The sequence below is a fragment of the Oncorhynchus gorbuscha genome, linkage group LG14 (genome assembly GCF_021184085.1).
Source record: "Oncorhynchus gorbuscha isolate QuinsamMale2020 ecotype Even-year linkage group LG14, OgorEven_v1.0, whole genome shotgun sequence".
NCBI lineage: Eukaryota > Metazoa > Chordata > Actinopteri > Salmoniformes > Salmonidae > Oncorhynchus > Oncorhynchus gorbuscha.
Genome location: NC_060186.1, coordinates 41,171,614 through 41,243,702, shown reverse-complemented (window position 1 = coordinate 41,243,702; position 72,089 = coordinate 41,171,614).

Below are 72,089 nucleotides of genomic sequence, written 5' to 3'. Positions count from 1 at the left end.
GGACCAATTGTGCGCCACCCTATGGGACTCCCAATCACGGCCGGTTGTGATACAGCCCGGAATTGAACCAGGTTGTCTGTAGTGACGCCTCTAGCACTGAGACGCAGTGCCTTTAGACTGCTGCGTCATTCGGGAGCCCCCCCATTTCTCCTGCAGAGTAGGTTATTTATTCAGTATTTAATTCAAATGAAATGATTATGCCTGATTGAAATGAGATTCAACACCAACACATCATCATTATCATCCATTCAGAATTAGACTGCCCTACATCATCAGCCACAGTAAGATTTCCATATATAGTACATCTTGATTTTGAATAACTAAAAAGTGTAATTCCTGGAGTTATAAATATTAAATCAAGTGCTATTTGCATGTGAAATGTTCTAGGATCAGAAGCATGCATGCATGGGATGTCATGTCATTTTCTCATTCCTCCATTTCTGTTGACGGCCCCCTTTTGATGTATATCTTTAGTGACATCGTGTGGATGAAAGGATAAACTGCATGTTTTGTCCCTTTTCGATTCTGTGACAATTCACAGCAGGCAAGGTCAGCCCGAAGGTCAGCTTCCAACATGGCTGTCCACACAGGAATGTATGCATAGATGGCTTGAACTTCTGTTGCATACATATCCAGAGAATGCTGCTTACTATTTTGCGCAATGACACTGTCGGTGTGATCGAAGAGTCAGCATACAGTTTGATGCATATGTTCCATAAATCCAAAAGTATGCACACAGAACACATGGCAACTGCCTCTGCAACACAATGCTGCAAGGCAAATAAAGTGTTTAATCGGAAATGAATGTGCTTTTGGTGCACCAAAATGCAATGACACAGTCGTTGTGATCTGGATCACACATCTGGAAATGTGTGCAAAAATGTGTGCAAAAATCAAATAAATGAATTGATACACATCTTTATAGGGTTAGGGTTCCCACACGGACATATTTCCATGTTACAGTCCTTGTTTACAGAAAACAGCCGGAAGACAGGGTTGACTAGCTGTGCTAGTTACACTGAACAAATATATCAACTCAACATGCAACATTTCAAAGATTTTACTGAGTTACAGTTAATATAAGGAAATCAGTCAATTGAAATTAATTGATTATGTCCTAATCTATGGATTTCACATGACTGGGAATACAGATATGAATCTGTTGGTCACAGATCCCTTAAAAAAAACAATAGGCGCGTGGATCAGAAAACCAATCAGTATCTGGTGTTGCCACCATTTGCGTCTTGCAGCGACACATCTCCTTCGCATAGATTTGATCAGGCTGTTGATTGTGGCCTGTGGAATGTTGTCCCACCCTCTTCAATGGCTGTGTGAAGTTGCTGGATATTGGCGGGAACTGGAACATGCTCTCGTACACGTTGTTCCAGAGCATCCCAAACATACTCTATGTGTGGCATGTCTGGTGAGTGTGCAGGCCATGGACATTGGGACATTTTCCGCTTCTAGGAATTGTGTATATATCCTTGTGACCTGGCATGGGGCCGTGCATTATCATGCTGAAACACGAGGTGATGGTGGTGGATGAATGGCATTACAATGGTCCTCAGGATCTCAGGATCAAATTGTCATCGATAAAATGCAATTGTGTTCGTTGTCCGTAGCTTCGGTTGTGCAAACCCACTGTTTCCTCAGCTGTCTGGGTGGCTGGTCTCAGATGATTCCGCAGGTGAAGAAGGCTGATGTGGAGGTGCTGGGCTGGCATGGTTACGTGTGGTCTGCAGTTGTGAGGCCGGTTGGACATACTGCCAAATTCTATAAAACGATGTTGGAGGCGGCTTATGGTAGAGAAATTACCATTCAATTTTCTGGCAACAGCTCTGGTGGACACTTGCAGTCAGCATGCCAATTGCACGCTCCCTCAACTTGAGACATCTGTGGCATTGTGTGGTGTGACAAAACTGCACATTTTAGCAGCCTTTTACACAGCTCTGTAATGATCATGCTGTTTAATCAGCTTCTTGACATGCCACACCTGTCAGGTGGATGGATTATCTTGGCAAAGGAGAAATGCTCACTAACAGGGATGTAAACAAATGTCGGCACAATATTTGAGAGAAATTAACTTTTTTTGCATATGGAGAATTTCTGGGATCTTTTATTTCAGCTCATGAAACATGGAACCATAACTTTACATGTTGCGTTTATATTTTTGTTCAGTATATATTCTGGACATATATTTTTAAAAAGCTGGTGTACAAAAATGAAAATGAAAGACGCAAAAACTCTACTTAACAGGAAGCATAAAAATAGCACATGTAGTCTTGTTTTGAATTAGAATGACAGATCTGTAACTCACATTTTATTTGAATTTGGTTGGGTCGCCCAAAATATTATATTTTGCATTTGTGAAATTATTTAGATAAGAAAGTAGAGGAATTTGTGTTTCTGGAACCGTGCCACAATTGAGAATCGATTCACGTTTAGATGGAGCATTTGGCTGTTTTGACTTCGAGCCAATTCGCCCATTAAACAGAACATGTAAGGTCCTTGGATTAAAGAATAATGCTAGGTTCCATTATTCCAATATTGAGCTAACTAGCCACTGTTACGAAATTACATTGATGTTAGCTAGCTAGTGCTGTGCTAGTGTGAGATTGCTATTGAAATGTTCAATGTTATAAACAGACTGAGTGTTTTTGTTTCTTCTTTAGGGTTCTTGTCCACATCTACAGTGGTTTGCGAAAGTATTTACCACCCTGGCATTTTCCCTATTTTGTTGCCTTACAACCTGGAATTAAAATAGATTTTTTTGGGGGGGTTGTATCATTTGATTTACAAAGCATGCCTACCACTTTGAAGATGCAAAATATTTTTTATTGTGAAACAGACAAGAAATAATTCAAAAACAGAACTTGAGCGTGAATAACTATTCACCCCCAAAGTCAATACTTTGTAGAGGCACCTTTGCAGCAATTACAGCTGTGAATCTCTTGGGGTATGTCTTCTATAAGCTTGGCACATCTAGCCACTGGGATTTTTGCCCATTCTTCAAGACAAAACTGCTCCAGCTCCTTCAAGTTGGATGGGTTCCACTGGTGTACAAAAATCTTTAAGTCATACCACAGGTTCTCAATTGGATTGATGTCTGGGCTTTGACTAGGCCATTCCAATACATTTAAATGTTTCCCTTAAACCACTTGAGTGTTGCTTTAGCAGTATGCTTAGAGTCATTGTCCTGCTGGAAGGTGAACCTCCGTCCCAGTCTCAAATTTTCTGAAACAGGTTTCCCTCAAGAATTTCCCTGTATTTAGCACCATCCATCATTCCTTCATTTCTGACCAGTTTCCCAGTCTCTGCTGATGGAAAAACACCCCCACAGCAGATGCTGTCACCACCATGCTTCACTGTGTTCTCGGGGTGATGAAAGGTGTTGGGTTTGCACCAGACATAGCGTTTTCCTTCATGGTCCAAATGGGACACTTGGATTGCACACAGTTGGACTTTATTTAACTAATTAGGTGACTTCTGAAGGTAATTGGTTGCACCAAATCTTATTTAGAGACTTCATAGCAAAGGGCCTGAATACATATGCACACACCACTTTTCTGTTTTTTATTTTTTTGAATTTTTTGAAACAAGTATTTTTTTTCACTTCATCAATTTGGACTATTTTGTGTATGTCCATTAAATAAAAATCCATTTAAATTACAGGTTGTAATGGTACAAAATAGGACAAACTCCAAGGGGGTGAATACTTTTGCAAGGGACTGTATGTGTCACCTCATGCTGGGGTGTGAAAATGGCAAAGCCAACTAAATTCACCCCTCCACCAAAACCTGTCATCATTGACAAAACACAGTCCGAGGCTTCACTTGCAAAAGTAAGTAGTTACGGATTTTCTAGCCAACAAGCTGTGTTCATAACATTGAAACCAATGTGATGTGATGCTAGCCTGCTCCCATATATGTTTAGGCCTATCACTTTTGCCAACTTCATTGCTGTCATTGTCAAACCAAACATTGGCATGAAGGCACAAACAGGCTGGCACTGCCTCACTTATATAATGCCATTTAGCTATAGTAACACTGACTTTACTTTTGCAATTCCTCTTGTTTTTCATCAGCAAGTATGCCATTCTCAATTAGTAATGCTTGCTTCTGTTCTGATTTTGAACACAGGTTCCTGAGTCCAGAATTCATCCTTCCCGACAGAGAATAAATCCACTGAAGTTCTCCATCGAGCGCAAAGACATGATCCAGCGGAGGTTTATTTTGGTAAGAGACATTTGAGACAGATGGTTTATAAATCATATTGCAATACACACCATATTTGTTCGCCAGCCTTGTACAGAACAGAGTCTATTGAGAGCTCCAACGACCCATGCTGAGCGCTTGTGTGATGTTCTGTTGCAGTATAGCTACTTGCATGGTTGTTATTCTAAATCTGTTCTTGGATTGCTAATGTAACAGGCTTCATTGTGCTGCTAGGCAGTATAGGCCCATTTCCTGGGCCGTGTCAGTTGCGCCCGCACTTCCAAATCAGAAACCTGTTTGTTTATATAGAAGTAAATACGATCACGTTGACTTCAGACGCAGCTCATGCAAGTTGGCAAACACGCAATCAGATGGTTATCGACAACAACATTTCGGATGTCATCAGAGGATTGATTACCTAGCAAGACAGTGAGGCAAGGTAAAATATCACAAATAGAGCCAGAAGAATAATAAACAGTGCCTTCAGAAAGTATTCATACCACTTGACTTATTCCATTATTGTCGTGTTTACAGCCTGAATTCAAAATGGATATATATTTTCTACACACAATGCCCCATAATGACGAAGTGAAACATTTTTTTTACATTTCTGCAAATATATTGAAAATGAAATACAGCTGTGAGTCTTTCTGGGTAAGTTTCTAAGAGCGTTGCACACCTGGATTGTACAATATTTGCCCATTATTCTTTTCGAAATTCTTCAAGCCCTGTCAAATTGGTTATTGATCATTGCTAGACAACCATTTTAATCTCCCAGTGTCCGTTAGAAAGCAGACTGAAAGCAGTTAGAAAGCAGACTTCCTCTAGGATTTTGCCTCTGCTCCCCAGTCGTTAACGGTTACAAGCATACCCATAACATGATGCAGCCATGACTATGCTTGAAAATTTAGAGAGTGGTACTCAGTAATGGGTTGTATTGGAATTTCCTCAAATATAACACTTTGTATTCAGGACAAAAAGCTAATTGCTTTGCCACATTTTTTGCAGTATTACTTTAGCGCCTTGTTGCAAACAGGATGCCTGTTTTGGAATATTTGTATTCTGTACAGGCTTCCTTCTTTTTACTATGTCAATGACATTAGTATTGTGGATAACTAAAATGTTGTTAAACTCTGTAACTGTTTTAAAGTCACCATTGGCCTCATGGTGAAACCCCTGAGCTATTTCCTTCCTCTCTGGCAACTGAGTTAGGAAGGACGCCTGTATCTTTGTAATGACTGGGTGTGTTGATACACCATCCTGAAGTGCAATTAATAACGTTACCATGCACAAAGGGATATTGAATGGCTGCTTCTTAATTTTTTTACCCCTGCCAATAGGTGCCCTTCTTTGCGAAGCATTGGAAAACCTCCTGATCTATGTGGTTGAATCTGTGACGATTTCTTCCGAAGTCGGTTACTCTCCTTGTTCGGGCGGTGTTCGGCAGTCGAAGTCACCGGTCTTCCAGCCATCATCAATCTATTTTTCATGTTCCATTTGTTTTGTCTGGTTGTCGCACTTACCTGGCTTCAATTCCCTAATTACATGTTGTATATGTTCCCTCTGTTTCCCCCATGTCCTTGTCGGGAATTGTTTATTGTAAGTACATGTGCTGTATGTGACTGGAGCGATATGGGTTTTGTGCCCATGTGTTTTGTTATTTTTGTATGCCAGTAGTTATGTACATTAAAGGCTCCGGCTATTTACCAAGTTCTGCTCTCTTGCGTTTGACTTTCATGCCACCAGTTACGCACCCCTGACAGAATCTGTGTTTGAAATGCACTTCTCGACCGAGGGACCTTGCAGATAATTGTATGTCGGGTACAGAGATGAGGCAGTCATTAAACAAATAATGTAAAAAATGATTCATGCACACAGAGTGAGTCCATGCAACTTATTATGCACATTTCTACTCATGAATGTACATATACCCAGCAGCATACCACCCTGCATCCCACTGCTGGCTTGCTTCTGAAGCTAAGCTGAGTTGGTCGTGGTCAGTCCCTGGATGGGAGACCAGATGCTGCTGGAAGTGGTGTTGGAGGGCCAGTAGGAGGCACCCTTTCCTGTGGTCTAAAAAAATAACCCATTGCCCCAGGGCAGTGACTAGGGACATTGCCCTGTGTAGGGTGTCGTCTTTCGGATGGGATTTTAAACGGCTGTCCTGACTCTGTGGTCACTAAAGATCCCGATGCACTTATTGTAAGAGTAGGGGTGTTAACCCCGGTGTCCTGGCTAAATTCCTAATCAGGCCACCTAAATATCACATCATGGCCACTTAATCCATTTAATCCAAGATGGCGTAGCAGTCACACATCTTTGTCCTGTCGTGTCCCTTGTATATATTGTTTTACATATTTTTCGTTGCATATCCTTTAAAATATTTTGCTAAACATTCTCCTGCAACCCGCCTTTTCCCTAAAGTACTTATATTTACTTCGGATCTGGAATCCCGCAACTGAAGCTAGCCAGCTAACTACCAGATATCAGTCAGCAAACCATTGCCAGAGGTCATCAGCTAACCTTCAGCTCGGAAAGCTCTCATCAGTTCGAACAACGTGACTCTAACCAGAGCATAACGGACCTGTTCTTTTTATCCCCGGATTCCTACCGCAAACTGAACATTTTTATCTGGATCTTCACAACTAGCTAACCGCAATCCCGGATGACTACTCCTGGCTAGCGTTTCCATCCCAGAACAAGTACCAATTTAGCTTGAAGCTAGCCCGGCCAGGGCTCCTGTGCTACCACCAAAGCATACTCCTGGGCTACAATGTCGGCCTGCTAGTTTCCTAGAGCTACTTGGAACCCTACTAATTCCACGACTGGTCTATCAACGTCACCGCACGAAGAGGCAAAAACAGACTTACCACCATCACGACGCCCCCCCCCCCCCCCCCAAAGGCTAACTTTCTAGCCCCTTCTATCTGCTTGCTTGCTAACCCGGTCTGCTAACTGCTACACTGCCGGGCCCTGGTCTGCAAACTGCTAGCTTGCCTGCCCGGTCTGCTAACTGCTAGCCCTTGCTAACTGCTTGCTTGCTAACCCGGTCTTTTAACTGCTAGCTTACCTGCCCGGTCTGCTAACTACTAGACCTTGCTAACTGCTTGCTTGTTAACCCGGTCTGCTAACTGCTAGCTTGCCCTGGTCTACTAACTGCTAGCCCATGCTAACTGCTTGCTTACTAACCCGGCCTGCTAACTGCTAGCTTGCTCTGGTCTACTAGCTGCTAGCTCCGGCCTACTAACTGTTAGCTTGTTAGCCTGCTAACTGTGTGAATCGCCGTGTCCCCAGCCAGCCAAACCACTCACTGGACCCATATGTTCACTTGGCTATGCATGCCTCTCTCTAATATCAATATGCCTTGTCCATTACTGTCCTGGTTAGTGATTAATGTCTTATTTCACTGTAGAGCCTCTAGCCCTGCTCAGTATGCCTTAACCAACCATGTTGTTCCACCTCCTACATATGCGATGACATCACCTGGTTTAAACATCTCTAGAGACTATATGTCTCTCTTCATTACTCAATGCCTAGGTTTATCTGCAATGTACTCACATCCCACCTTACCTTTGTCTGTACACTATGCCTTCTGTTCTGAACGTGGTAGAGGGCCAGTTCGTATAGTCTTTAGCCGTACCCTTATCCAACTTCTCCTCTGTTCCTCTGGTGATGTAGAGGTTAATCCAGGTCCTGCAGTGCCTAGCTCCACTCCCACCCCCCAGGTGCTCTCATTTGTTGACTTCTGTAAACGTAAAAGCCTTGGTTTCATACATGTTAACATTAGAAGCCTACTCCCTAAGTTTGTTTTACTCACTGCTTTAGCACACTCTGCCAACCCAGATGTCATAGCTGTGTCCGAATCCTGGCTAAGGAAAACCACCAAAAACCCTGAAATCTCCATTGCTAACTATAACGTTTTCCACCAAGATAGAACTGCCAAAGGGGGCGGTGTTGCAATCTACTGCAAAGATAGAAAGTAATACAGAATTCTGCAGGCTAAGTCTATACCCAAACAATTTGAGCTTCTACTTCTAAAATGTACCTTTCCAGAAACAAGTCTCTCACTGTTGCCGCTTGCTATAGACCTCCCACTGCCCCCAGCTGTGCCCTCGATACTATATGTGAATTAATTGCCCCCCATCTATCTTCTGAGCTGGTGCTACTAGGTGACCTAAACTGGGACATGCTTAACACCCCGGCCATCCTACAAACTAAGCTTGATGCCCTCAATCTCACACAAATTATCAATGAACCTACCAGGTACAACCCCAAATCAGTAAACACGGGCACCCTCATAGATGTTATCTTAACTAATTTGCCCTCCAAATACACCTCTGCCGTTTTCAATCAAGATCTCAGCAAGCACTGCCTCATTGCCTGCATCCGTAATGGGTCTGCGATCAAACGACCACCCCTCATCACTGTCAAACGCTACCAGAAACACTTCTGCGAGCAGGCCTTTCCAATCGACCTGGCCAGGGTATCCTGGAATGACAGTGACCTCATCCCGTCAGTAGATGATGCCTGGCTATTCTTTAAAATTGCCCTCCTCACCATCTTAAATAAGCATGCCCCTCTCAAAAAATGTAGAACTAGGAATAGATATAGTCTTTGGTTCACTCCAGATCTGTCTGCCCTTGACCAGCACAAAAACATCCTGTGGCGTTCTGCATTAGCATCGAATAGCCCCGTGATATGCAACTTTTCAGGGAAGTTATATATATACAGGCATTTAGAAAAGCTAAGGCAAGCTTTTCAAACAGAAATTTGCATCCTGTAGTACCTCCTCCCAGCTGCCCACTGCTCTGAGGCTATGAAACACTGTCACCACCGATAAATCCAATATAATTGAGAATTTCAATAAGCATTTCTCTACGGCTGGCCATGCTCTCCACTTGGCTACCCCTACCCCGGTCAACTGCCCGGCACCCTCCATAGGAACCCGCCAAAGCCCTCACCATTTCTCCTTTACCCAAATCCAGATAGCTGATGTTCTGAAAGAGCAGCAATTCTGGACCCCTACAAATCAGCCGGGCTAGACAATCTGGACCCTCTCTTTATAAAATTATCTGCCGAAATTGTTGCAACCCCTATTAGTAGCCTGTTCAACCTCTCTTTCGTATCGTCTGAGATTCCCAAATATTGAAAAGCTGCCGCGGTCATCCCCCTCTTCAAAGGGGGTGACACTCTAGACCCAAACTGCTACAGACCTATATCTATCCTACCGTGTCTTTCTAAGGTCTTTGAAAGCCAAGTTAACAAACAGATTACTGACCATTTAGAATCCCACCGTACCTCCTCCGCTATGCAATCTGGTTTCAGAGCTGGTCATGGGTGCACCTCAGCCACGCTCAAGGTTCTAAACGACATCATAACCGCCATCGATAAGAGACATTACTGTGCAGCCATATTTATTGACCTGGCCAAGGCTTTCGACTCTGTCAATCACAACATTCTTATTGGCAGACTCGACAGCCTTGGTTTCTCAAATGATTGCCTCACCTGGTTTACCAACTACTTCTCTGATAGAGTTCAGTGTGTCAAATCGGACGGACTGTTGTCCGGACCTCTGACACTCTCTATGGGTGTGCCACAGGGTTCAATTCTCGGTCAGACTCTCTTTTCTGTATACATCAATGATGTTGCTCTTGCTGCTGGTGATTCTCTGATCCACCTCTATGCAGACGACACCATTCTGTATACTTCTGGCCCCTCCTTGGACACTGTGTTAACTAACCTCAAGACGAGCTTCGATGCCATACAACTCTACTTCCGTGGCCTCCAACTGCTCTAAAATGCAAGTAAAACTAAATGCATGCTATTCAATCGATCACTGCCCGCACCTGCTTGCCCGTCCAGCATCACTACTCTGGACGGCTCTGACTTAGAATATGTGGACAACTACAAATACCTGGATGTCTGGTTAGACTGTAAACTCTCCTTCCAGACTCACATTAAGCATCACCAATCCAAAATTAAATCTAGAATCGGCTTCCTATATCGTAACAAAGCATCCTTCACTCATGCTGCCAAACATACCCTCGTAAAACTGACCATCCTACCGATCCTCGACTTTGGTGATGTCATCTATAAAATAGCCTCCAACACTCTACTCAACAAACTGGATGTAGTCTATCACAGTGCCATCTGTGACTGGAACGAATTGCAAAAATCTCTGAAGCTGGAGACTCACATCTCCCTCACTAGCTTTAAGCACCAGCTGTCAGAGCAGCTTACAGATCACTGCACCTGTACATAGCCCATCTGTAAACAGCCCATCTATCTACCTACCTCATCCCCATACTGGTATGTATTTATTTTGCTCTTTTGCACCCCAGTATCTCTACCTGCACATTCATCTTCTGCCGATCTACCATTCCAGTGTTTAATTGCTATATTGTAATTACTTCGCCACCATGGCCTATTTATTTCTTAACTTACCTCATTTGCACTCACACACACTGTATATAGACTTTTTGTTTTATTTTGTTCAACTGTATTATTGACTGTATGTTTTGTTTATTCCATGTGTAACTCTGTGTTGTTGTATGTGTTGAATTGCTACGCTTTATCTTGGCCAGGTCGCAGTTGCAAATGAGTTAGATAAAGGTGAAAAAAAAATCATCCCCAGCTTACAATTGGCTCATTCATCCCCCCTCCTCTCCCCTGTAACTATTCCCCCGGTCGTTGCTGTAAATGAGAATGTGTTCTCAGTCAACTTACCTGTTAAAAATAATTAAATAAATAACTAAATAAGGCTTGCCATAACAAAGGGGTTGAATACTTATTGAATAAAGACATTTCAGCTTTTCATTTATAATTCCTTTGTTAAAATTTAAAAAAATCATTTTAACATTTTTCTACTTATTATGGGGTATTGTGTCTAAAAATCTAAAAGTGAAAAAAAAGTCAAGGGGTGTGAATACATTCTGAAGGCACTGTATTTGTTGAGCATAGCTATAGCGATCAGTCTTGTGTGTTTTCATGGTCTTCACTCCCTCTCTGCTAAGTTTGTCAAAGTCCCGACATCAGGATGGTGTTGAGAGATAGATGGGAGAGTTTGAATGGAGCTGAAGGGTGGGACTAATAGCAAGATAAAACATGTAAAACGGCAGGGGTCTGTAAAATGTATATAGGTTCAGAACCTTTGTGAAATAAGCACAGTTACAAATAGAAATCAAACTGGATGGACATCAGAAATAGAGGAAGGACTAAGAACAAACAAAAAATAACTATTGTAAAAATAGATTGTGTCTGTAAAATGTGTATAAGATATATAAATTGAAGGTAAAAGCCGAAGTGTTTATTAGTTTACTCCAATTGGGGGATCGGTGGTAGGGTTTGCTGGGAATAATAATAAAGGTATATTCTTTTAAAAAGTATGTATGTAAAATTCAAAATCAAATTCCAAAATGATCCTTGTTTAAACAATTCTATATAGTTTAATAGATCCCTTCCTCTGGCTTAGATTGTAATGGGTTAATAAATATCCAATAGGCCTACATAGCTAATTTAGCTAGTTGGTGATATTAATAGTTTCTGTTGATGGCAAAAGAGTGGAAGAACTGCCCATGTTCCTGGTGCGGGTTGACAGCCAGTGCTTGCCTCTTCTTTGGCAGAGAATGGGACATCCCACTTTCACACCGAAGGCCACATACAGCCATTATTTCCCTTGGTGTGTTTACGGACATATTCAATCAATCCCTATACCAGTCTGCTGTTCCCACATGCTTCAAGAGGGCCACCATTGTTCTTGTTCCCAAGAAAGCTAAGGTAACTGAGCTAAACGACTACCGCCCGTAGCACTCACTTCCGTCATCATGAAGTGCTTTGAGAGACTAGTCAAGGACCATATCACCTCCACCCTACCTGACACCCTAGACCCACTCCAATTTGCTTACCGCCCAAATAGGTCCACAGACGATGCAATCTCAACCACACTGCACACTGCCCTAACCCACCTGGACAAGAGGAATACCTATGTGAGAATGCTGTTCATCGACTACAGCTCGGCATTCAACACCATAGTACCCTCCAAGCTCGTCATCAAGCTCGAGACCCTGGGTCTCGACCCCGCCCTGTGCAACTGGGTACTGGACTTCCTGACGGGCCGCCCCCAGGTGGTGAGGGTAGGCAACAACATCTCCTCACCGCTGATCCTCAACACGGGGGCCCCACAAGGGTGCGTTCTGAGCCCTCTCCTGTACTCCCTGTTCACCCACGACTGCGTGGCCACGCACGCCTCCAACTCAATCATCAAGTTTGCGGACGACACAACAGTGGTAGGCTTGATTACCAACAACGACGAGACGGCCTACAGGGAGGAGGTGAGGGCCCTCGGAGTGTGGTGTCAGGAAAATAACCTCACACTCAACGTCAACAAAACTAAGGAGATGATTGTGGACTTCAGGAAACAGCAGAGGGAACACCCCCTATCCACATCGATGGAACAGTAGTGGAGAGGGTAGCTAGTTTTAAGTTCCTCGGCATACACATCACAGACAAACTGAATTGGTCCACTCACACTGACAGCGTCGTGAAGAAGGTGCAGCAGCGCCTATTCAACCTCAGGAGGCTGAAGAAATTCGGCTTGTCACCAAAAGCACTCACAAACTTCTACAGATGCACAATCGAGAGCATCCTGGCGGGCTGTATCACCGCCTGGTACGGCAACTGCTCCGCCCTCAACCGTAAGGCTCTCCAGAGGGTAGTGAGGACTGCACAACGCATCACCGGGGGTAAACTACCTGCCCTCCAGGACACCTACACCACCCGTTGTTACAGGAAGGCCATAAAGATCATCAAGGACATCAACCACCCGAACCACTGCCTGTTCACCCCGCTATCATCCAGAAGGCGAGGTCAGTACAGGTGCATCAAAGCTGGGACCGAGAGACTGAAAAACAGCTTCTATCTCAAGGCCATCAGACTGTTAAACAGCCACCACTAACACTGAGTGGCTGCTGCCAACACACTGTCATTGACACTGACCCAACTCCAGCCATTTTAATAATGGGAATTGATGGGAAATGATGTAAATATATCACTAGCCACTTTAAACAATGGTACCTTATATAATGTTACTTACCCTACATTATTAATCTCATATGCATATGTATATACTGTACTCTACATCATCGACTGCATCCTTATGTAACACATGTATCACTAGCCACTTTAACTATGCCACTTTGTTTACTTTGTCTACACACTCATCTCATATGTATATACTGTACTCGATACCATCTACTGTATGCTGCCCTGTACCATCACTCATTCATATATCCTTATGTACATGTTCCTTATCCCCTTACACTGTGTATAAGACAGTAGTTTTGGAATTGTTAGTTAGATTACTTGTTGGTTATCACTGCATTGTCGGAACTAGAAGCACAAGCATTTCGCTACACTCGCATTAACATCTGCTAACCATGTGTATGTGACAAATACAATTTGATTTGATTTGATTTTGATTTGATTTGCCTCCAGGCTCGCAACAGAACTTTTGCATTCTGAGGTTGCTACTCAAGCAGGCTGGTCGTCAGCTCATGTTTTGACCCAGTCGTTAATTCTAATCATTCTTTTTATTCGATGTTGCTATGCTAAATAACAGATTGGCATGTAGCTAGCTAGAATAGGTTCAATTATGAGACAAGAACTTCAAAAAATAATAATTGAATAAATATACAATAAGCCTTCATAGGCTGCGCTGGTTAATGAATTCATGTTATTTGGTTTACATGGTTAATTATTCGTTTCACTAACCTTCTGGCATGGGAGACATTGCATTTGTAAAATGGTACCTTGTTGCACAGGTCGTTGAGGCAGACAAGTACTGTAGGTTTGTACAACCCCTAGTTGAAGTCAATAAAGTTGTGTCACGTCTGCTTCTTTCTCAGAGCAAAGATGTTTAGGGACCTGGGAGAAAATAGAATAACACAACAACAAAAAGTGGAGAGATTTTATGTGCAAAATGTTCATCAGTTTGACCGGTTGTAAGCGAGCGGTCTAAATCTACACAATTGTTACCTGGATGAAAATGGTGGAGAGTCATGCTTTTTCAATTCCAGTCAGGGGGATGGTTTAGTATGTTTTTATTTAGTCCAGGGGAGGGTCATGTAATTTGTATTTGATTAAATGTCATATTGTTCAGGGTTTGAGAATAAGTTACTTATTATTGTTATGCAGGTGAATGAGGACCCAAAAGCGACTTGGCGAAAACAGAGTCTTTATTCCAGTAAAGGAAATATGCAATACTCCTAGACAAATCGGAGCGGTAAACAAAGCATAAAAAACAATTCCACTCGTAATGACGAGGACAGACTGGAGACTCGACCATAAACTGTAGGTTGCCTCGGGAAGGCACTGACCGTAGCAGACTCAGACACCTGCTCACCACGCAGCATCTGAGGGAAACACGACACGACAGGGCGAGACAAAGACACAGCACGGTGAACAATATACAAGGATCCGACAGGACAGAAACGGAAAACAAGGGGAGAAATAGGGACTCTAATCAGAGGAAAAGATAGGGAACAGGTGTGGAAAGACTAAATGATTGATTAGGGGAATAGGAACAGCTGGGAGCAGGAACGGAACGATAGAGAGAAGAGAGGAGGGAGGGAGAGAGAAAAAGGGAACGAACCTAAAAAGACCAGCAGGGGAAAACGAACAGAAGGGAAAGCAAAATGACAAGACAATATAAGACAAAACATGACAGTACCCCCCACTCACCGAGCGCCTCCTGGCGCACTCGAGGAGGAATCCTGGCGGCAACGGAGGAAATCCTCAATCAGCGAACGGTCCAGCACGTCCCGAGACGGAACCCAACTCCTCTCCTCAGGACCGTAACCCTCCCAATCCACTAAGTATTGGTGACCCCGTCCCCGAGAACGCATGTCCATGATCCTACGTACCTTGTAAATAGGTGCGCTCTCGACAAGGACGGGAGGGGGAGGGAAGACAAACGGGGTGCGAAGAAAGGGCTTGACACAGGAGACATGGAAGACAGGATGGACGCGACGAAGATGTCGCGGAAGAAGCAGTCGCACAGCGACAGGATTGACGACCTGGGAGACACGGAACGGACCAATGAACCGCGGAGTCAACTTACGAGAAGCTGTCGTAAGAGGAAGGTTGCGAGTGGAAAGCCACACTCTCTGGCCGCAACAATACCTAGGACTCTTAATCCTACGTTTATTGGCGGCTCTCACAGTCTGTGCCCTGTAACGGCAAAGTGCAGACCTCACCCTCCTCCAGGTGCGCTCACAACGTTGGACAAACGCTTGAGCGGAGGGAACGCTGGACTCGGCAAGCTGGGATGAGAACAGAGGAGGCTGGTAACCCAGACTACTCTGAAACGGAGATAACCCGGTAGCAGACGAAGGAAGCGAGTTGTGAGCGTATTCTGCCCAGGGGAGCTGTTCTGCCCAAGACGCAGGGTTTCTGAAAGAAAGGCTGCGTAGTATGCGACCAATCGTCTGATTGGCCCTCTCTGCTTGACCGTTAGACTGGGGATGAAACCCGGAAGAGAGACTGACGGACGCACCAATCAAACGACAGAACTCCCTCCAAAACTGTGACGTGAATTGCGGGCCTCTGTCTGAAACGGCGTCTAACGGGAGGCCATGAATTCTGAACACATTCTCGATGATGATTTGTGCCGTCTCCTTAGCGGAAGGAAGTTTAGCGAGGGAATGAAATGTGCCGCCTTAGAGAACCTATCAACAACCGTAAGAATCACAGTCTTCCCCGCAGACAAAGGCAGACCGGTAATGAAGTCTAGGGCGATGTGAGACCATGGTCGAGAAGGAATGGGAAGCGGTCTGAGACGACCGGCAGGAGGAGAGTTACCTGACTTAGTCTGCGCGCAGTCCGAACAAGCAGCCACGAAACGGCGTGTGTCACGCTCCTGAGTAGGCCACCAAAAGCGCTGGCGAATAGAAGCAAGAGTACCTCGAACGCCGGGATGACCAGCTAACTTGGCAGAGTGAGCCCACTGAAGAACAGCCAGACGAGTAGAAACAGGAACGAAAAGAAGGTTACTAGGACAAGCGCGCGGCGACGCAGTGTGCGTGAGTGCTTGCTTAACCTGTCTTTCAATTCCCCAGACTGTCAACCCGACAACACGCCCATAAGGAAGAATCCCCTCAGGATCAGTAGAAGCCACAGAAGAACTAAAAAGACGGGATAAGGCATCAGGCTTGGTGTTCTTACTACCCGGACGGTAAGAAATCACAAACTCGAAACGAGCGAAAAACAACGCCCAACGAGCTTGACGAGCATTAAGTCGTTTGGCAGAACGGATGTACTCAAGGTTCTTATGGTCTGTCCAAACGACAAAAGGAACGGTCGCCCCCTCCAACCACTGTCGCCATTCGCCTAGGGCTAAGCGGATGGCGAGCAGTTCGCGATTACCCACATCATAGTTGTGTTCAGATGGCGACAGACGCGATGAGAAAAATAAGCGCAAGGATGAACCTTATCGTCAGACTGGAAGCGCTGGGATAGAATGGCTCCCACGCCTACCTCTGAAGCGTCAACCTTGACAATGAATTGTCTAGTGACGTCAGGAGTAACGAGGATAGGAGCGGACGTAAAACGTTCTTTTAGAAGATCAAAAGCTCCCTGGGCGGAACCGGACCACTTAAAACACGTCTTGACAGAAGTAAGAGCTGTGAGAGGGGCAGCAACTTGACCGAAATTACGAATGAAACGCCGATAGAAATTAGCGAAACCTAGAAAGCGCTGCAACTCGACACGTGACCTTGGAACGGGCCACTCACTGACAGCTTGGACCTTAGCGGAATCCATCTGAATGCCTTCAGCGGAAATAACAGAACCGAGAAAAGTAACGGAGGAGACATGAAAAGAGCACTTCTCAGCCTTCACGTAGAGACAATTCTCTAAAAGGCGCTGGAGTACACGTCGAACGTGCTGAACATGAATCTCGATTGACGGTGAAAAAATCAGGATATCGTCAAGGTAGACAAAAACAAAGATGTTCAGCATGTCTCTCAGAACATCATTAACTAATGCCTGAAAAACAGCTGGCGCATTGGCGAGACCAAACGGCAGAACCCGGTACTCAAAATGCCCTAACGGAGTGTTAAACGCCGTTTTCCACTCGTCCCCCTCTCTGATGCGCACGAGATGGTAAGCGTTACGAAGGTCCAACTTAGTAAAGCACCTGGCTCCCTGCAGAATCTCGAAGGCTGATGACATAAGGGGAAGCGGATAACGATTCTTAACCGTTATGTCATTCAGCCCTCGATAATCCACGCAGGGGCGCAGAGTACCGTCCTTCTTCTTAACAAAAAAAACCCCGCCCCGGCCGGAGAGGAAGAAGGCACTACGGTACCGGCGTCAAGAGACACAGACAAATAATCCTCGAGAGCCTTACGTTCGGGAGCCGACAGAGAGTATAGTCTACCCCGAGGAGGAGTGGTCCCCAGAAGGAGATCAATACTACAATCATACGACCGGTGAGGAGGAAGGGAGTTGGCTCGGGACCGACTGAAGACCGTGCGCAGATCATGATATTCCTCCGGCACTCCTGTCAAATCGCCAGGTTCCTCCTGAGAAGTGGGGACAGAAGAAACGGGAGGGATAGCAGACATTAAACACTTCACATGACAAGAAACGTTCCAGGATAGGATAGAATTACTAGACCAATTAATAGAAGGATTATGACATACTAGCCAGGGATGACCCAAAACAACAGGTGTAAAAGGTGAACGAAAAATCAAAAAAGAAATAGTCTCACTGTGGTTACCAGATACTGTGAGGGTTAAAGGTAGTGTCTCATATCTGATACTGGGAAGATGACTACCATCTAAGGCGAACATGGGCGTAGGCTTGTCTAACTGTCTGAAAGGAATGTCATGTTTCCGAGCCCATGCTTCGTCCATAAAACAACCCTCAGCCCCAGAGTCTATCAAGGCACTGCATGTAGCACCCGAACCGGTCCAGCGTAGATGGACCGACATAGTAGTACAGGATCTAGATGGAGAGACCTGAGTAGTAGCGCTCACCAGTAGCCCTCCGCTTACTGATGAGCTCTGGCTTTTACTGGACATGAATTGACAAAATGTCCAGCAAGTCCGCAATAGAGGCACAGGCGGTTGGTGATCCTCCGTTCCCTCTCCTTAGTCGAGATGCGAATACCTCCCAGCTGCATGGGCTCAGTCTCTGAGCCAGAGGAGGGAGATGGTTGCGATGCGGAGCAGGAAACACCGTTAACGCGAGCTCTCTTCCACGAGCTTGGTGACGAAGATCTACCCGTCGTTCTATGCGGATGGCGAGAGCAATCAAAGAGTCCACACTGGAAGGAACCTCCCGGGAGAGAATCTCATCTTTAACCACTGCGTGGAGTCCCTCCAGAAAACGAGCGAGCAGCGCCGGCTCGTTCCAGTCACTAGAGGCAGCAAGAGTGCGAAACTCTATAGAGTAATCCGTTATGGATCGATCACCTTGGCATAGGGAAGCCAGGGCCCTAGAAGCCTCCCTACCAAAAACTGAACGGTCAAAAACCCGAATCATCTCCTCTTTAAAGTTCTGGTAATTGTTAGAACAATCAGCCCTTGCCTCCCAGATAGCTGTGCCCCACTCTCGAGCCCGGCCAGTAAGGAGTGATATGACGTAAGCAACCCGAGCTCTCTCTCTAGAGTATGTGTTGGGTTGGAGAGAGAACACAATATCATACTGGGTGAGAAAGGAGCGGCACTCCGTGGGCTGCCCGGAGTAACAAGGTGGGTTATTAACCCTAGGTTCCGGAGGCTCGGCAGACCAGGAAGTAACAGGTGGCACGAGACGAAGACTCTGGAACTGTCCAGAGAGGTCGGAAACCTGAGCGGCCAGGTTCTCCACGGCATGACGAGCAGCAGACAATTCCTGCTCGTGTCTGCCGAGCATGGCTCCTTGGATCTCGACGGCAGTGTTACGAGCGTCTGTAGTCGCTGGGTCCATTCTTTGGTCGGATCCTTCTGTTATGCAGGTGAATGAGGACCCAAAAGCGACTTGGCGAAAACAGAGTCTTTATTCCAGTAAAGGAAATATGCAATACTCCTAGACAAATCGGAGCGGTAAACAAAGCATAAAAAACAATTCCACTCGTAATGACGAGGACAGACTGGAGACTCGACCATAAACTGTAGGTTGCCTCGGGAAGGCACTGACCGTAGCAGACTCAGACACCTGCTCACCACGCAGCATCTGAGGGAAACACGACACGACAGGGCGAGACAAAGACACAGCACGGTGAACAATATACAAGGATCCGACAGGACAGAAACGGAAAACAAGGGGAGAAATAGGGACTCTAATCAGAGGAAAAGATAGGGAACAGGTGTGGAAAGACTAAATGATTGATTAGGGGAATAGGAACAGCTGGGAGCAGGAACGGAACGATAGAGAGAAGAGAGAGAGGGAGGGAGAGAGAAAAAAGGGAACGAACCTAAAAAGACCAGCAGGGGGAAAACGAACAGAAGGGAAAGCAAAATGACAAGACAATATAAGACAAAACATGACAATTATAGTATCATGTGTGCCCGATGATACCCCTAATCCCTGGGAGAGCAATTTCAAGTGTGCCTAGTGTGGTCTCAATAAAATGATCCATAGCCTATACCAACCTGGGGTACTAGGAGCACTAGGGGAACTTAGCCTATCCACAGGGGGTCAAATGCACATGAGGGGATGCTCGGAGAGCACAGGGCAAAGTTACATGTTCTTCCTTCCCAAGTTTTGCATTGCACACTGCAGTAAATAGGCATTCCCAATCATGAGCCCCGGCCCACCCTGCTCTTGCTGATGTAAACCCTTCTGTGCTGCCTTTTGGTTTAGAGGACACATTTCAGTGTCTCTTTACGGTGGCACTCCAGGAGGCGAGTTAAAGGCTTCTTCCGAAAATACTTTTTCATTTGTCCCAAAAATGTAGCATCTGTGCGTGCGGACTAGGCCTCCTAAGGCTATTAAGGCCAAGCTCAACGTTAGAAGCTTTGAAGGAGCAACTTTAAACATCCGAGCTGTTTCCCAAACCATCGTTATTAACATTGCACTTGAAAATGCTCATAATCTACCACCTGCCTCAGACCACTCCTAGAATGCGTCGTTAGATGCTATTTTTCCCTCCCGCTTCACTTTATACACAGAGGACCTCTGCTAAACATAGAATCACATGGTTTATCCATCTCTCTGTGACATCTGATAACTTCAGAATAGAGTTGACTACAAATAAAAAGTTGCCTTTGCAATCGTTCTCTCCGCATGTTGTTTTGGGCATGTTACATAATTCAGCTGTTGTAAGAAAGATGCATTGTTAAGCCCACGTTCCATCGCTATCAGGAAACTGGCCCTGTTCAGTTCGAAAGCGAGAGCACAAAGATGAGAAGGAGGACCGGAGGTAAACATGCTACTGTTATAAATGAAAACAATATGTTTCGTTGCCAATAATGAAGCTATTTATCAGAGTTATTGACCTCACAATAAGCCATATTTTAGTATTTTACATCATTTTCGTAACTATGAAGCAGCAGCCGCGACGAGGGACAGCGCATGGGTGCTGAAAGTAGGCTAATTTGAGAAGGACTTTTTTAATCCTCTTGATAGTCTACTAACAAGAGGACTTTGTGTTGGAGCCTATTTCGTCCTTTCAAGAACTAAGAGGTAGGCCTAACTGTTTGACAGATTACATTATAGTCTACTATTCATAGAGTTTGCCAGCCAATTCCTTCAGTCACCATGCACTCCTTAAATATCTGTGTCGGTGAAGAGCTCGGTGTGTTAAGTTAAAACCAGGGCTTGAATTGAGGGGGTAAGTGAAGATATTGTGGCTTTTGTTTAAAGAAAATGTCTAATAGCTTATCTATAACTGGTCTTCGGTGCACAATGCTTTATGTTAGAAACAAGCTGTAAAATGCTGGGGAAAGACATGACTCCAAAGCAGAAGAGATATCTTTGGTTTGTGTCTATGACATTCAGAGGCTGTGCCTCTGTAGCCGAGCAGACAGAAAATGTACTTTGCCTGGGAACTTTCGTGTGATTCTGCCACTATAAACTGACGTTCGACAGTTCAACAGGCTATTCAACAGCATACTAACTCTAAATCAGTCTGGAGAAAGCCCGGTAGCCTAAGAAGGAACGGAATTGAATTATTTAGGCTATATTATTATTATTATTTCATGGCTATAGCCTGCCATTTCAGAAATGTGACATGTTACAGGCTGGAGGGAGGGAGCGCTCATTACCTAAGGGAATAGAAAGCTGTTAAAACAACCCAACATGTTTCTGATAAGATTTCAGTTCAGCTTGGATGCATATTTCATGTGGTTAAAATGCTATCAGCTTTTATGATGTTGATAAAGATAAACATCTACAGACGGTATCTATCTATTCACATTCTCTCAGGATGCTGAAAGAAAGAAATCATATTTCTCCACTTCAAAAATGTAGCCTGCATTTATTTACTGTATAATTTTACTGCAATAAATGCTTAATTCTGCAAGAGTTCATATTGAGGCCATGTGAGGTTATAGACCTACAGTCAGTGTCCAGATTTCAGTTTCCATTCAACCCATCTGAACAGTGGGCTACAGTTCCCTTGACGTGCCACGAGCCTATTTGAAGTTCCCATCTTGTGTCTGCCGAATTTGTACAGCGCCTCACAATCATCACACATAACACTGCTGTCATCCTCTTTTACCGCTTCACCAAATCTTTCCCAAACATGACTTTTCTGGCCCTCCCTTCTCTCTATTCTCAGCTCTCCTTTTGCAGCTTTTCTCCTGTTCTCTTATGAAACTCAGACATTGTCTGACATAAACGTTTTCTGCCTGTTCCCAAAAGCATTTGGCGATTGCCGTGTGTACAGTTAGGCCCAAAGCTTATAAACCTGTGCGTGTTATGAGTCAACCCGTGCATCACTAGTGGACAACTAGTTGCCTTTTACTATAGTGAGTGGAAAAACCATGTGGTTTTGTTTTGAGATGACATGTTCCACGGTGTTAGTTACAGTTAGCACTGTAAACACACTTGGAGCCAGTATGTCATGTCTGTGATGTGTGTGTGTGCTGGGAATCACTCTCCCCTACACTCTCTAATTTACCCACATTACAGGAGGAGCAGTCTCTAATACAGGAGCACCAGATGTTTACTCAACTCATTATGGACCACACACGCTTATAAACACAGTCACACATATGCACGCACACACAGGGGCACACCCAGGTGGTGCCACAACACAAAATGTGAAGCTGTGACAGAATCAAATATCTATCAATCAATACTTGGATGTAATCTGTATTAGAACCTGTTAATCAAGACTTGTGAAACCACACCAGTTACCACTACTGCTAAAGTCAGCAAATCTTTTGTGCCAACATCCTCAAAAACATAAATGACACTGTCAACGATGAAGTCCTTCTCTCCAAACTCTCACAAAATACTCCTGACTGGATGGAGTCCTATCTAGCTGACCGGCTCCAGTGTGTCCCGATAAACGATGACCTTTCACCACCAATGAGGTGCACTATGGTCCATCCTTGGGCCCCTGTGTTCAGCTTATATAGCAATGATCTTCCTTCTGTATGCCAGGGGGTGGAGATCCAAATGTACATTGACAACACGGTCATCTACATCCATGGAAAGAGTGCTGAGCAAGTGGCTGCCAAGTTAGCATCAGTTATGGAGAATGTTTCACAATGGTTCAATGACTCCTGTCTCAGCCTAAATGTGGGGAAAACAGTGGCCATTTATTTCTCCCTCAATCAAAAGCAGCAGGTCTATCCCGACATCCTCATACATGCCCAAAAAATCTAAACTGTTTCAGAATTCAATACCTTGGCATAATCCTAGAGCCCTCCCTCACATTAAAAAAACACTGAAAATATTGGACAAAGAAACACGTCACTACTACCACTGCAATATAATCACCAAGTTCAACTTGTTTTGTTTTTACAACGTTCTCAGATATCAGCCTGGTTTACAATATAACTCACAATCTAATACGTCCACCCCCGAGGGGCTCTGTAAACCTAGGCTCCGATCAATATAGCAGGGTAACAATAACCTCCACCAGGGGGGACTGTAAGCCTCCCCAAACGGTCCACCACCTTTCCACAATCAACCTTCTCATTCAAAGCAGCTAAGAAATGGAATGGTCTCCCCTCTGCTTTGAAAACATTTAGCAACCAACGTCCAAGCCTTTCTCTACTGAGACAAAAACATGATCAAGTCCAATCAGTCATGCACTCATTGATTTGAACCTAAAGGGCCATACTGACTTGTAAATGCAACAGAAGACGCATACATTTTTATTTATTTAATTAGGCAAGTCAGTTAAGAACAAACTCTTATTTCCAATGACGGCCTAGGAACAGTGGGTTAACTGCCTGTTCAGGGGCAGAACAACATATTTGTACCTTGTCAGCTCAGGGGTTTGAACTTGCAACTAGTCCAACGCTCTAACCACTAGGCTACCCTGCCGCCCCACATACACATGTGTAATTGTAATACGTGCAATAGCTGGGTTATGTACAATATTAAATATGTGTATTACCATTTCTATCCAAAAGCAATGTGTTTGTTTCTATCTGCAATGTTTTGACTTCTGTGTTGAAACAAGTCTGTATGTCCTAATTCCATTTTTTATTGTATTTTTTATGTATGATATATTTCTGTTTTTCTGTTTTCCATGTAATGTTTCCATGTCTAGATGTTCACCTGTGTCTGAATGTTTTAGGGACTACGGATGACAATTAGCTATTAGCTAAATCTGACGTGACAGTGTTTCTCAGTGCTCTGAGAATCATGTTTTTGTTGTGCTTGTCCCTGACCCCAACAAATGAAAGAAAATACGTATTTAACTCCCTCTGTTTCATGTCTCTCCCAGTGTTATGTAATCCAGCCTGACAAGTCACTTTAGGCAAGTCAGAATCAATTCTATGAGCGTAAATTAGAACCAAGTCAATGAGAATGAGTCCGAGTCGAGTCCCCATGCATGGCTTCCTCTCCTCCAACCACCCAGCCTCTCTCATAATTTAAAAGTGTATTGGTGTAATCTGGTCTGGTGGTGGTGTTGCCGTCTCCAGACAAAAAAACAAATCAGGTATGTAGGACATATTTGTTCTTAAAAAAAAAGAACCTGTCATTGTAAAGATTTATCTCCTGCTGGATCTTCAAAGTTCTCCTCTTTCAGTACTAGTTTTGGGCCTAATTGATGGTCATATACTTTATGTATGTGGGCGGTTGCAACACATGTCTTGCTCTTGAAATGTAGACATACCAAGGTGACACTACTGAACCAGTGAACCAGTTGGAACTACAGGCCCCTGAGTTATGACTGAAAGGAAGCGTCCTTTCCGTGTGTGTGTGTGTGTGTGTGTGTGTGTGTGTGTGTGTGTGTGTGTGTGTGTGTGTGTGTGTGTGTGTGTGTGTGTGTGTGTGTGTGTGTGTGTGTGTGTGTGTGTGTGTGTGTGTGTGTGTGTGTGTGTGTGTGCTTGCATCCGTGTGCGTCTCCATGCTTGATGGGGAAACCTGGGGGATGGGATACAGACGGTATATTCCACCCATGCCCTCAGGTTGACTCCGCTCCACACTGCACCTGGAGTCAAGTTCAGGCCCTGTGGCTGAGAAAGGAGATCAAGACTGTAAAACACTAACAGACAGGAACATATCTCCATACTGCAGGCAGAAAGAAGACAGGCTATAAGCCTTAAACTGAGTTCACACAGACAGATGAGTTTACATTTCTTCAGACAGTCTATATACTGTATCCAAACTCAGTTTGACCGACGGACAACGGCGGACGAACGGACGCTGACAGAAAGACAGACAGACAGACAAGCAGAAGACAGACAGACAGGCAGACGGCTATAAAACACAATTTCCTCTCTCTGAGATCACTGTTTGAAAGCTGATAGGCATTTTCGGTGGTCAACGTGACATCAGGCAGGGTCATTGTAGGCAAGCAGGTTCTAATCGTGTCCCTCTATAACAACCCGGCCAGAAGTATGGTGGGCCAATTATGGCTACAGAACCATCAGGGTCAGCACAGCATTATAGTGGAGTAGACTGTCTTACTGTGATATTTTTTATGTTTTATTAAACCTTTATTTAACTAGGCAAGTCAGTTAAGAACAAATTCTTATTTACAATGACGGCCTGCACTGGCCAAACCCAGATGACGCTTGGCCAATTGTGCATCACCATATGGGACTCCCAATCACAGCTGGTTGAGATACAGCCTGGAATTGAACCAGGGTGTCTCTAGTGATGCCTCTAGCTCTGAGATGCAGTGCCTTAGACCGCTGCACCACTCGGGAGATATCTTCTTCACCCGTTCACGTTCTGTCTACTCTGTCTTTCATTCTGTCCTTTTCTGTGTTCTATCTAGTCCCTCTATCTCTCTCTTCCTCTCTGTCTTCCTTTGTCTGTCTCTCTCTCCTTGTAATCATGTCTCTGCTTGGGACTTCTTACTTAATACAACTCCATGGGCCTTGGTAAATTAGTTTCATTATCTCTCTCTCTCTCTCTCTCTCTCTCTCTCTCTCTCGCTCTCTCTCTCTGTATGTTTATTGTTATATTAGATTATGTCACAGCTTTACCTTTGTGTGTGTGTGTGTGTGTGTGTGTGTGTGTGTGTGTGTGTGTGTGTGTGTGTGTGTGTGTGTGTGTGTGTGTGTGTGTGTGTGTGTGTGTGTGTGTGTGTGTGTGTGTGTGTGTGTGTGTGTGTGAGTGCGTGCGTGCGTGTGTGCGTGCGTGCGTGCGTGTGCTCGTGTGTGCGTGTGTTTATGAGAACTGTGCGGTGACAAACACAAAAGGATATTGGGCCCACCCATAGACCCAGGTAAATTAGCATACAGGCTTCAGGTACACCCTGCTGAGACAGTGTATACTTTGTGGGTCTTTCTATAAACTAGGGTACCAGTGAGGATTTCCTGAGGACCTGTTCATAAGTCATTGATAATAACCATATGAGACCATGAGACCATATGCTGGTGCGGTTGGCCCTGGGTTCCTCCTAATGCAAGACAATGCTAAACCTCATGTAGCTGGAGTGTGTCAGCAGTTCCTGCAAGAGGAAGGCATTGATGCTATGGACTGGCCTGCCCGTTCCCCAGACCTGAATCCAATTGAGCACATCTGGGACATCATGTCTCGCTCCATCCACCAACGCCACGTTGCACCACAGACTGTCCAGGAGCTGGCGGATGCTTTAGTCCAGGTTTGGGAGGAGATCCCTCAGGAGACCATCCGCCACCTCATCAGTAGCATGCCCAGGCATTGTAGGGAGGTCATAAAGGGACGTGGAGGCCACACACACTACTGAGCCTCATTTCCATTCACCTGAAACCCCACCTCTTTAAGGAATACCTAGGATAGGATAAAGTAATCCTTCTCACCCCCCTTAAAATATTTAGATGCACTATTGTAAAGTGGTTGTTCCACTGGATGTCATAAGGTGAATGCACCAATTTGTAAGTCGCTCTGGATAAGAGCGTCTGCTAAATGACTTAAATGTAATGTAATGTAAAAATTTTGATTTGTTTTAAGGACATTACATCAAAGTTGGATCAGCCTGTAGTGTGATTTTCCACTTTAATTTTGAGTGTGACAAATCCAGACCTCCATGGGTTGATAAATATGATTTTCATTGATAGTTTTTGTGTGATTTTGTTGTCAGCACATTCAACTATGTAAAGAAACAAGTATTTAATAATAATATTTAATTCATTCAGATCTAGGATGTGTTATTTTAGTGTTCCCTTTATTTTTTTGAGCAGTGTATGTTTGGTGGGATGGGGTTTTGTTATGCGATGCAACAAAAATGGAAATTCGCAAAGGAATGTACAGAACATTTTCTTACACCAGTGAAGACAGTTCTGCCTTGATCCACGTTGGATCTTACATCCCTAGCTAATTCAACTTGATGAAGGTTGTTGTCTGTTTGATTTACAGCAGGGTCTCATTAGATTTAACAGAGAAAGCATCAAGGTAATAAGTTAATGCACCTATCCGGTGTATGGGAAAATAAAACATATTCATAAACACAGTACCAGTCAAAAGTTTGGTCACACCTACTCATTCAAGGGTTTTTCTTTATTTTTACTACTTTCTACATTGTAGAATAATAGTGTGGACAACAAAACTATGAAATAACACATATGGAATCATGTACTAACCAAAAAAGTGTTAAACAAATCAAAATATATGTTTGATTTTAGATTCTTGAAGGTAGCCACCATTTGCCTTGATGACAGCTTTGCACACTCTTGGCATTCTCTCCTGCACCTGGAATTCATTTCCAACAGTCTTGAACGAGTTCCCACACATGCTGAGCACTTGTTGGCTGCTTTTCTTCACTCTGCAGTCCAACTTATCCCAAACCATCTCAATTGAGTTGAGGTCGGGTGATTGTGGAGGCCATCTGATGCAGCAGTCCATCACTCTCCTTGGTCAAATAGCCCTCACACAGCCTGGAGGTGTGTTTTGGGTCATTAACGGGACTACAAATGATAGTCCCATTAAGTGCAAACCAGATGGGATGCCGTATCGCTGAAGAATGCTGTGGTAGCCATGTTGGTTAAGTGTGCCTTGAATTCTAAATAAATCACAGACAGTGTCACCAGCAAAGCTCCCCCACACCATCACATCTCCTCCTCCATGCTTCCTGGTGGGAACCACACATGCAGAAATCATCTGTGATTGATCATCTACTCTGTGAACCAAAAATCTCAAATTTTGACTCATCAGACCAAAGGACAGTTTTCCACTGGTCTAATGTCCATTGTTCATGTTTCTTGGCCCAAGCAAGTATCTTCTTATTATTGGTGTCCTTTACTAGTGGTTTCTTTGCAGCAATTAGACCATGAAGTCTCCTCTGAACAGTTGATATTGAGATGTGTCTGGTAACTCTAATGAACTTATCCTCTGCAGCACAGGTAACTCTGGGTCTTCCTTTCCTGTGGCGGTCCTCATGAGAGCCAGTTTCATCATAGGGCATGATTGTTTTTGCGACTGCACTTGAAGAACCTTAAAAAGTTTAAAAGTTTGGATTGACTAACCATGTCTTAAAGTAATGATGGACTGTCATTTCTCTTATTTTTCTCTTATTTTCTCTTATTTTGCTTATTTGAGCTGTTCTTGCCATAATATGGACTTGTTTTTTTACCAAATACTGCTATCTTCTGTAAACCACCACTACCTTGTCACAACACAACTGATTGGCTGAAACGCATTAAGAAGGAAAAAAAATCCGCAAATTAACTTGTCATGGCTTTAGAAGCTTCTGATTGAGATCATTTGAGTCAATTAGAGGTGTACCTGTGGATGTATTTCAAGGCCTGCCTTTAAACTCAGTGCCTCTTTGCTTGACATGGGAAAACCAAAAGAAATCAGCCAAGACCCCAGAAAAAAATTGTAGACCTCCACAAGTCTGGTTCATCCTTGGGAGCAATTTCCAAATGAAGGTACCAAGTTCATCTGTACAAGCATTAGTACGCAAGTTTAAACTCCATGGGACCACGCAGCCGTCACACCGCTCAGGAAGGAGACGCGTTCTGTCTCCTAGAGATGAATGTACTTTGATGCGAAAAGTGAAAGTCAATCCCAGAACCACAGCAAAGGACCTTGTGAAGATGCTGGAGTATCTAAATCCACAGTAAAACAAGTCCTATATCGACATAACCTGAAAGGCCACTCAGCAAGGAAGAAGCCACTACTTCAAAACCACCATAAAAAAGCCAGACTACGGTTTGCAACTGCACATGGGGACAAAGATTGTACATTTTGGAAAAATGTCCTCTGGTCTGATAAAACAAAAATGGAACTGTTTGGCCATAATGACCATCGTTATGTTTGGAGGAAAAAATGGGAGGCTTGCAAGCTGAAGAACACCATCCCAACCGTGAAGCACGGGGGTGGCAGCATCATTTTGTGGGGGGTGCTTTGCTGCAGGAGGGACTGGTGCACTTCACAAAATAGATGGCATCATGAGGGTGGAAAATTATGTGGATATATTGAAGCAACATCTCAAGACATCAGTCAGGAAGTTTCAGCTTGGTCGCACACGGGTCTTCCAAATGGACAATGACCCCAAGCATACTTCCAAAGTTCTGGCAAACTGGCTTAAGGACAACAAAGTCAGGGTATTGGAGTGGCCATCACAAAGCCCTAACCTCAAACCTATAGAACATTTGTGGGTAGAACTGGAGAAGTGTGTGTGAGCAAGGAGGCCTCCAAACCTGACTCAGTTACACCAGCTCTGTCATGAGGAATGGGCCAAATATCACCTAACTTATTGTGGGAAGCTTGTGGAAGGCTGCCCAAAAAGTTTGACCTAATTAAAACTATTTAAAGGGAATGCTACCAAATACTAATTGAGTGTATGTAAACATCTGACCGACTGGGAATGTGATGAAAAAAATAAATGCTGAAATAAATTATTCTCTCTACTATTATTCTGACATTTCACATTCTTAAAATAATATGGTGATATTAACTGACCTAAGACAGGGAATGTTTACTTGGATTAAGTGTCAGGAATTGTGAAAAACTGAGTTTAAATGTATTTGGCTAAGGTGTATGTCAACTTCTGACTTCAACTGTAATTGCAAAAGGGTTTTCTAATGATCAATTTGCCTTTTAATATAATACACTTGGATTAGCTAACACAACGTGCCATTGGAACACAGGAGTGATGGTTGCTGATAATGGGCCTCTGTACGCCTATGTAGATATTCCATAATAAATCTGCCATTTCCAGCTACAATATTCATTTACAACATTATCAATATCTATACTGTATTTCTGATCAATTTTATGTTATTTTAATGGACAACAGTTTGTTGCTTTTCTTTCAAAAACAAGGGGGAGGACACACAATGCAAATAGTCTGGGTAGCAATTTGATTACCTGTTCAGGAGTCTTATGGCTTGGGGGTAAAAGCTGTTGAGATTCCTTTTGGTCCTAGACTTGGCGCTCCGGTACCACTTGCCACGCAGTGGTAGAGAGAACAGTCTGTGACTGGGGTGGCTGGGGTCTTGGACAAGTTTTAGGGCCTTCCTCTGACACTGCCTGGTGTAGAGGTCCTGGATGGCAGGCAGTTTAGCCCCAGTGATGTACTGGGCCGTACGCACTACCCTCTGTAATGCCTTGCGGTCAGAGGCAGAGCATTTGCCATTCCAGGCAGTGATGCAACCAGTCAGGATGCTCTCGATGTTGCAGCTGTAGAACCTTTTGAGGATCTGACGACCCATGCCAAATCTTTTTAGTTTCCTGAAGGGGAATAAGTTTTGTCGGTCCCTCTTCATGACTGTCTCGGTGTGTTTGGACCATTCTAGTTTGTTGGTGATGTGGACACCAAGGAACTTGAAGCTCTCAACCTACTCCACTCCATCTGGCAGTCCGAAGGATGAATCTGGGTTAGGCGGAAGCCAGGAGAACGATATCTGCCCGAATGCATAACGCCATCTGTGAAGTTTGTTGGAAGAGGAATAACGTTCTGGGGCTGTTGTTCATAGTTTGGGCTAGGCCCCTTAGTTCCAGTGAAGGGAAATCTTAACACTTCAGCATACAATTACATTCTAGACAATTCTGTGCTTCCAACTTTGTGGCAACAGTTTGGGGAAGTCCCTTTCCTTTTTCAGCACAACAGTGACCCTGTGCACAAAGCGAGGTCCATACAGAAATGGTTTGTCCAGATTGGTGTGGAAGAACTTGACTCGGCTGCAGAAAGCCCTGACCTCAACCCCATCAAACACCTTTGTGATGAATTGGAACGCCGACTGCGAGCCAGGCCTAACTGCTTAACATCTCTGCCCAACCTCACTAATGGTCTTGTGACTGAATGGAAGCAAGTCCCTGCAGCAATGTTCCAACATCTAGTGGAAAGTCTTCCCAGAAGAGTGGAGGCTGTTATAGCAGCAACGTTCCAATATCTGGTGGAAAGCCTTCCCAGAAGAGTGGAGGCTGTTATAGCAGCAAAGGGGGTATGGGGACCAACTCCATATCAATGCCCATGATTTTGAAATGAGATGTTCGACGTGCAGGTGTCCACATACTTTTGTCGTGTAGTGTAGGAGCCAGTCTCTAATAAGCGCAGGTTGTGTTCAGTGATTGAAGCAAATAAACATCTAGTCTGGTAATTGAAGTTGTTTACCTAGTGGGCATATTGCATAGAGAATGATAGAGGCCTCTAGTGGCCAAAAGGCAGTGTTTGCACGGACAGCGCCATTGAGGGCTCCCACCATTTGTTTTGTAGTCAACTGGGTGGGACTACCAATTTCATTGGCTGATCGCTCCTGGTGACTCTGTTGGTGTCATGTCCAACCAGGTCATCAGGAAGGAGCAGACAATCGTGAGGAAGAAAATGTACTTTTTCAATTGATCAAATCAAATCAAATGCTATTTGTCACATACACATGGTTAACAGATATTAATGCGAGTGTAGTGAAATGCTTGTTCTGGGTGTTGTGCTAGTCTGTTGCGCTTGTTGTGATAAAATCATATGTGGTTATTATGAGGACGGCAACACCGAATGTTAGTTTCAACCTGTCTTTCCATACAAAGCGTTCCATTGCAAAGCGTTCCATTACAAAGCGTTCCATTACAAAGCGTTCCATTACAAAGTTAACGTGTTTTGTGTTGCTTTCTCGTTTGAAAATACTTTTCAACATCTCAAATTATGAGGGTGAGATTAGGATCAGGCTTTATCAGTGTGCTGACTTCGTCACCATCATCTCTATGTATAGACTATAAAAATACATGCATTCATCCAATCTATTTAATAATGTTCCACATTATCCTGTTGTTGGGTTGGGTTGACATAGAATGTAATAATAATTTGAATGCCAATTCATAGTGCCATTGAGGAGGCCTATAAAATTGACATATACTTTATGGGAAGAGTTTCTGTCTATAGGCTATTACAACAATTAAATATACAATTGAGGTCCTTCAAAGTTATGATTGAGTGCTTGAAAAAGTCATTGAAAGTCCTTGAATTTGTCTTGCCAATGTCTGTACAAACCCGTAATTTATGTTTCCATGTTACACCTGAAATTTTAAAGGATATACTGTATAGTCCTAGGTGGTTGTTAGGTGGACTTATGAGCCAATTTGGCATATATGCACTTTTTTTCCTGTAAGTACACAAAAATGATTTTAGTTTCAAACCATTTTGAAATGTTGATTATCGATAGAAAAACCCATTTGTGTGTGGGTGCATGGTTGTCTCTGTGTGTGTGTTCTTGCATGTGTATTTGTGTGCGCGCGTTCCTGCATGTGTGCTCCTCTGGGCCACCCGTAGTCCTAGGTCAATGACACACTTGAGGTTCACCATATGTTTCCAGTGAAACAACATGTCCCCCTGCTCCTCCTCTTTCCCACTGTCCCCACGGGCCAGACTGGAGCTCCTGCTGCCTTCCCTAACACGCACGCACGCACACACGCGCACACACACACACACACACACACACACACACACACACACACACACACACACACACACACACACACACACACACACACACACACACACACACACACACACACACACACACACACACACACACACACACACACACACACACAATCTGTCATCTGAATGGCCTGAGGACGTCGGAAAATGCCCTCAAAACCGGACACTAGATGCAACAGCAAGGGCTATTACCATCAAGTGGGCTTGGGTTTTGCTAGTGTACTCATAGTGGACTCATAGTGGACTCGGAATGTTGCGTTTTCAATCCCAGTGGCAGACAATCATTAAAAAAATGTTTTAACCCTATCCCAAAAACCTTAACCATTCTGAGTGAGTTCCTAAACTTAATGCTTTAAGCCTATCCAGAACCTTAACCCTTAACCTTTTAAAATATGCCGTGAGTAGCAACTTCGAAATCTGACATTTGGAGAAAAGAAACTATACTGATCTGTATGTCTGTCCGTCCGTCTGTCCGACTAATATATAATCATCATACAGTTTTTCTCAATCCCGTACAAAACATTTTTGCATCTCTTTTAGAAGGTATCTATAGCAGCTGGGGTGAGTAGAACAGCAATGATCAAATGCTTAAATATGTTTACAGAACTTCTGATCATTTTCTTTCCTTTGGACTGGACTTGCATATCTGAGGTCGTGTCTAGACTTGACAGTTCATGCAGCTTTAGTATTGTAGAGGTCGGATCATGGAATTCCCAACTCATCATGAGTCTACACCTATAGTACATTTAAATGTCTATGCCGTGTCCACAGGCTGAGCCCTTTTCACGCTCTAGATTCAATGCCAGTATGCATTCTACAAATGGTGGAATAGGCATAATATGATAGTAACACAACAAAAACAGATGGCAGTAGCTAACTACTGTAGCTAACTAGCCAGATAACCTCGGTAGCTATGCAGAGAGGCAGAGAATGAAGTTGGCTTGCCCCTAACTAACTTTGGGTTACTCCTAAGTCATCGTCTCTAACATTGGGACCTTCCATTTTAGATTCCGAAGTGAAATGAACAAATATGAAATGTATGCCAATGTATGCACTCACTATTGTAAGTAGCTCTGGATAAGAGTGTCTGCTAAATGACTAAAATGTAAATGTAAACTATGAGATCAGGCTGATTTTAGAGCTTTGCATTGTTGTGGAATGTATTTCTGTGCACCAATGTAAAGTCTACAAAACTATGAGCAAACCAGCCTATCTATTGAATAAAGTAGATTTGGATTGTGATAATACAAATGAATGAATCCTGCACACAATTTGCTTAAAAAAAATCTGGATTAATATTTGATGTGTAGGAAATTGTTTGGTGAAATATGCATAAAAGGAGAACAATTGCCCATAATTATTTTGGATAGTACGTTTGGATAGTACTTCCTATTTTGATCATCATGATTTAGTGACTGCAAAGAAAATGTTTTGATCCACTTTTTTAAACTTCTTAGGGCTAGGCCCCTTTTTTCGCCACTTCCTGTCTGAATGACGTGCCCAAAGTAAACTGCCTGTAGTTCAGGCCCTGAAGCCAGGATATGCATATAATTGGTACCATTGGAAAGAAAACCCTTTGAAGTTTGTGTACATGTTAGAATAATGTAGGAGAATACAACACAATAGATATGGTAGGAGAAAATACAAAGAAAAACCAACCATAATTGTTTTTGAGAGACATATTGAAAATGTGAAAAGATCCCTGGATGCAATTCCTATGGCTTCCACAGGATGTCAGCAGTCTATGTTCAAGGTATCAAATCAAATCAAATTAAATTTTGTTTGGTTTGTAACTTCAAAAACGAATAAGAAATATCAGTTGTAGTAGAAGGACAGTCTAGGAAATGTGTGTTTGCAAGCGCAATGAAGACATTAAGCACCTGCTAAAATCGGTTTCCTATTGAACATACTTCTTTCCGTTAGAAATGTTATAGTTTAATTACATTTTAGGGTATCTGATGAGTAAATAGAAATGTATTTTGACTTGTTGAAACAAAGTTTAGGGGTAGATTTTCGGATTTCTTTCTCTGCAAGTTGAACGAGTGGATTACTCAAATCGATGGCGCTAACTAAACTGACTTTTAACAAAATGAAACTATATGTTATAGCTGGGACCCTTTGGATGACAAATCAGGAGAAGATTTTCAAAAGTAAGTGAATATTTAATCGCTATTTGTGAATTTATGAAACCTGTGCCGGTGGAAAAAATATTTTGATGTGGGCGCCGTCCTCAAACAATCACATGGCATGTTTTCACTGTAATAGCTACTGTAAATCGGACAGTGCAGTTAGATTAACAAGAATTTAAGCTTTCAGCTGATATAAGACACTTGTATGTACATAAATGTTTAAAATCCCAAATATTTTGGAGTATTTATTTGAATTGCGCTCCCTCCAGTTTCACCGTAAGTCGTCCCGCTGGCAGGACACTGATCCTTATTAAAAGACAAACTAACTTTCTGTTTCATCTGCTTGGACTCGAGATAAGTATGGTTGCTTCATCTATTTGCAGGCAATCTTGTTCTTTTAATTAAATCAATTTTGATGGTATAATGTTGTTTTGATTCTTGTATTCATGTTTTGAGAAGACAATTACATTTTGAAAACTCATTTTCTGTTCTGCAAAAGGCCACAGAATTCTGTGTCTTTTGGACTCTAAAATGTGGGGTATGACAGAATAGAACAGAGAGCGAATGGGTGAGGGCTGTGACTCAATCCACCAACTAGAGAAGATTGGGTGATTGCAAAGATGGAGAGGCTATAATCTTCATCTAGAAAAGGCGGTAATGACTACGACCATTATTGCTCTGTGTGTGTTAGCCCATAAAGACCCGACAGAGCAGTAAAGGTTAGGAGGGACGTCAGGCTTTGAGACATGCCAGAGCTCTCTATATATTGCCATCTGTGTGTGTTTGCCATGTACAGGGGAACACTATGGCCTAGGGCAGAGAGGGCTATTTGAGGGGAATAAAGACCATTTTAATCATACTGACAGCAGGAACTGCCCTCACATTCACATGTACCTATAACAAGTGTGTGTTGTGTGTGAGTGTGAGTGTGAGTGTGAGTGTGAGTGTGAGTGTGCATGCCTATCATACAAGTAGTATATGCTGCTATAGTGTATACCCCAGCCCCCCGCCCGGTACTAGTAATGTTGCTACTGTACAGAACTACCGCAATGAAAAATGCCAAGCCCTGTTCAATAGAGCTCAGCTGACCACGTCCCCTTGGTGTGAAACCATGGAAATGGTACAACCAGACTATTTCCCAGAGACATGTATTTTCATCCTTGAGTAGGTAGATAATGTTTTGACTTCCCTACCAAACAGCAAGGCAAGTGAATCAGATGGTGTCACCTATGAGACTTTAAAGGCCACAAGACCCCAGTCCTCCCATGTTCATCAGATGGTGTCACCTACAAGACTTTAAAGGCCACAAGGCCCCAGTCCTCCCATGTTCATCAGATGGTGTCACCTACGAGACTTTACAGTTCACAAGGCCCCAGTCCTCCCATGTTCATCAGGTGTCACCTACGAGACTTTACAGTTCACAAGGCCCCAGTCCTCCCATGTTCATCAGATGGTGTCACCTACGAGACTTTACAGTTCACAAGGCCCCAGTCCTCCCATGTTCATCAGAAGGTGTGACCTACAAGACTTTACAGTTCACAAGGCCCCAGTCCTCCCATGTTCATCAGGTGTCACCTACGAGACTTTAAAGTTCACAAGGCCCCAGTCCTCCCATGTTCATCAGAAGGTGTCACCTACGAGACTTTACAGTTCACAAGGCCCCAGTCCTCCGATGTTCATCAGATGGTATCACCTACGAGACTTTACAGTTCACAAGGCCCCAGTCCTCCCATGTTCATCAGATGGTGTCACCTACAAGACTTTACAGTTCACAAGGCCCCAGTCCTCCCATGTTCATCAGATGGTGTCACCTACAAGACTTTACAGTTCACAAGGCCCCAGTCCTCCCATGTTCATCAGATGGTGTCACCTACAAGACTTTACAGTTCACAAGGCCCCAGTCCTCCCATGTTCATCAGATGGTGTCACCTACAAGACTTTACAGTTCACAAGGCCCCAGTCCTCCCATGTTCATCAGATGGTGTCACCTACAAGACTTTACAGTTCACAAGGCCCCAGTCCTCCCATGTTCATCAGATGGTGTCACCTACAAGACTTTACAGTTCACAAGGCCCCAGTCCTCCCATGTTCATCAGATGGTGTCACCTACAAGACTTTACAGTTCACAAGGCCCCAGTCCTCCCATGTTCATCAGATGGTGTCACCTACAAGAATTTACAGTTCACAAGGCCCCAGTCCTCCCATGTTCATCAGATGGTGTCACCTACAAGACTTTACAGTTCACAAGGCCCCAGTCCTCCCATGTTCATCAGATGGTGTCACCTACAAGACTTTACAGTTCACAAGGCCCCAGTCCTCCCATGTTCATCAGAAGGTGTCACCTACGAGACTTTAAAGACCACAAGGCCCCAGTCCTCCCATGCCCTCATGCATATCTTCAATGCCTGTCTGATTAATGGAAAGGTACTTGACTCACGGAAGGGTGCTCTTATCCACAGAATATCCTATAAAGTGTCCATGAAATGCTTGCCCACATACTACCATGGCTTGTAGATACAGGCAATTCTCTCTCCCAAACAAATGGCATATATAGACAGGGCATGAATGAGCATGTATTCTGCCTAACAACTGGAATTGATGACTTCAAGCATGGTGTTTTTGGACTTTAGAGATGCCTTTGGTACTTTATCACATAGTGTAATGATCAATGCACTTGAGGAAATACTACTGCCGTAGTCTTTTGTGGACATGATATCTGATGTGTACAAAGACTCTTTTCTCCACGCTATCTGTGGGAAGCAGCTGAATGAACACATCCCACTCAGGGTTGGAATAAAGCAGACTGCCCATAGAGTGCCGTTAACTTCATCCATCAACCAGTGGCTGAAATGGCTATACCAGTGTGCTCCTGAAACTAGTACAGGGGTATGCTCATGACATTCAGATCACCTCCAGAAAGGAGCATGTTATCAAAAACATGCTCTCTCGAACAGACAGTACATTACTTTTTGAAATGGTCTGGGCTGGAATTGAGAGAGACAAAATGTGCAGTGTTCCATGAAATACGCAGCAGAGGCAACCACTGGTTGATAAGACCCAAAATTTACACTAATGAATAAACCAATCAGAGTGTACTCTCGTCATGAAACATACATCTATCTTTGACATAAGTTTAATGTTTCTGGCTGGAAACAAGTTGAGAAACTTTTCCATGACTATTTAACCAGGCTTGATATTATTGACATTTCCCCTTTGCTTGTGGTCATGAAGCTAGAGGCTGTGAGAGAAGTGGCCCTATAGCAAAGATTCAACATCTGTTTGCAAATGTGCATATCCCAAAGAAGGTTATGAGGGAAATAAATAACAAAACTTTTCAAGTGGTGAGAAAGTGGCTATGCTTAAACACACACCACATGTGACTTTATCTTCCTGAGTCGAAAGGTGGGGGTTTGGGTGTCTCAAATGTCGAGTGGATGTACACTGCTACCAGACTGACTCACCTGCTGAACCTGCTCAACGGTGACGACGTGACAGTTAGGGAGTTAGCCAAACCCTCCCAGGTTCTGCTCTGAGGGAGGAGGAAGGTCCCACTGGCCATGGACACTGAGGACAACTTCCTGGGCTTCAGGAGGAAGGCCAATGGAATACTAGTCTGAAGTCTGGTCTGACTGGCCAAACCACAATGACCTGTGCAACTGGACTGGAATAAAGCTTAGATGGACACGGACTGGCCTGAGACTGCAGGTGAAAATCTCTGCTCTGGAATGTGGGGATCTACTAATCCATGTACCAGAATGCTGCCATTGGTGAGGACAGTCTCACCTTTACCGTTAAGCCGAGGCTGCAAGTTATACCGACAAAATACAACCTAGCACTCGTAACCTGAAAAACATGGTCCGTTCTGTATTTTACACCCTGAGTTAAATGTAGTGGAGTCTGTTCCACATGTTGTTAATGGTTGCCATTCATGCAAAGACTTGTATGTTGCTAGACATGACAACCTTGTGGACCTGGTACTGGGGGTGAGACGTGTGGTCTCAACAACAGCACACATACACAAACTCTCTTGTCAGACGTGCCCGGTTTGATGTTGATGATGATGTGTTTTCTTGTATGCCGAATAAGCCAGATATTGTTGTTGTGGGCCGAGGCCAGAGAGAGGTGCTGATTCTGGAAGTGGGCTGCTCATTTGATTGTTACATGGAGAAAGCCTTTTTTGAAAAGCCCCTTAATTACCAGCCCCTCTTATCACGCTTGGACAGTCTAGGATACAAACGCAAAATGGTTGCATTGATATTTGGCAGTCTCGGCCACTTTACGCAGGCTTAAGGTATGCCGCCTTCAGATTTCAGGACTGCCCAAGAGTAGAGCAAAACAACTGGCTAGGCACTGCTCTGTTTCAGCCATTGTGGGCAGCCTAGCTGTGTGGAGGAGAAGGTGCTTTTTGTTTCTTTAAGTGTTTCCTTGCATCAACGACGTTTGATATGTTTGAATCCTTTGTAATCCCATACAGAAAAGTCATGTTATAATATATGTAAGGTCCTGGGTGTCGGGAGGGTGAAATCAGGCGCAGGAAAGCAGAGAGTTCAATAAAGTGCTCCTTTAAGGCACACACGGTGAACCACGGCCACCCCACTTTTGGGTGCTCAAACAAAATGCCCCAGACACAGGGAACGAAAACAGTCTAGCACTAAATACACAAACACGTTTGTCTGTAGCAAACACCAGGGTTTCAATGATCAATCCCGCACAAAGAAACCGGCTGACTAATAAAGCCCAACTAATACAACCAACTCAAAACAGGTGTAATCAATAAACATATAAGGAGGGGAGAAAAGAATCAGTGGCAGCTAGTAGGCCGGCGACGACGACCGCCGAGCGCCACCCGGGAAGGGGAGCCACCTTCGGTTGGAGTCGTGACAATATATGGACATATATGTGGGGGAATTCAAAATATACAGAAATATATGTCCGGAAAATATACTGAGTGAAAATATAAACGCAACATGTAAAGTTATGTTCCCATGTTTCATGAGCTGAAATAAAATATCGAAGAAAATGATCTTGAATATAGCGCACAAATTTATTTACATCCCTGTTAGTGAGCATTTCTCCTTTGCCAAGATAAGCCATCCTGACAGGTGTGGCATATCAAGAAGCTGATTAAACAGCACGATCGTTACATAGGTGCACCTTGTGCTGGGGACAATAAAATGACACTCTAAAATGTTCAGTTTTGTCACACAACACAATGCCACAGATGTCTCAAATTTTGAGGGAATGTGCAATTGGCATGCTGACTGCAGGAATGTCCACCAGAGCTCTTGACAGAGAATTTAATGTTAATTTCTCTACCATAAGCCTCCTCCACCATCGTTTTAGACAATTTGGTAGTACGCCTTCTTCACCTGCGAAATCGTCTGACAAGCCACCCAGACAGCTAATGAAACTGTGGGTTTGCACAACCAAAGCTATGGACAATGATCACAGTTGCATTTTATTAATGGAAATTTGAATGCACAGAGATACCATGATGAGATCCTGAGGCCCATTGTCGTGCCATTCATCTGTTGCCATCACCTCGTGTTTCAGCATGATAATGTACGGCCCCATGTCGCAAGGATCTGTACACAATTCCTATTGACCAGCCCTGACCCTCCAACCATTATGGTCAAGGCTGGTCAAGGAGGCCACGGTTCCACTGGACATGGTGATGCAGGGGGATCACAATGAGCGGAAAAGTCTCTTCCTTTATTCACCTGTGTTTCCAGTAGTACTGGGGATTCCCTGGCTGGCTAATCACAGGAAAGGGCCTTCTCCAAACTGTTGCCACAAAGTTGGAAGCACAGAATTGTCTAAATGCTGTAGCATTAAGATTTCCATTCACTGGAACTAAGGGGCCTAGCCCGAACTATGAAAAACAGCCCCAGACAATTATTCCTCCCCCACCAAACATTACAGTTGGCACAATGCATTTGTGCAGGTACAGTGCCTTGCGAAAGTATTCGGCCCCCTTGAACTTTGCAACCTTTTGCCACATTTCAGGCTTCAATCATAAAGATATAAAACTGCATTTTTTTGTGAAGAATCAACAACTAGTGGGACACAATCATGAAGTAGAACGATATTTATTGGATATTTCAAACTTTTATAACAAATCAAAAACCTAAAAATTGGGCGTGCAAAATTATTCAGCCCCTTTACTTTCAGTGCAGCAAACTCTCTCCAGAAGTTCAGTGAGGATCTCTGAATGATCCAATGTTGACCTAAATGACTAATGATGATAAATACAATCCACCTGTGTGTAATCAAGTCTCCGTATAAATGCACCTGCACTGTGATAGTCCCAGAGGTCCGTTAAAAGCGCAGAGAGCAAACACCGGGGCCTCACTGCGGTTACGGTCTGCGCCAACTATCTGGCGCAGTGCGGCACGCTGAAGGTGGACATGGGCGGCATCCCATGTTTCCTCCGCGCGCCTGAACCAGTCGTCCACCGTAGGAGCCTCGGTCTGACTCTGATGCCAAGGAACCAGAACCGGCTGATACCTCAAAACACACTGGAAGGGGAAAAGGTTAGTGGAGGAGTGGCGGAGCGAGTTCTGGGCCATCTCTGCCCAGTGCCCGAACGCCGCCCACTCCCCTGGCCGGTTCTGGCAAGAAGACCTCAGAAACCTACCCACATCCTGGTTACCTCTCTCCACCTGCCCGTTACTCTCGGGGTGAAAACCTGAGGTAAGACTGACCGAGACCCCCAGACGTTCCAGGAACGCCTTCCAGATCCTTGACGTGAACTCGGGACCCCGATCAGACACTTTATCCTCAGGCACTCCGTAGTGCCGGAAGACGTGTGTAAACAGTTTGTAGGGCCGTAGGGAGACTGGGAAAAGGGAAGAGACAACAGGACTTAGAAAAACGATCCACAACGACCAGGATCATGGTGTTACCCTGTGAAGGTGGAAGATCGGTTAGGAAATCCACCGACAGGTGCGACCACGGTCGTTGTGGAACGGGTAAGGGTTGTAACTTACCTCTGGGCAGGTGTCTAGGAGCCTTGCACTGGGCGCACACCGAGCAGGAGGAAACATAAACCCTTACGTCCTTAGCTAAAGTGGGCCACCAGTGCTTCCCACTAAGACAGCGCACTGTCCAATCCCAGGATGACCAGAGGAGGGTGACGTGTGGGCCCAATGGATCAGCCGGTCGCCGACAGCAGACAGAATGTACAGACGCGTCCAGCTCCCACACTACCGGCGCCACCAAACAAGAGGCGGGGAGTATGTGGTCCTTCTGTAGCTCAGTTGGTAGAGCATGGCGCTTGTAACGCCAGGGTAGTGGGTTCGATTCCCGGGACCACCCATACGTAGAATGTATGCACACATGACTGTAAGTCGCTTTGGATAAAAGCGTCTGCTAAATGGCATATATTATTATTATTATTATTATTATTATAGTATGGTGTGGGGTCCATGTGCCGCTCCTCTGTGTCATACAGCCGGGACAATGCTTCTGCCTTAACGTTCTGTGAGCCTGGTCTGTAAGAAAAAACATGGCCCACCTTGCTTGGCGAGGGTTCAGTCTCCTCGCCGCCCGGATGTACTCCATATTGCGGTGGTCAATCTGGATGAGAAAGGGTGTCTAGCCCTCTCAAGCCAATGTCTCCAAGCCTTCAGGGCCTTGACGACAGCCAACAACTCTCGGTCCCCCATGTCATAGTTTCGCTCCGCCGGGCTGAGATTCTTCGAGAAGAAGGCACAAGAGTGGAGCTTCGGTGGCGTACTCGAGCGCTTAGAGAGCACTGCTCCTATCCCAGCCTCGGACGCGTCCATCTCCACAATGAACGCCAAAGAGGGAGCCGGATGGGCCAGCACGGGAGCCGAGGTAAACAAAGCCCTCAGGTGACTGAAAGCCCTGTCCGACTCAGCTGTCCACTGCAAGCGGACCAGACCCCGCTTCAGTAATGAATTAATGGGATCCGCTACCTGACCGAAACCCCAGATAAACCTCCGGTAGTAGTTGGCAAACCACAAGAATCGCTGCACCATCTTTACCGTGGTGGGAGTCGGCCAATTACATATGGCTGTGATGTGGTCACTCTCCATCTCCACCTCTGACGTGGAAATGCGATAACCTAGGAAGGAGACAGACTGTTGGAATACCAGACATTTCTCAGCCTTGACATACAGGTCATGCTCCAACAGGCGACCAAGCACTTTGCGCACCAGGGACACATGCTCGGAGGTGCAGCAGAGTATATCAAAATGTCATCAATATACCCCACTACACCCTGTCCGTGCTGGTCCCTGAAAATCTTGTCTACAAAAGCTTGGAAGACATGGCACATTCATCAACCTGTATGGCATGACGAGGTACTCATAATGCCCAGAGGGGGTAGTGAAAGCCGTCTTCCACTCGTCTCCCTCCCGGATACGCACCAGATTGTAAGCGCTCCTGAGATCCAGTTTGGTGAAGAAGCGTGCCCCGTGCATTGACTCAATGGCTGTGGCTATGAGCGGTAGCAGGTAACTATACCTCACCGTGATCTGATTAAGACCCTGGTAGTCAATACACGGACGCAGACCTCCCTCCTTCTTCTTCACAATAAAGAAACTCGAGGTGACAGGTGAAGTGGAGGACCGAATGTACCCCTGACGCAGGGATTCGGAGACATATGTTTCCATAGCCTCTGTTAGAGGGAATATACATGACTCCTGGGAAATGCAGCGTCTACCAGGAGGTCTATCGCACAATCGCCCAGTCAATGGGGTGGTAATTGAGTCGCCTTCTTTTTTAGAGAAGGCGAGAGCCAAATCGGCATATTCAGAGGGAATGAGAGTCCAGACCAGGTCTCCACCGTAGTAGCACCAACGTAAACCCCTTAACACCTACCTAAGCACTCTCGCGACCACCCCGTGAGAGTCCTCTGTGGCCAAGAAACAGTGGGGTTATGACAAGCTAACCAGGGTAGGCCCAGCACCACGGGAAACGCTGGGCGTTCCCAGAGGCACTTGAATCTACGAGTGCCTTATGCTGGGAATGCGGGGAAAACTCAGGAAAAGTGACAGACACAAACATATGTGCAACAGAGGACTCTGGGTGAGAATAGTGCCAATGGAAAATGAAAAAGGGATGGCTAGAAGATCGGTGACGTCGACCGACGAACACCGCCCGAACAAGGAGAGGGACTGACTTCGGCGGAAGTCGTGACACATCGGCTGATGTAAAAAGGGATTTATAAATACATTTTATTGATTGATTGATACTGTATAACCTCAACACATCTTAGAATATGTATGTAAATATATATTTTTATACACTGTATGTAAAAAAAATGTACGCCACATGTATAATGTTGAAGTGTAATGTTGAGTCTATTGACCTCAGGTAACTTGGCTTTAGGTTCGGCAAAACACAGCATCCCGTGATCCAAAATTGATCATACTGGCAGTTTTCTGTATTATATATATTATATACGTTTTATATCTTGAAAACTTGATTGCTGACATGCAAATTATTTTTGGACTATATCAACTATATCAACAATGGACAAATGAAACAAAGTTTTTTTCGGTGGAGTTTTCTTTTATTGTTTCTTTCCAAGCAATGTGTTGGTTGCTAGATAGCTCACTTTTTAGGAATGCTGGGTTTCTCTGATAGCAATATAGCTAGAACTCGCTAGCTAGCTAGATTATTTCTAGCTAAAAATAATTGTATTTGTATTTGCAGTGGGTCCTTCTAGTCTGGATTCTTAACTGCCAACGGACAGATCCCAATGTAGATTCATATTTTATACCATTTAGCTAGCTAGTAGTTGAATATGAACCCCTTATTCTTCATCTTGTCTGGAATTGTTTCACTGATTCTCTGTCCCTACATGGTAACTATGACTCTGCAAGCGAATGGCACTAACAGACATGGCAGCTCTGCTTCTAGCTCCTAAGCAACTTTGTAGTATTTTGTATTTGGGTGTTATTTCTTACATTATTAGCCCAGAACGTATTTTTGTGTTTATACATACAGCTGGAAATAACTTTTGGATATCAGAGTGGCAGTAACTCACAAGCATTACGACCAGGAATACGACTTTCCCGAACTGGATCCTTTGTTCGTACCCCCCAGGGCAATTTAACTAAGCCCAAAGGCTGCTCCAAGACGCTGCCGGTGGAGAAGAGGTATTTGGAGTAGTCTTCTAGTCTGACTCAGGATGGGTTCACACCCATCCACCGCTTCCGAGTATATTACTTAAAGTAGATGAGCTCAGGGTTAGGATCTCCTTTCAGAGAGACATCAGGGACTGTAACATACTCCGTTTCACTGAATCATGGCTCTCACATGACATACTGGCCTTGTCCATACAGCACAGCTGTATTCTCAGTATATCTCACAGATAGAAATAAAGACCTCTCTGGGGAAGAAGAAAGGTGTGGTGTATGTTTCATGATTAACTACTCATGGTGTGATTGTGATAACAGAAACTCAAGTTCTTTTGTTCACCCGACCTAGAATACCTCAAATCAAATGCCGACCATATTACCTCCCAAGAGAATTCATTTTGGTTACAGTCACGGCCGTGTATATTTCCCCTCAAGGAGCTACACTGGACTGTATGCAAACTGGAAACCACATCTCCTGAGGTCACATTTATTGTAGCTAGGGATTTTAACAAAGCAAATTTGAGGAAAACGCTACCAAAGTTCTATCAACACATTGACTGTAGTACTCGCTCTCGTTAAACACACGATCACTGATATTCCCATTTCCTGGATGCATACAAGGCCCTCCCCCACCCTCACTTTGGCAAATCAGATCACGACTCCATTTTGTTCCCCCTTCCTATAGGCAGAAACTCAAGCAGGAAGTACCCGTACTAAGGTATATTCAACGCTGGTCTGACCATTCAGTTTCAAGATTGTTTTAACCACGCGGACCGGACCATATGTTCCTGGTAGCCTCTGAGTATAACCTTGACATATACACGACACGGTGACTGAGTTCATTAAGAAGTGTATAGGAATGTTGTTTCGACTGACTATTAAAACCTACCCAAACCAGAAACCGTGGATAGATGGCAGCATTCACTCCAAACTAAAATCGTGAATCACCGGATTTAATCCTGGCAAGATGACTGGGAATATGGTTGATATGGTAGTTATTCCCTCCGTAAGGCCTTCCTGCTGTCTTCGTGCTGTCTTCCTGCACACCTGGTTTACTCTATCGATGGTGGGGTATTCTGTCAATGGTGGGTGTAGCTGGTGCATGGAAGACAGGCACAGGAGAGCAGAGATGTAAACCAGGTCTGCAGGAAGACAAGACAAAACAAATGGAAAATGAAAGGTGGATCGGCGATGGCTAGAAGACCGGTGATGTCGACTGCCGAACGCCGCCCTAACAAGGAGAGGAACCGACTTTGGCGGAAGTCGTGACACATGTATGGATGGTACATGTATTTAGATCTATTTATTTCAAATATTAGTGTACATATTATGTATTTGAAATATATGTGAATATATTAAGCTTCGCTATGGGATGTAATGTGATTTGTATCTTATCACAGTATTTATAATGTGTGTGTGTTTGTGTGTGCATGTGCAAATGTGTATGAATGTGTGTTTGAATGACCTGCAAATTTGCCTACCATACAAGCAGTTATATGGCTTCTATGTTGATATTACGCCGTAACACAAAAATAACATTATGCAAATTCAACCACCCTGATGCACCCAGCTGTCCAATTTTGTCTTTGATTTAAAAAAGAAATTGTGTGTGTGTGTGTCTGGGTGGTGGAATCCATGTGATGTGTCTTTGCCTTTGTGTGTGTGTGTGTGTGTGTGTGTGTGTGTGTGTGTGTGTGTGTGTGTGTGTGTGTGTGTGTGTGTGTGTGTGTGTGTGTGTGTGTGTGTGTGTGTGTGTGTGTGTGTGTGTGTGTGTGTGTGTGTGTGTGTGTGTGTGTGTGTGTGTGTGTGTGTGTGTGGTTTGTGTGTTGTGCTTTGAGGATGTCCCTCCCCACATGCAGTCTGAGATAATCACCGCCAAGGCTGTTTAATACATTCTTCGCATTTCCTTCATATCACCCAATGTTCCTTCCACTGCCAATGTTCCTTCCAGTGTGTGTGTGTGTGTGTGTGTGTGTGTGTGTGTGTGTGTGTGTGTGTGTGTGTGTGTGTGTGTGTGTGTGTGTGTGTGTGTGTGTGTGTGTGTGTGTGTGTGTGTGTGTGTGTGTGTGTGTTAGAGTTAAAAAATTCAACTTAAATGTTACTCCACAATAATACAAAATACAGATTTTTAAAAAACAACAGATCGGAGTATTCAAATTGAGTTTTCAGACACAAAAACAATTATGGTCAAACATGGTACAGGCGTCATCTATAATATATCATATCCTCTATACACATGCACATACATCAACAAAATAACAAAAAAAGACTAAATACAGTGGCTTAAAGGATAATTATGCACTCAAAAGCAACATCTCCATTGGAAGATAAGATGGCAGGCTTTGGCGTAGACATTTACATTATTGTTATCGAGTAAATGATCTAATATTTTATTATTTTCGTCAAGACCGTTCAAATGTTTATTTTGGCTGCACAGGCTGACAGAAAATATAATCTCAAATGTTTTTGCATAACCCACAGTAAAGCCAGGCATGAGCTTCAGTTGCAATGGAACCAGAGGTACAAAAAGAACAGAGCTTCAGTTGCAATGGAACCAGAGGTACAAAAAGAACAGAGCTTCAGTTGCAATGGAACCAGAGGTAGAAAAAGAACAGAGCTTCAGTTGCAATGGAACCAGAGGTAGAAAAAGAACAAAGCTTCAGTTGCAATGGAACCAGAGGTACAAAAAGAACAGAGCTTCAGTTGCAATGGAACCAGAGGTACAAAAAGAACAGAGCTTCAGTTGCAATGGAACCAGAGGTACAAAAAGAACAGAGCTTCAGTTGCAATGGAACCAGAGGTACAAAAAGATCAGAGCTTCAGTTGCAATGGAACCAGAGGTACAAAAAGATCAGAGCTTCAGTTGCAATGGAACCAGAGGTAGAAAAAGATCAGAGCTTCAGTTGCAATGGAACCAGAGGTAGAAAAAGATCAGAGCTTCAGTTGCAATGGAACCAGAGGTACAAAAAGATCAGAGCTTCAGTTGCAATGGAACCAAAGGTAGAAAAAGATCAGAGCTTCAGTTGCAATGGAACCAGAGGTACAAAAAGATCAGAGCTTCAGTTGCAATGGAACCAGAGGTAGAAAAAGATCAGAGCTTCAGTTGCAATGGGAACCAGAGGTACAAAAAGATCAGAGCTTCAGTTGCAATGGAACCAGAGGTACAAAAAGATCAGAGCTTCAGTTGCAATGGAACCAAAGGTAGAAAAAGATCAGAGCTTCAGTTGCAATGGAACCAGAGGTACAAAAAGAACAGACACGTTTCTGTAGGGAAGTGTTTGTGTATCAACCAGTCTCAATGGCGAGATGGGCCTCTCCACATCTACATTTTGCAAAAGAGCTCCGATATTGCTTGTATAAAACAGTACATACATAGGGTTCTGCCCCAAAAATGTATTTAAAAAGCCAATAGCTGCACAGTAAATTACTTTCAGGTTTGTTTATCAGTTGGTACACTTAGGACCTGAGCACCAGGTCAAAACCTTGCACCGTGTATTGCCTTGACAAGTAGTCATTCCTGTGCGGTCAATGTAACCCAACCATGTTCTGGGAACAGAAGGTGTGGTCTTTATCTGTGTGAATCTAGCTGTATACTGAAGTGTTTCCTAGATAGCCCGCCAGACAGTCCACATTTTTGCTCCAGCCCATAATGGCACCAGTAGCCCTGCACTCAACACCTGATTATAATGAATGAATTCAACTCATCGACTTATCACAGAGACCTTTGTGTAACAGTGCTATAGCAAACTCATATGGTTGTTGCATTGCCAAACATAATAACAACTATAGGAATTGGGACAAACAGATCAAGGACCAGTCTAGAGCAGGGCTACAACAAAAATGTGGAATATCTGGGCACGGTCCACACAGGAGAGTGTTGGGATTTCCCAAAAATCATTGTAAAGAAAGTGGATGTACTTTCAGACTGTGGCCACTAAGTGGTGCCCTTACAATTCGACATGGAAGCTATCTACCTCATCATTCACAGCTGGTCTTCTTCTTTCAAAGCTTTAATTGCAGCGCTGAACTGGGAAGGAGAGAGAATGGGAGGAAATCCTAGAGCTTTAGCCTGCAACAATGACCAACTTCCGAAGAAAGAGTAACAAGAAAAAAAGCCTGCTTGGTCTCAGAAAGGGAGGTGTGTAGGGAGGTAGAGGTGGGATAGGAGGAAAAGAGGAAGAGAGGGGAGGTGGAGAGAGGGAGGGGGGGTTATTCATTTAATTAATAGGTTGAAAGCAAAGGGAAGGGGAGGAGGAGTTAAAACAGTGAAGTCAAGACCAGGCGATTGCTAATTAGGACTTTAAACATGGAACAGTTTCTTTCCAAAACACTCTCTCTCTCATTCTCTTCCTACTTATCTCTTTCTTTTTTCTTTGTTTCTCCCTCTCTCTCTCTTTCTCTTTCCATGTTTAAACACTCTCTCTTTCATTCTCTCCCTACTTATCTCTTTTTCTTCCTTCTTTCTCCCTTTCTTTGTTTCTCCCTCCCTCCCCCTTCCCGCTCTGTGAGCGCTACTCTGTATTCACCTTGATCCTCTGCCAAGAATGCAGCAGGCAGGACACACAAGAGGGAATGAGGTAGTTGTGCTTGCCTCACATGACCTCTGCTTTATAACTATTGCGAACGTGCAGTTCACTGCAGGATAAAGTAGGGAAACTGATGTTCCGTTTCACTCAAATCAACGAATGTTTAGTATATCACCTTTTATAGTACTAATCTCGCTATTTAGCTGATATGAGAACGTAGGTGTCAATCATTATATCAGACACCAAATGAAGTAAAGATGAATCCACTTCCCACACCAGTAATTGTGTAGATCCAGCTACTTAACCCAACCCCAAGCCAAAATGCATTGAAAATATATCCACCTAATAAAATCATGAAATCATATGGCACTTTTGTATTCCATTCAATTTGGATTGACGCACATAGGTGGATCTACACAACAGATGGTCTGTTATCTGGCCTTCTCAATATATTATAACTTTGATTTTGGAGTGAAAAATCCAGTAAAACTTGTTATAAGACATTATAAAGGCTCATAAATAACAAGTTATTAGGAATCAAGGTAAGACCCAGATGCAGGCTGTCAAAGTAACAATGTTTATTGTAGCGACCAGACAGGCAAAGACAGGTCAAGGCAGGGGTCGAAAATCCAGGGTACGGCAAAGGTACAGGACAGCAGGCGGACTCAGGGTCAGGGACAGGCAGAGGTCAGTGATCCAGAGGTGGAGCAAATGTACAGAGTGTCAGGCAGGCTCAGGGTCAGGCAGAGAGGTCAGGCGGGCGGGTACAGAGTCAGGACAGGCAAAGATCAAAACCAGAGAGGCTGGGAAACGATAGGAGCTGACAGGAAAAATGCTGGTTAGCTTGAACGAACAAGACGAACTGGCAACGAACAGACACAGAACACAGGTGGGATGATTGGGAAGAGGAGCGACTCCTGGAGGTGGGTGGAGACAAGCACAAGGACAGGTGACAGTACCCCCCCTCTAGGGACGCCACCTGGTGTTCCACCTGGGGGGATACCTGGTTGACTGAGGTGCCGGCGGTGAAAGTCTGCGATTAGGGCCGTGTCCAAGATGTCTTTAGCGGGAACCCAGCACCTCTCCTCCGGGCCATAACCCTCCCAGTCAACCAGGTACTGGAAACCCCTGCCACTTGGTCGAACCCTCAGGAGGCGTCTCACCGTGTAAGCTGGCCATCGATGACACAGGGGGGAGGGATGGGCTTAGAAACACAAGGCAAGGGGCAGTCAGACATGGTTTTGACTCTAGACACAGAAAAGGTAGGAAAATACAGAGGGTACAGGGCAACATAGGATGAACAGCAGAGGGGCCAATGATCTTGGAGTGGGGGGGACAGGTCTTGGCTTCCGTGGGTGTAGCTGTGGCCCTATAGAGACGTGCCAGTGCCTCAGACTTGACCCTCTTGGATACCGGTCAGTGCTGCAGAAGCGAAGTGGCCTGGGCCTTACTGAATCCCTCCCGGAGGTCCTTGTACTCTGCGGAGCTGGCGGAGAGGTACGAGGAAAATTCCAAGCCCCCAGGAAGACGTCTCGGGGCAGACAGAGCTGACTTCAGGCAATGAGTGTGGCAGGACGGGCTCCAGCCCATATTGGCACCAGTAGTCCGGTCAATGGAGGGATTGTGTCGCTGGAGCCAAGATAATCCATGGGAACCTGTGGAGACTCAACCAGCAGGACTTGGAACATCTCGTTGTGGTTCCCCGACACTCGTAGGTCATGGTCTGGTGGGTGACCCGGCCTGTAGAGTGCCGTCCAGCCCTCTAACACCCATGGGAATTGAGACGGGTTGAGTGGGGATGCCCAGCTCGGACGCCAGGGTAATGTCCATGAGATTCACATCGGCCCCTGAGTTGATGAGTACCTGGAGAGACTTGGACTGTTCGCCCGACCAAAGGATGGCACGGAGAGGAGGGCGTGCAAGGGGAGATGGAAAATAATCTTTAAGGCCCACCAGAGTACTCACTCCAATGAATGAGCTAGGTCTCTTGAAGGGACAGGTAGAAGCACAAGCATTTCACTACACTCATATTAACATCTGCTAACCATGTGTATGTGACCAACAAAATTTGATTTGATGACCCTACAAGCTTGTCACACATGTATTTGGGGAGTTTCTCCCATTCTTCTCTGCAAATCCTCTCAAGCTCTGTCAGGTTGGATGGGGAGGGTCGCTGCACAGCTATTTTCAGGTCTCTCCGATCGGGTTCAAGTTCGAGCTCTGGCTCGGTCACTCAAGGACATTCAGAGACTTGTCCCGAAGCCACCCCTGTATTGTTTTGGCCTGTGTGTTTAGGGTTGTTGTCCTGTTGGAAGGTGAACCATCACCCGCCCCAGTCTGAGATCCTGAGCGTTCTGGGGAAGGTTTTCATCAAGGATCTCTCTGTACTTTGCTCCGTTCATCTTTCCCTCGATCGGTATAATGAGCAGTAATGCTCTGGAAGAAAGTACTCTTTAGATCCCTGTAGATGCACACACAAGACGAATGCCCTTCTAGCCAATCAGAAATGAGTATCCAACAATGCTGTGGTATAATGAGCAGTCATGCTCTGGAAGAAAGTACTCTTTAGACCCCCGTAGATGCACACACAAGATGAATGAGCGTTGATGCGCTCTGAACTATTGACAAATGATGTGAAAACGACACACTGAGGACAGACACAGAATGTGGGCCGGAGACAGATGACAATGACAAGATGGATTACTTAGAGTCACATACTGAAGATGCTTAGCTGAAAATGTTGCCAGCAGACGAATGACTCACTCCCACTGTTTGTGTCTGGGACTTCCTGCCATGGGTGAGCGGACAGTGTTTGTTGGAGGTTTGTTTGGGGTGAAGTGAGCGTTCTCATCACTCTTTGTCTGAGTTCGGATGACCTTAGCACTCCTGTCTGAACTGGGGTGCTTTTGGGAACGTTTTCTAAAAGAGCTGTGACTGCCGATTCAAATAAACTGAATCATCTGTCTCAGTCTCAATGCTCTCCTTGTTCACTCATTCAACCTGTCACCCATACTGTAGTTCAACTTTTGATACCTTTTATCTGTCCCATTTGGGATGCAACCTCAATCTCAGTCCTCCATTTTGAATCACCTGTCATGTGTCTATAACATGTCACCACCCGTCCTAACCCAACCTCTTAATACCTCCACCCCTGAGGTCCGTTTTCCTGATTTCACCCCAGCCTTACCCTGCTGGACTACCATCACTCTCCCAGCACCCCACCACCCAACCTCTCCATCCCCTTACATGGGTGTCTGGGTTGTGGGGATTGGCGCCTAACCAGGAGCAGATGTGGCTCCAGCAGCCGAGCCGCAGAGTACACCGGCCCTCAGTAACATCAATGGATTTCCTAATGCGAGAGCTACCATATTTCCTTTACCGCCACGGACACCCAGACCACAACGGGACCCGCCCAGCGGCCAACCGACACTTCCACCCCCCGCGGGCCAACCGCGATGTGAGACAGAGGGAGGTGGGGAGAGGGGCGACGGAGTGACATCGAGAGAGAGAGTGTGTCTGTGCATGTGTTTTGTTCATTCAAGGGCGCGCATTTGTGTGTCTTCATTTGATCGTGCATATGTGTCCGAGTGTGTGTGTTTTTTTGTGTAATGGATGAGGAAGGGGGCTTGTCGGAAACCGGAGCGGAACGAGATATGACCCTCTCTCTTGCTAAGAGGAAATCAATTAATTCATACCTTTTATGGCGGTGTGTTTGTGATAAGGGTTACTGCTGCAGAGTCAGCAGCTACTGTATGATGAGAGAGACATGAAAGGGGAGGAACTAGAACAAGGGAGGAGAGAGAGCGTGAAAACAACGAGAGAGGAATTAAGTAGGCAGACAGAAAGAGATGGGGAGTAGAGCAAGGAAGAGAGAGATAGAGAGAGATGAAAAAGAGTGAGACAGAAAGAGAGATGGAGGGTAGAGAAGAAGGAGAGAGAGCTAAAGAGCGTGAGGTGGATATAAATAAAGCCCCTTGAATTGAATTGAGAGATGAAAAAAAGAGGGGAACAGAAGAGAGGGAAAGGAGGAGTGTGAGAGAGAGATCATTTATGGTCCTCAATCATATTGTTCCTGTACATGTGAGCATGTGCAGCTGGGGGAAAGGGAAATGTGCTACAGATGGACTGTGTCAAACAAGGGGCCTGAACTTCAATAGATACATTTAGCTACACGACCCCTCCCCCTCAAAATACAATTTTCTCTTTCTCACCCATTTTCCTACTTCTGCCCTCCCACACACACACACACACACACACACACACACACACACACACACACACACACACACACACACACACACACACACACACACACACACACACACACACACACACACACACACACACACACACACACACACACACACACACACACCTCTAATTGCCCCGGGAACCCCCCTGTTTTCTCTCTTGGAGGTATAAGTAGTAGAACATTCATTTCATTTGACTTACTTTTTTATTCGTCTTTTACAGGCACAGCAGGGGACCAGAAAAGACCAGGGCTGTGTTCCAAATGGCACCATAGGGCTCTGGTCAAAAGTACGCTACTACAGTATATAGGAAATAGGGAGCCATTTGGGATGCTGCCATGAGCCTAAGCGGCAGCCTCTTTGAACTGTGGCAGGCTCCTTTAAAAAGGCACAAACACACATGTTAGCAATGTCCAGCCCTAACGACATGGCTACATTATAGAGCCCCAGACATATATACATCACAGCTGTTCACACTCGCCTCCATAGGGATGGAGGGAGGGAGGGAGGGAGGGAGGGAGAGATCATGAAGGGGAGGATGGGAAAGCCTAGAAAGAGCCCGTACCCCCATTTTTGCATCCCAGGAGGTTTGTTCTATCTTGGGATTGAAGAATGGCGGATTCCTTTGAGAAACCCCCCCCCAATCCCTCCATCACTTCTTCCATCCCTCGCTCCTAAAAAAGTAATTCCCTCCGGTGAGCTGAGCCATTCATTCCAGGTGCTTTCCCGTGCCGGGTGCCTGTAGCAAGGCAGTGAGAGGGCCCCTCTGGATGTGTCAGTTGTGGTTGCAGCTGTCTCCAGGCCAAACGGACATCTTATCTCTACTCTCTATACTCTTTTTACATGTTTTCATTGAACTGTTATTTATCTAACCCTCTCTATACTCACCCACCGAGCCACTGCGCCCCTCAAAGCCTACCCAGGTCTCTGTAGCCCAACCACTCTAAGGCCAGGGAAAAGGGGAAAAGGGGGTAGTAATTAGTTTTGAGTGTCCTTTGTCTGGAGAAACAGTGTGATGTTATGCAGAAGGCCTGTCTGAAGTCTGAATGTTGCAAGTGTACCACTCATCATCATCGTCTTCGCTGTCACCATCAAGCTCAGTGTCGTCCTCATTATCTTTCAACATCAAAGGTGTTGAGATCATTCGTCATCGTTGTCATTACCATCACCACCACTTCATCACCTTCGTCAACATCACCATCACAATCCCCACCATAATCATCACCGCCATCACTACCATCACCACCATCACCACCATCGTCATCATAACCACTAATTACCATTACTCTTATTAGCCTAGTTAGTTAGATATAACACATCTGGTTCCCAGATAATCCAGTCAGGTGGACAAAGTGAAATAGCCTCCATAAAATCATGTTCACCACCACCATCATCACCACCACCATCATCCCCACCACCACCACCATAACCATTCATTACCATTGCTCTTATCAATCTTGGTAGTTCGATACATTTTCTACTCGCGAGTGGGTGAAGTACTCTCCATAAAATCTCCATTCGATCGGGTCCGAGTGGAGGTCCTGGCAAGTACAGCAGGAGGTCATCGCCGCAACACTGTAAACACAAGGCAAGAGGTCAGATGTCAGCGGTGTTGACATTCCTCCCATGGCAATCTGATATCAGCATGATTTATCTCAGAGAGAACAGGCTCTGGGAGGCACCCCCAGCTCCCGAAACTTAAACATTTATGTTCACCGTCTCTCCAAGTTGTCTGGGACTTGGGATAAAAGACCATGGATAAGTCCCAAATGGCATCTTATTCCCTATATAGTGCACCATTAAGGGTAACACTATATAACGTGCCATTTGGGACACACTTAAGGTTTTTAGTGTCAGGCATGGATTGATCTTGGAGAGAGAGTGTTTATCTGCATTTCCTCTTTGGGAAAGGAGATAAAAGAAGTTGTGTTGATTGATCTCTGCTAGGTTTTTAGTTTTTCTGTGGCGTACAGTGCAAGGTTGTACATTATCGCCCTGACAAATTCCACACCGCTCGAAAGACTGATGTAGCTTGTGTCTGTGTATTGAGGGTGTTCTGGTGAGCCTCTGCTGCTGTTAGGCCTAGCAGTTTGAATGTTACACACTGGTGGAGGTTATTGATATACTCTACTTCCAGTAACGTACAGTTGTGTGGTTGTGAGGTTTTGAGACCCTCAGATGAAAAAGTGCCCTTCAAAATACAGCTATTTATTGAATTCAAATTTAAAAGGCGTTATCGTCTATCAAATTTGACATACGATGGAAAATGTTTACCCTTATTTTACCAGGTAAATTGACTAAGAACACATTCTCATTTACAGCAATGACCTGGGGAATGCGACCTCTTTGGCATGTGCTGAGCATCCCAATCTGATAGTCAACCATAGTCTTTTGCTGAGCTTTCACCCCACATGGAATAAACTCTAACTGGAGATATGCAGGTCACTTTTTAGGGAATCCCACATTGATGTTGTCACGTTCTCCCTCTGCGGCCTCTAGGTCACCAGCCTGTTCATTATGGCGCACACCTGTCACCATCGTTACACGCACCTGCGCGTCATCACTCAACTGGACTCCATCACTTCCCTGATTACCTTCTCTATATATGTCACTCTCTTTGGTTCCTTCCCCAGGCGTTATTGTTTCTGTGTTATGTCTGTGCGTTGTTCGTGGTTCTTATTTTGTATTATGTTGTGTTTATTAAAACACTCGCTCCCTGAACTTGCCTCCCAACTCTAGGCGAACATCGTTACAGAATAACGCCTCACCTAAGGGAAGTATCAAGGAGTGTTTTTTGTTGTTGTTTTTTTTGTCAGTGGGAATGACGTCGGGTCCAGGATCCACTACAGGCTCTCATGCCTCAGCCAGATCGCCAGGCTCCCCTACCTCAGCCAGTTCGTTGGGCTTTCATACCTTCACCGAATCGCTAGGCTCCCCTACCTCAGCTGGTTCATTGGGCTTTCATGCCTCAGCCGGATCGCCAGGCTCCTCTACCTCAGCCGGTTCATTGGGCTTTCATACCTTCACCGGATCGCCAGGCTTCCCCGCTTTGACCGGATCGTCAGGCTCTCATGCCTCAGCCGGATCGCCAGGCTCCCCTGCCTCACCCGGTTCGTTGGGCTTTCATACCTTCACCGGATCGCCAGACTCCCTAACTCAGCCGGTTTGTTGGGCTTTCATACCTTCACCGGATCGCCAGACTCCCCTAACTCAGCCGGTTTGCTGGGCTTTCATACCTTCACTGGATCGTCAGGCTCTCATGCCTCAGCCGGATTGCCAGGCTCTCATGCCTCAGCCGGATCGCCAGGCTCCACTGCCTCAGCCGGATCGCCAGGCTCCACTGCCTCAGCCGGTTCGTTGGGCTTTCATACCTTCACCGGATCGCCAGGCTTCCCTGCTTTGACCGGATCGCCAGGCTCTCATTCCTCAGTCGGATCGCCAGGCTCTCATGCCTCAGCCGGATCGCCAGGCTCTCATGCCTCAGCCGGATCGCCAGGCTCTCATGCCTCAGCCGGATCGCCAGGCTCTCATGCCTCAGCCGGATCGCCAGGCTCTCATGCCTCAGCCGGATCGCCAGGCTCTCATGCCTCAGCCGGATCGCCAGGCTCTCATGCCTCAGCCGGATCGCCAGGCTCTCATGCCTCAGCCGGATCGCCAGGCTCTCATGCCTCAGCCGGATCGCCAGGCTCTCATGCCTCAGCCGGATCGCCAGGCTCTCATGCCTCAGCCGGATCGCCAGGCTCTCATGCCTCAGCCGGATCGCCAGGCTCTCATGCCTCAGCCGGATCGCCAGGCTCTCATGCCTCAGCCGGATCGACAGGCTCCCCTGCCTCAGTCGGATCGACAGGCTCCCCTGCCTCAGTCGGATCGACAGGCTCCCCTGCCTCAGTAGGATCGCCAGGCTCCCCTGCCTCAGTAGGATCGCCAGGCTCCCCTGCCTCAGTAGGATCGCCAGGCTCCCCTGCCTCAGTCGGTCTGTCAGGTTCCCGTGCCTCAGCCAGCAACAGGATCCTGCACCTCAGTAGAGGTGACCGGTCCGCTTATAATCCCCGGGATCGTCATTTTGGTCAGTGTCCTGCGGCTGGAGCCACGCGTCGGGGAGGAGGTACTGTCACATGTGCTCCCTCTCTGGCCTCTAGGTCACCAGCCTGTTTATTATGGAGCACAACTGTAACATTTGTTACACGCACCTGCGATTCATCCCTCACCTGGACTCCATCACTTCCCTGATTAACTTCCCCATATATGTCACTCCCTTCGGTTCCTTCCCCAGGCGGTGTTGATTATGTGTTACATCTGTGCTGTCACGTTCTGACCTTAGTTCCTTTGTTATGTCTTTGTTTTAGTATGGTCAGGGCGTGAGTTTAGTGGGGTGTCTATGTTAGTTTTTCTATCATTTGGGATTTCTGTGATCGGCCTAGTATGGTTCTCAATCAGATGCAGCTGTCAATCGTTGTCCCTGATTGAGGTTCATACTTAGGTAGCCTGGTTTCACTTTTGAGTTGTGGGTGGTTGTCTTCCGTGTCAGTGCTTGTTGCCACACGGGACTGTTTCGTTTATTCACGTTTATTGTTTTGTTCCAGTGTTCTGTCCTGTTTGATTAAACATTATGGACACTTACCACGCTGCTCATTGGCCCTCTCGCTACTCCTTCTCAGAAGAGGAGGACGAGATCCGTTACATGTGCGTTGTTCCTGTTTCTTATTTTGTATTATGTTGTTTATTTATTAACACTCCCTGAACTTGCTTCCCGACTCTCAGTGCACAGCGTTACAGATGTCATGACTATTGAGAAAGTCAGACACTGTTAGATGACTGCTCTTTAGGACAGACATTCTTAAGTAATGATTTAAGAATGTGTCGAGGGACCAGAAACACAGCCATCTTTCCTAAGGCTAGTCATTCCACTGTGGTCACAGCTTATCTCAACCATTCAAATCAGCCGGCCCATAATTCCTTAGGGTTGGCTCAATCACATCTAATACATTTGGCCCTATGTGACGATAACCCCCTGCTGCTTAGTCAAATCAAATTGCATTTGTCACATGCACCTTGAATACAACAAGTGACCTTACAGTGAAACACTTATTTACAAGCCCTTAACCAATGATGCAGTTATAAGAAAATACCCCCCCCCCCAAAAAAAAAAGTCCAGTCTCTGGTGTGTTTGTGTCAATGAACAAACAAATTGTGGAAACAGACGGTCCCCGGCAGGGCGGGCTTGATGGGCAGGGTTCAGTCGTCAGGGCAACAGTTTGTTTCTTCCAGGATGTGGGTGTGTGTTTATTGCTCTAATTTCTCTGAGGAGCTCTGGAGAGATCTCAGGGCTTCCTTTGAAGCTAGAAGTAGATGAGGTCTGGCGTGTGCTGTGCTGTTAAAGGCTTTATTACCAATTTGCACACACACGTATCAGGAAACCCTGTGTCTCTCTCTGTGTGCAGGAGGCCGTGCTGTTAAGGGCTTTAGTACCAATTTACACACACAAAAAAACACACACACAATATTGTACAGCTAACCTTATGGGGACAGACAATTCAGTCCCATTCAAAATCCTATTTTTCCTAACCCCTAACCTAACTCTAAAACCTAACCTTAACTCTGAACCTAACCCTAAACCTAATTCTAACCCTAACACTAATTCTAACCAACCTTAAACTCTAACCCTAAACCCCCATGAAATAGCATTTGACCTTGTTGGGACAAACAAAATGGCACATTCTTGTTTGTTTCCTATTCTTCTGGAGACTGCTGGTCCCCACAACAATAGTTAAACACACACACACACACACACACACACACACACACACACACACACACACACACACACACACACACACACACACACACACACACACACACACACACACACACACACACACACACACACACACACACACACACCATAATCCACCAATCTCTCTCCAAATCCCTCCTCTTTACCGCTATCTCTAAAAGCACTACCAGACAACAGGATGAACTGACCTGAGGGACCACTGGACTGTAGGCTTTTATCCATGAAAATTCCACAATGGCCTTGGAAAAAGAGAGTGACGGCATAGGATTGTGTGTGCATGTGTGTGTGTGTGTGTGTGTGTGTATGCTTGCATCCGTGTGCGTCTCCATGCTTGATGGAGAAACCTGGGGGATGGGATACAGACGGTATATTCCACCCATGCCCTCAGGTTGACTCCGCTCCACACTGCACCTGGAGTCAAGTTCAGGCCCTGTGGCTGAGAAAGGAGATCAAGACTGTAAAACACTAACAGACAGGCTATAAGCCTTCAACTGAGTTCACACAGACAGATGAGTCTACATTTCTTCAGACGGTCTATATACTGTATCCAAACTCAGTTTGACCGATGGATAACGGCGTACGAACGGACGCAGACAGACCGAGAACAACAGGCAGAACAACAGACAGACAGGCAGAACAACAGACAGACTGGCAGAAGACAGACAGGCAGACAGGCAGACAGGCAGACAGGCAGACAGGCAGGCAGGCAGACAGGCAGGCAGACAGACAGACAGACAGACAGACAGACAGACAGGCAGACAGGCAGACAGGCAGACAGGCAGAAACAGCCTATAAGCCTTAAACTGAGTTCACACAGACAGAACGACAGACAGACAGGCAGAAGACAGGCTATAAGCCTTAAACTGAGTTCACACAGACAGAAAGACAGACGACGAGTAAAAAAAAAATCTGATTGTCTATATATCCAAACTCAGTTGTGTGCGGGCGTGTGTGTGTGTAAACGTGCATGTGTGTGTGTGGTTGCATACGTGCATGCGTAAGTGTGTGCACGTGTGTATGCCAGCAAGTGCTCTAATCATTAGTGCCGTTTGGCTTCGTGTGCTGCTGTGGTCACTACATGCCCCTGAGACACGGTCAAGGACGTACATCAGACAGAAAAGCCATACCACCGACGGAGAGATAAAGAGGCTAGAGAGGGATGGAGAGACAGGGACTGAAAGAGACTGGAAAGAGGGAGAGAGAGGGAGGGGAAAGGTGGGTGAGAGATAAAGAGGCTGAGAGGGATGGAGAGACAGGGAGAGACTGAAAGAGTGGGTGACGAGGAAGAGAGAGAGAGAGAGAGGGAGGGGAAAGGTGGGCGGTTGAGAGATAAAGAGGCTAGAGAGGGATGGAGAGACAGGGAGAGACTGAAAGAGTGGGTGACGAGGAAGAGAGGGAGAGAGAGGGAGGGGAAAGGTGGGCGGTTGAGAGATAAAGAGGCTGGAGAGGGATGGAGAGACAGGGAGAGACTGAACGAGTGGGTGACGAGGAAGACAGGGAGAGAAGACAGATGGATATTGAGAGATGATGAGAGATTGAGACCGAGAGAGACAGAGAGAGAGAAAAATAGATAAAGAGAAAGAGAAACAGGGAGGCAGATAAAGTCCTGAGTTGGAGTAGGGAGACAAAGAGATAGAGATAGACTGGGAGAGCTGGATAGAGCCCTACAGTAAGTAGAGGAGGGATTCCTGTCTCTGTGAGTGCCCCAGTCTGTCCCACTCTCTACTGGGTTATCACTGAGGCATGGCGGGCACCAATTAAACCTGCTCTGAACCTCACAGCCTCCCGAAGACACACACACTAGACAGTATGCTGCTACATTGACTAAGGAGGATTCCTTGGAACAGATGTAGGCCATCACACACATATACACATGCACGCGCAGAAACAGAGGTCAACAGACAGGGCAGATGTTGCATGCAGAGGTCTCAAGTGTTGTGTGCTGTGTTTTGTTTTAACAGTAACTTATTACCTTTACTCAAGAGCAGAGAGACAGAGAGAGAAACAGATGTAGACAGCTTTTCAGGCATATTTTCAGCCAGACACACACACACACACACACACACACACACACACACACACACACACACACACACACACACACACACACACACACACACACACACACACACACACACACACACACACACACACACACACACACACACACACACACACACACACACACACACACACACACACAAGCATATCACATAACATATTTACCCACATCTACCCTGTCCTGTCCTGTCCATCTGTCTGTCTCTCTGCCTGTCTGTGAGTCAACGTGGGGAGTCTCTTTGTGAGTGGAAGCAGGAAGCCAGAGACAAGCAAGGGCACATCCTGAGAAGTATAAGCTCTAATGGTGTACGCCTAGCTCCTAACTGCTGTTGTTATGAAACCATGCACACGTTTCAGTACGTAACAGGTTTCCTGTGTGTGTGTGTGTGTGTGTGTGTGTGTGTGTGTGTGTGTGTGTGTGTGTGTGTGTGTGTGTGTGTGTGTGTGTGTGTGTGTGTGTGTGTGTGTGTGTGTGTGTGTGTGTGTGTGTGTTTCATGACATGACATGTTTCTTATGCCCACTGCATAGCTGTGTTATCTACTTGTAGGTCAGGAAGAAAACTATTTCCCAATATTCCGATTATCAGGCTTATTGCTCCTGTAATGACTGGTAGAATGTCAAATTCCGTTCTTAGTGTTTGAGAACAGCCTACACACACCAACTAGCTCTCACAGTCTCATGTTCTTCAAATGTCAAATTCAGTTCTTAGTGTTTGAGAACAGCCTACACACACCAACTAGCTCTCACAGTCTCATGTTCTTCAAATGTCAAATTCCGTTCTTAGTGTTTGAGAACAGCCTACACACACCAACTAGCTCTCACAGTCTCATGTTCTTCAAATGTCAAATTCAGTTCTTAGTGTTTGAGAACTGCCTCCACACACCAACTAGCTCTCACAGTCTCATGTTCTTCAAATGTCAAATTCAGTTCTTAGTGTTTGAGAACTGCCTACACACACCAACTAGCTCTCACAGTCTCATGTTCTTCAAATGTCAAATTCCGTCCTTAGTGTTTGAGAACTGCCTCCACACACCAACTAGCTCTCACAGTCTCATGTTCTTCAAATGTCAAATTCCGTCCTTAGTGTTTGAGAACTGCCTCCACACACCAACTAGCTCTCACAGTCTCATGTTTTTCAAACGTCAAATTTTGAAATTGTTGCTAAGATCAAATGTCAAAGTGTTTAAGGTTGTTCAGGCATTAACTCAGAATTGATAAGGGTAGGGTTAAGTTGAGGTATGAACTCCAAAATTTTGAGGTTAGCGATTAACTCTGAATCATTAAGGTAAGGGTTAAGGTTTGGGATAGGCTTAAGGTTAACAACTTTATATCGCTGGTTGCAAACTTGCAACCTTTGGAATCAGAGGCACATGCATGCCCTAGCAAACCCCAAACCTACTTGAAGGTAACAGCGCACATTGTTGCCCCTAGTGGCTGGTTTCCATATCATCTCCCAATATCCTCAGACATGTATGGACATTGAATACTGACTTTTATCACGAGTGACCTGGCTGTTACACACAGACACACTTGCCCAAACGAACTCGCACATGCATGAATGAGCAAACACACTGATGCACGCACACACAAACACACATGCATGAATGAGCAAACACACTGATGCATGCACACACAAACACAAATGCATGAATGAGCTAACACACAGATGCACGCACACACAAACACACATGCATGAATGAGCAAACACACTGATGCATGCACACACAAACACAAATGCATGAATGAGCTAACACACAGATGCACACACACACAAACACACATGCATGAATGAGCTAACACACAGATGCACGCACACACAAACACAAATGCATGAATGAGCTAACACACAGATGCACGCACACACAAACACACATGCATGAATGAGCTAACACACAGATGCACGCACACACAAACACACATGCATGAATGAGCTAACACACAGATGCACGCACACACACACACACACACACACACACACGCATGAATGAGCAAACACACATGCACCGCTCGCATACACACACACGCGTGCACGTACACACTCCCTACAATCTGCCTGCAAAATGAGGTGACTTTACCTCTCCTTTCTCTTTTTCTCAGTGACCTCCTTCTTCCTTTGTACCCCTTTCTTTTTCCCCACCCTTCGCTCCCCCTTTCTATCTCTTTCTGCTCTCTCTAATCTAAACCTCCCCTTTTCCCCTTTTCTCTCATTCTCTTTCATTTCTTTCATTTTCAATGCCGCTTTTCTCTAGCCCTTCTCTCACTATTCTCTCCAGCTCTCCCACCACTCTCTCTCTCTCTCGTTTGATCCCTGACTCAACTTTCACATTCCTAGAGCATTCCATGAGGATTAGCCTCTAGGATTTTCAGGGGTCCCTATACAGGATTAGCCTCAAGCATTCTCAGCCCCCCCCACCCGTGATACTCTCTATCATCGTTCGTGGAGGGCCCCACCCCTAGTATCTATGCAGTTCCGTCCCACTTAAGTAGTTGGAAGGAAGAAGGTTAGCTACGTTCATGCCTCATCCTCCATCTCACACAGATACGTACGGATACATTATGCTAGATTAATGTTTATCCCAGAACCTAATGACAACCTCCACACAACCTAATGACAACCTCCACACAATCATTCCACCCCTAGTGACCACCACAGCCACAGGGGTTGCACTTATTGGCTGCCCCTCTCACTGTCTATCACAAATCACAAACTGACCAGGCTCAATAGGGCAGGTGCAGGACTCACCCCTAATGGTTAAAATACATCTTGTTCTTCTTATCATCCACTATCTTCAATTGGAAGAGAGAGAGAGCGAGAGAGAGAGAGAGAGAGGACTTGCGACGGACTTGTTGGTAAGGACATTTGAGGGGGTTTTATGGCGGGGGCTTGCTTTCACTGATAGGTAATAGGCAAATTAATGATTAATTACCATAGACCACCAGCCCACCAACACCCATCAAATTTCATTCACTACAGCCAACTTTTTTTTCTTCTCTCCATCCTAACAGTGAGGTAAGCATGTGGTAATCCTATGCTTTTTCCTATTTTTCCTGTTTGCTGCTCCCTCTCTGTGGAGCCTTTTTGTGGAAAGAGAGCGAGATAGAGAGATAGCGAGTGTTACAGGCCAAACCAGTAGCACAGGCAGGGCTACCACATGTGGAAACACTCAGATCACCACCTATGACAAGATCTTGGCAGGGGGAGCAAGACGGAGGGAGGGATGGAGGGAGGGGTGAGAGGAAGGAGAGAGGGGAGAGGGAGACCCAACAGTCATAAGTATCTCCTTACCTCAGCCAAAATAAAAGTGAGAGCAGAGCCAAAGATGCAATTAAAAAAACTCTCTCAGCTGTTTCCCCCTTTTCTCTTGCCAACATGACTCATTCTCATCCCCCCCTTTCCCTCCTGACTTCTCCCCCTTTTATCCCCCCTCTGTCATTCTCTTCCCCTCCCATTTCTCTTCACCCTTACAACCGTTCTCTCTCTATTGTGCAGTCTCTATCAACTGTACTGTGATATCTTTTCTTATCTCCCTCCATCTCTCAATCCTTCTAAACATCCCTCATTTTCTCCATTTCTCCCTCCTTCTATCCTTCTTTCCCTGGACTTCCTCGTCCTTTTTAGCAGATAACTTTCCATCACCCTCCATCTCTCCATCCCTCTAAACCTGATTTCCTCCCTCTGAGTCTATATCTTTATCGCTCTCTCCCAGCTCATGTTGCCTCTCTGTGTACAGTACAGCACTCTGTTCTTCTCACATCAATCTGATTACCGTCTGTCAGATTAAGCTGCTATAGGAAGGCCCCGGGCCCTTACACACACACACACACACCAGACACTGTCTCCTTACATTTAAACATCTGTCCTTCCCATTAAACGAAGGTGGAAAACCGATATGGGCTGGAAGTTTCAGTTTCAACATGTGATGGTTAAGTTCCTATAAGGAATTATTTTAGGGATCTCTGTGAAGACTAGGAATAATGGCAAGGCATGTCCTGGCATCGAGGCTTGGGTCATTTGATTGGAATAATGAGTCCGGAAACATTCACTGAGTGTACAAAACATTTAGAACGGCTTCCTAATATTGGTTTGCTCTCCCCCCTTTTGCCCTCAGAACAGCCTCAGTTCGCCAGGGCTAGGACTCTACAAGGTAGCCCATATTGACTCCAATGTTTTCCACAGTTGTGTCAAGTTGGCTGGATGTCCTTGGTGGACCATTCTTGCATGAAAACCCCAGCAACACTGCAGTTCTTGACACATGGTCAGGACATGTGGATTGCATTCCAAATGGCACTCTATTTCTCATATTTCCTATATAGTGAACTACTTTTGACCAGGGCTTACCACAGCTAACGACACCTGCCACAACATAGAAAAACAAGCATAGACTGCCCACCCCAACTCATGCCCTGACCATACTAAAACAAAGACAAAACAAAGGAACTAAGGTCAGAACGTGACAACAAAGTAAAAGACAGGCTCTTCCTATATTGTATTAATGGGGACCAGGTTAAGTTGAACTTTTGTCGGTACCCCATGCACAGTGTACCTAACATTCTCCAAAGGCAGAGTTGACATCACCTCCTTAACCCATTGCATAAATGAAGGTGGCTTTGCAGATTTCCAGTGAAAGAGGACATTGGCGGCAAGCTAGCAGCGAGGCAAATGCTTGCAAATAAATTCATGAAAAATCCTACAATGTGATTTTCTGGATTTTTTTTCTCATTATGTCTGTCATAGTTGAAGTGTACCTATGATGAAAATTACAGGCCTCTCATCTTTTTAAGGGGGAGAACTTGCACAATTGGTGGCTGACTAAATACTTTTTTGCCCCACTGTTTGTGTGCCAGGTAAGCGCCTGTAACCGCTAAACCGCACATACACTTATGTAACAAGTCATTTATTTTACTTGTTGCCTTAAACATATAATTTTAAAAAGTGATCTAAAAAAATAGGATCTACAAATATGTAAATGTATTATAATCCACATAAGAATTAGCCTGCATGTAGACTGCATAAGTGTCACATTCTTAGTTATTTTGTTTTGTCTTTGTTTTAGTATGGTCAGGGCGTGAGTTGGGTGGGTTGTCTATGTTCTTTTTTCTATGATTTGGGATTTCTGTGTTTGGCCTGGTATGGTTCTCAATTAGAGGCAGCTGTCAATCATTGGCCCTGATTGAGAACCATACTTAGGTAGCCTGGTTTCTCTTTTGAGTTGTGGGTGCTTATTTCCTGTTTAGTGTTTTTGTCATTCACTTTACGTTATATATTGTTTTGTTCAGTGTTCTAGTACTTCATTAAAAGCTATGAACACTTACCACACTGCGCATTGGTCCTCCTCTTCTTCCACCAACGACGAATGTTACAATAAGGTGCAATGTAGGTACGATACTGCATGTTGCACAAACACTGATTATAACTGCCTGCTAGAAGCAATTCTAAATATTTTAATCCGATATTCAAATCCTCCTATTGCAGGATTATTTTCCTCCTGCAACAAAAGGGGTCAAATTAACGTCAGACATCTAACTCCAACCTCAAATCAAATGTTATTGGTCACACATGGTTAGCAGATGTTAATGTGAGTGTAGCTAAATGCTTGTGCTTCTAGGTCTCACAGTACAGTAATATCTAACAAGTAATCTAACAATTCCCCAACAACTACCAAATACACACAAATCTTAAGGGATGGAATAGGAATATGTAAATATAAATATATGGATGAGCGATGGCCGAGTGGCATAGGCAAGATGAAATAGATGGTATAAGGTACAGTATATACATACGAGATGAGTAATGTAAGATATGTAAACATTATTAAAGTGGCATTGTTTAAAGTGACTAGTGGTCCATTTATTAAAATGTCCAGTGACTTGAGACTATATGTTGGCAGCAGCCTCTCAGTCTGGCAGCAGCCTCTCAGTCCAGAGGCTCTGGCGCCTCTGGACTGAGGGGCTCTGGCCGCTCTGGACAGGCGGGAGACTCCGACAGCGCTGGAGAGGAGGAAGGCTCTGGCAGCGCTGGACAGAGGCGCTATGGCGCCTCTGGACTGGGGGGCGGAAGCTCTGGCAGCGCCGGACAGGCGGGAGACTCCGGCAGCGCTGGAGAGGAGGAAGGCTCTGGCAGCGCTGGACAGAGGAGCTCTGGCGCCTCTGGACTGAGGGGCGAAAAGTCTGGTAGCGCCGGACAGGCGGGAGCACCTGTATTGATGGGACGGAGAGACAGCCTGGTGCGTGGTGCCGGCACTGGTGGTACCGGGCTGGGGACGCACCTCAGGGTGAATGCCTTGCATACTACGCCAAATCAACAGCTCTCTCTCTTCACTCTCCTACAATTCTATTAAACAACTCCTCGAGTGTCTCCTCATCTCCCATCCATTCATTCTCCTCCAGTCTGTCCAATAACTCCTCTAACCTCTCAGACTCAGCCCTCAGCTTCACCGACAGCTCCAAGTCCCCCCCCCCAAATACATTTTTGGGGCTGCCTCTCGTGCTTCCTTGCCAGTCGCGTTCTCTCGTATCGATGGCTCCTCTCTCCGGCCACCTCTGCTCTCCTCAATGCCTCCACCTGTTCCCATGGTAGGTGATCCCTACCAGCCTGTATCGCCTCCCATGTGTAGCAACCCTTGCCATCCAAAACATCATCCCATGTCCCGGAATCCTGACATTTCTGCAGCTGCTGCTGCTGCTTCTTCTGCTGCTGTTGCCTCTCCTGCTGCTGCTTTTGCTGCTGCTGCTGCTTCTTATGCTGCTTCTGCTGCGTCTCCTGCTGCTGCTTTTGCTGCTTCTCCTGCTGCACCTTGGGACGGTGACACTCCCCTGGCTTTGCCCAGGGTCCTCTCCCGTCGAGGATTTCCTCCCACGTCCAGGAGTCTTGCGTCTTCGGCCGCTGTTGCTGCTCATTTCCACGCCGCTTGGTCCTTGTTTGGTGGGTGATTCTGTAATGTTTTCCTCCTCTTCGTCTGAAGAGGAGAGGCGAGAAGGATCGGAAGACCAATATGCGGCGTGGTAAGTGTCCATGGTATTTATTTAAATACATAAACTGAACACTCCATACAAAAACAATAAACATAACGTGAATAACCGAAACCGAAAACAGTACCATGTGGTGTAAAACACAGACACGGAAACAAACACCCCCAAAACAACAGTAAAACCCAGGCTACCTAAATATGATTCTCAATCAGAGACAACGAACGACTCCTGCCTCTGATTGAGAACCATACTAGGCCGGCCACAGAAAAACAATCTAGACACACAACACAAACATAGAATGCCCACCCAACTCACATCCTGATCAACTAAAACAAACAATTAACACAATAACTAGGGTCAGAACGTGACAGAACCAGTACTTATAAACCAGCTATTAAGTAGTTCATGTTTACTCATAAGATTATTTATGATGAATTTGTTAAATGGTTGATTAATGGCTTCGACCATTTATATACATATTTATAAATTATATATAAATCAATCTTTGTTTGTCACATGCGCCGAATACAACTGTAGACCTTACTGTGAAATTCTTACTTACAAGCCCTTAACCAACAGTGCATTTCAAGAAGGGTTAAGAAAATATATACACCAAATAAACTAAAGTAAAATTTATAAAAAGTAACACAATAAAATAAAAATAACAAGGCTATATACAGGGGGTACTGGTACCGAGTCAATGTGCAGGGGTACGGATTAGTAGAGGTACTTTGTACATGTAGGTAGGGGTGAAGTGACTATGCATAGATAATAAACAGCGAGTAGCAGAAGTGTACAAAACAAATGGAGGGAGGGAGGGGGGGGGGGGGTGTCAATGTAAATAGTACGGTGGCCAGTTGATTAATTGTTCAGCAGTCTTATGGCTTGGGTGTAGAAGATGTTAAGAAGCTTTTTGGTCCTAGACTTGGCGCTCCGGTATCGCTTGCTGTGCGAAAACGGAGAAAACAGTCTATGACTTGGGTGAATGGAGTCGCTGACAATTTTATGGTCTTTTCTCTGACAATTTAGGTCCTGGATGGCAGGAAGCTTGGCCCCAGTCACGTACTGGGCTGTATGGACTATCCTCTGTATATGTAACGATTTTCTAGGTGTGAAGGAGAGTCAGACCAAAATGCAGCGGGTGGATTGTGATCCATGTTTAATGAACAAACGTAACACGAATCTAAATACAAAAACTACAGAACAATAAACGTAATGAAAACCGAAACAGCCTAATACTGGTGCACATACACACAGAACAAGGAACAAAGACACTAAGGACAATCACCCACGACAAACTCAAAGAATATGGCTGCCTAAATATGGTTCCCAATCAGAGACAACGATAAACACCTGCCTCTGATTGAGAACCACTTCAGACAGCCATAGACTTAACCAGAACACCCCACTAGCTACAATCTCAATACATACACACCACATACACAAACCCATGCCACACCCTGGCCTGACCAAATAAATAAAGATAAACACAAAATACTTCGACCAGGGAGTGACAGAACACCCCACCCTAAGGTGCGGACTCCCGAACGCACCTCAAAACAATAGGGAGTGTCCGGGTGGGCGTCTGTCCATGGTGGACCCCACTCCATCAATGTCTTAGTCCCCTCTCCTCACATCCTTGGATAGTCCAACCTCGCCGGCGACCATGGCCTAGTAGTCCTCACCCAGAACCCCACTGGACTGAAGAGCAGATCGGGACTGAGGGGCAGCTCGGGACTGAGGGGAAGCTCGGGAGTGAGAGGAAGCTCGGGAGTGAGAGGAAGCTCGGGAGTGAGAGGAAGCTCGGGAGTGAGAGGAAGCTCAGGCAGGTTGATGGATCTACCAGATCCTGGCTGGCTGGTGGTTTCGGCAGATCCTGGCTGACTGCTGTTCCCACATGCTTCAAGAGGGCCACCATTGTTCCTGTTCCCAAGAAAGCTAAGGTAACTGAGCTAAACGACTACCGCCCCGTAGCACTCACTTCCGTCATCATTTACATTTACATTTAAGTCATTTAGCAGACGCTCTTATCCAGAGCGACTTACAAATTGGTGCATTCACCTTATGACATCCAGTGGAACAGCCACTTTACAATAGTGCATCTAAATATTTTAAGGGGGGAGGGGGGTGAGAAGGATTACTTTATCCTATCCTAAGTATTCCTTAAAGAGGTGGGGTTTCAGGTGTCTCCGGAAGGTGGTGATTGACTCCGCTGTCCTGGCGTCGTGAGGGAGTTTGTTCCACCATTGGGGAGCCAGAGCAGCGAACAGTTTTGACTGGGCTGAGCGGGAACTGTACTTCCTCAGTGGTAGGGAGACGAGCAGGCCAGAGGTGGATGAACGCAGTGCCCTTATTTGGGTGTAGGGCCTGATCAGAGCCTGGAGGTACTGAGGTGCCGTTCCCCTCATGAAGTGCTTTGAGAGACTAGTCAAGGACCATATCACCTCCACCCTACCTGACACCCTAGACCCACTCCAATTTGATTACCGCCCAAATAGGTCCACAGACGATGCAATCTCAACCACACTGCACACTGCCCTAACCCACCTGGACAAGAGGAATACCTATGTGAGAATGCTGTTCATCGACTACAGCTCGGCATTCAACACCATAGTACCCTCCAAGCTCGTCATCAAGCTCGAGACCCTGGGTCTCGACCCCGCCCTGTGCAACTGGGTACTGGACTTCCTGACGGGCCGCCCCCAGGTGGTGAGGGTAGGCAACAACATCTCCTCCCCGCTGATCCTCAACACGGGGGCCCCACAAGGGTGCGTTCTGAGCCCTCTCCTGTACTCCCTGTTCACCCACGACTGCGTGGCCACGCACGCCTCCAACTCAATCATCAAGTTTGCGGACGACACAACAGTGGTAGGCTTGATTAACAACAACGACGAGACGGCCTACAGGGAGGAGGTGAGGGCCCTCGGAGTGTGGTGTCAGGAAAATAACCTCACACTCAACGTCAACAAAACTAAGGAGATGATTGTGGACTTCAGGAAACAGCAGAGGGAACACCCCCTATCCACATCGATGGAACAGTAGTGGAGAGGGTAGCTAGTTTTAAGTTCCTCGGCATACACATCACAGACAAACTGAATTGGTCCACTCACACTGACAGCGTCGTGAAGAAGGCGCAGCAGCGCCTATTCAACCTCAGGAGGCTGAAGAAATTCGGCTTGTCACCAAAAGCACTCACAAACTTCTACAGATGCACAATCGAGAGCATCCTGGCGGGCTGTATCACCGCCTGGTACGGCAACTGCTCCGCCCTCAACCGTAAGGCTCTCCAGAGGGTAGTGAGGACTGCACAACGCATCACCGGGGGCAAACTACCTGCCCTCAAGGACACCTACACCACCCGTTGTTACAGGAAGGCCATAAAGATCATCAAGGACATCAACCACCCGAACCACTGCCTGTTCACCCCGCTATCATCCAGAAGGCGAGGTCAGTACAGGTGCATCAAAGCTGGGACTGAGAGACTGAAAAACAGCTTCTATCTCAAGGCCATCAGACTGTTAAACAGCCACCACTAACACTGAGTGGCTGCTGC